The following is a 72,089-nucleotide window of genomic DNA, read 5'->3' as shown; positions in this document are numbered from 1 at the left end:
ACCAAACTTGCTTAATCATCTTCAAGATACCTAAGTATGTTATACACAGACATCCTGTGTGCTCTACACTAAACCACTGTGCAAATACATGTTTTAGATGTAGATTCCAATTGAAAATCTAAAGGTACATCACTTCACTTTTGGAAGGGATCTCGGAGTGGAAACAAATTCACTTATTCATGCATCCCTTTTTAGAAATTCATTCATTGGGATGATCCATCAGGATCTCTGGAAATATGTAGGTATTGTTTACAAGTGTATACATGCAGGAGATCATTTTCTGGTGGAATGCCAATTAACATCAAAATCAGTCCTTTAATATATAGAAAATTATTCAAATGCAGAACAGCTCTGGGCTTAGAAGCTGTATTCAGGAAAAAATTAAGGGAAGCCTGCCAGGACTGATTATCTGCTCGTATAATTTGTAGCTACCTTACCTTCCTCCTAGGCTCCTCCTAATTTGATTGCATCTTCTTTTTGTTTCTGCCAGCCGTTGGAGTAGATGGAAATTTTTCATATGAAAAATTTAAATGGCTCCTTGCAATTGCTTTAGAAAGAGTGATCATTCAGATTTTGGTGGTAGGAGTGAAAAGTGCCAGATCAGCTAGAATCTGCTTTGACTTTCTGCTTCTGATAAGAAAGTCCCAATTGCCCTTAATAAAAGAGAGAGAGAGAGAGAGAGAGAGAGAGTGAGAGCAACTAGGAATGTTAACTATAAACAAGACTTCTAACTTGGCATCAATTTATAACTTATATGGTTAAGCACAAGGAAATATTAAAACCACCATAAGCTCATGGTCAATTATGGAAAGATGTGTTAGGATAACAGGATATGAAGGGAGCAGGATAGATGATCAGAGTACAGGTGAGGCGATCTCTGTATTGTAATATAGGATATTGATGAGAGATGGCAGTCAATGTATTCCCAAGTTGTCTTATCTTTTATTAATGTTGTATTTGTTAAAAAATCAATTAAAACTAATTACAAGAGAGAGAGAGAGAATCAACATGCCAGGCATTTGACTGATATGAAATTTTACCTTCTGTTTGCAGGGTGGAACACTTACAAGAATGATCAGTGCTCTGGAAGTCTGTCATTCAAATTTCCCCTCATTCTCAAATTCACTGTATGGCAGGCCTAAGCCTAATTTGGTGGAGGGAGGCAGTTCAAACTTGTAACATAGGCTCTGTCCTATAGCTCAATGCCATCCCATCCATATAATTTCATGATTTACACTTCTAGACAGACAAGACAGTATGGTGCATGAGAGAGAACTAGACACTTACATATATTTTGGACCTGTAAATCCTACTGGCTTCCACTGTCCCTGGGATCAATATGTCTGATTATTATGGCGCTTTGTGCTTCGCACCAGCAGTCCCTCTCGCCTGCTTGTTTACAAAGAACTCTGGGAGTGGTAGTTCTCATCACACAAGGAAACACAACTCTCTCTCAAACTACAAATCTTAGTTTAATGGCACAAGCACACTCTCTCCCTTCCAGAAAAGGGCCTGGGCCAGCAACTCATTGTTCAGAAAGTCCTTGCTCTGCTCTAACATTGCATCTGCTTGACTGCAGCAAATCTCATAGGATCTGGACAACAGATACAAAGAAACAGGGAAATAAGTTTCCATAAATATCCTCAAGCATCTACAATTCAGCTTCATTTTCCCTCTCATGGTAATGGGGTTGAAGCCTGGATCTCCAGGTCCTCAAAAAGCATACCGCTGCCCCCATGCACACACACATGCTTGGGCCCTAGGACAACCTTTCACATAGGGTTGTCAAGATTTCTGTAAAGAACGTTTGTAAAGCAATGTCAGCCACTTTAAAAGTGCTGTTTCAATATTGTGTCATTCTTACCAATTAAATCAAGATCCCAAGGCTTAAACTGCCTCAACTGTTTGACTGATATCACCTATTAATTGCAGCTTACCTTTTGTTTTAATGAGGGAGGGGGAAATGACTTGCACATTTTGGTTTACAAGCATTGTAATGTGACTTCCATTAATTCAATCCCATCTCACAAACTAGCTGGAGGTTGGACATCTTTGAAATTACCTTGTAATCCAATCAAGTTTATTTCTTTTAGGGAGACTGCCTGATGTGTCACAGCAAGACTGAACTGGATTAGCCCTTCTGCCTGCTTAAAATGAAACTAAAGAGAGGATTATAAAGAATAAAGGTTATCAGTTCTGCTCTGTGACAGCTGATTAGTCTCTCAGACACCACAGTTTAAACCAGTGGCAGACAAACTGAAACGCAGCGAGTTTCTCTGCAATTCCTAAACTTGCTCCTCTTAATACAGACATTTTTAAATCTTGCAGTCATGCTATGGGAGCAGCTTTTCTATAGATTCATTGCCCAGCAGCACTGTAACATTTAAAGGCCCCAGCTATGTGAGTGGGTGCAGTCACGAGGGTGACCACTTGTGCATCGTCAAAAAGAGGACAAAAGAGGAAACAAATTTGTATAACATTTGTATATGCACATTTTAATGTATATATGCAAATTCATAAGTAATAACTGTTATTCCAATAGAAATACAAGACATCTTGCCATAGTGGGGAAGGCTGACCAGGTGACCCATGTGCCTGTTCCATCTGCTGACCAGGTACTAACTGTTGATGGGTAACTTCAAGACTGCCCTGCTCTCCTCTTCTTGTGGTTTTTTTTTTAACTTTAAACTTATCACACTTGGACTGATCAGCCAATCAAAGAGAGGACACCTTCAAATAGAGGACTGTCTTCTGCCAACACTCCAAAATAGAGGACTGTAACATACGACACCTGGCCACCCTAGCCAGTCCTTTAGTCCTTAACATGAAATGGTTGCCTACTCTGAGCCAGCAATTTCAGTTTAAGAATGCATGAAATTGGAACCAGCTAGGTGGTTAGATGTTAGAGCTGTTTCATGGCATGTTAAACATTAGAGCTGTTTCATGGGATGAACCTGAAGAAAAGCATCCCCAGCATCACAGTGACGGTGGCCGTTTACACATCACCTAAACAAAGGAGATGCATCACTGAAACAAAGAAGACAAAGGATGATTTGCATAAAACTTGGATCTGCTTATTTACATGCAGAGATACAGATTTGGAAATAATTACTATAACTTGAATAGAAATGCAATACATCTCACCGTAATGGGGAAGTCTGTGATGCCGGGGGGGGGGGGGGCTTCCAGGTGAGGTTTTTATTGTGCATTCCCCCCGCTCAGACGCAGAATTTTATGGAGGGTCCAAAAGATGTCTTCCGTTTGTAATTCTCCCGTGTTTTCCACTGCTTCAGATGTCTTCCTTTTACCGGAAAAAAACCTGTTAAGGAGGAAAAGATGGAAGAGATGCACAATGCCTTTTGATTGGTGGTGCTGGGAGCCCTCTGTCTGGAAGCACTCCAGGGGATCCGTGAGCCCTGCTCCATCGGCTGACCGGGTGCTCACTGTTGATGGGCAACTTCAAGGCCCCCCTGCTCTCCCTTCCAATCGTTCTTTATCTTTAAACCAGACTTGGACTGGAGACAGCCCTTTAAATAGAGGACACATTCAAATAGAGGACTGTCCTCTGTAAGATAGGACATGTGGCCACCCTAATGTCATGCTAAAGAAATTTACTGGATATCCCACATGGAAGTTTGCCTCCACATGGAAGTGGTTGATTTTGCTTTCTGGGTGGTATCAGCTGGTCAGCTGTAGAGCAGGTTACATCAGGAAATCCCAGTCTACTCTTACTTCCTCGCTTGGGTTGAGTCAGTGGCCATACTTTGGCAGAGGGCCAGTCAGTGCTGCACAGGGCCTCCCTGCTTGAACAGGCATAGAATGGTGGGTGCATCCATCGTGGTGGCTTGATTTTTCAAGGCACCCTTTGCCCCCTCTCATGTCAAACTGGCGTGCACAGTTTGGGAATCACTGCTATATGACTGCGTGAGAGGCTGAGGCATATATTTTCTTTAGTATGTACCTCGTGCCCTTGGAAGAGGGGCAGAGGAACTTCTTTGTTCTTCAAAGCAACATCTAGTACCCGGCCTCGCGTCAGCACCCGGCAGCCTCAGGCAGCTGCCAGGGCCCCAGGGGGCCCCACTCTCATTAATGCCTATGCTGAGAGTGGCACTGTTTCCATTGGAATATGCAGATAAATAGTTTATCTTGGTTTCTAGCCAGGAAGAGGCTTAAATGCAAAATGTATGTTATCAAGCCATCAGTGTGTAAAGTCAACATGTACAACTGTGGCTGAGGACGAATTATGCAACGTTCCCACAAGAATATACTTGCTGACAAGCATTGCTCCGCACTTCTCATTGTTTTTGTGAAAACTCCATTATGACAAGATACTTCAGACACACATATTTTTGCAAGTGTATCCATGTCTGCCCTTAATCTTTACTGTTCACAGTACAAAAGTATCATTGTAGAAGAACTGAATATATCCATTCAGGTAGGTCTCAACTAAGCTTGATGACTCAGGATTTGGAGACACCCCCCTTTTTTTACACCCCCCCCAAGGGGGGGAATTTGGGGGAGAAACAAGGAGGAAGGTTTAATCCTTCCCACTCTGAGTGTGCTGGTCCTGATCTGAATCTGGACTGTGTGCCCTTACACTGGAGTAAAGACAGTGGAGGCTGGTGGCTCTGATGTCAGTGGGGTAGTGAATCTGCTGTAGGTTTCAGCCAGAACCAGTCAGAACTATAAAGGACTAGTCAGAACTTCTTTAGAACTCCTTTAGAGCTCTGACTGGTTCTGACTGGATTCATCACCCACACTGACATCAGAGCCACCAGCCTCCACTGAGTGAAGAAAAATATCAGGCTCGGCTAGACCTACATGATTAGCAGAACATGTAGTTTGGCCCTCAGGCTACTATCCTAAGCATGCTTGCTGGGACATAAGGCCCACTTAAGTCAGTGGAACTATTTCTGAGGAAACATATTTAGGCTCACATTGATAGCTGTCGATCTTAGCTGGGTTATATAACCCAACAAAGCTCATGAAAAAATACTCAGAAACACTGAGCTGGGTGCCAGATAGGTTCCCATGCAAAAATAGGCCTCTTCCCCATGCTTTACTTTGGGTGGCTGAGTTAGTAACAAAAAGAGAAACTGGAATTCCTACACAGCTGCGGTGAATACTTATCCTTCAAATTTCCTGTGAGAGGAAAATAACTGAGGTAAGGAAAGGAAAAGACATATTTGCACTGGCATCATCTCAGGGGGATACAGAAGAAAATGTTAGTGCCACTCCATTCAACATCCTACACATGTTAAGAACTACTATTCAGTCCAAATAAGTCTTCAAGGAGAAGTTTGATGTTTTACATTTGGCCACTAGAATCCAAGACGTTAATGGTAAAGGACAGAACATTTTCCGAAAAGTGGAATAGCTATTCCAAGGATGGAGAACCTCTGTCCGATGGATGGATAACCTTTGGCCCACCAGGCCAGACCCACAGGGCCTCATGTGAGGCCCCTCCCCCTTCCCCAAGGCCTGCCCCCCAAAAGCTAGTGGGGATGGGAATTCCCACTGTTACCTCCAATAATTCCCCTGTGTACTACTCCCATATGGAGGGATGAAGCCCCTGGCCAGGGAAAGCCTGCTCAGTGAAGCTAGGTCCTGCTACTCCAGCCAAACGCTCCTCCAGCTGGCACCTTGGTTGGGGAATGAATGGAGTTGGGAGCTATGGCCCTGCCCATGACATCATTCAGCCTGTAGAAGACTGAGTCACCTGGCCCCCACCTTAAACCTCTTCCCCACCCCTGAGCAATTCAGGTAGATTCCCAGCTGCATGTATCATTTGAGGTTAAGTAAGTCATATCGCATGGTTCAGAAATAATTTGCATTTATTTATTATTCATTCATTTTAGGGATTTAAATCCTGCCCATCCATAACATTCCCAGAATGATGTACAAAAATTGAAAGTACGACAAAACAAATTTTAAACTGGTTTATTAAAAATACACTAAACTACAGTCAGGGCCAGAAATTTCGGAACAAGGATAACTGTTTTGGCAGTTGTCCTCTGTACACCACCACATTGAAGTTGAAAGGAAACACACCCAGATGGGAGTGAAGTCTGGACTTTCAGCTGTAATTCAAGGGGTTTGACAAAAGTGGGGCACTAACCATTCAGGACCCCTTCATGGATCACTGCCTTGTTGTGGCGAAGGGGCTTGCGTAACTCAGTTAAGCCATAAGCTGTGCCATGCAGGGCCACCCAAGATGGACAGGTCATGGTGGAGAGTTCTAACAAAATGTGGTCCACTGGAGAAGGAAATGGCAACCCACTCCAGTATTCTTGCCAAGAAAACCCCATGGAACATATCACAAGGCTAAAAGAGATGACGCTGGAAGATGAGCCCCTCAGGTTGGAAGGTGTCCAATATACTACTGGGGAAGAGCAGAGGGTATTTCCAAGTAGCGCCAGAAAGAGTGAAGCGGCTGGGCCAAAGCCGAAAGGACACTCAGCTGTGGATGTGTCTGGTGGTGAAAAGAAAGTCCGATGCTGTAAAGAACAATATTGTTTAGGAACCTGGAATGTCAGATCAATGAATCAAGGTAAGCTGGAGGTGGTCAAACATGAGATGGCAAGACTGAACATCGACATCTTGGGAATCAGCGAACTAAAATGGACAAGCATGGGCGAATTTAATTCAGGTGACCATTATATCTACTACTGTGGGCAAGAATCCCTTAGAAGAAATGGAGTAGCACTCATAGTCAATAAAAGGGTGGGAAAAGCAGTACTGGGGTACAATCTCAAAAATGACAGAATGATCTCAGTACAAATCCAAGGCAACCCATTCAACATCACAGTAATTCAAGTCTATGCACCAACCACTGATGCCAAAGAAGCTGAGGTTGATCAGTTCTATGAATACCTACAACACCTTCTAGAACTAACACAAAAAAAAGATGTCCTCTTCATCATAGGGATTGGAATGCTAAAGTAGGAAGTCAAGAAATCACCGGGATAACAGGCAAGCATGGCCTTGGTGTACAAAATGAAGCAGGACAAAGGCTAATCGAGTTTTGCCAGGAGAACACGCTGACCATAGCAAACACTCTTTTCCAACAGCACAAGAGGCGACTCTACACATGGACATCACCAGATGGTCAATATCAAAATCAGATTGATTATGTCCTTTGCAGCCAAAGATGGAGAAGCTCTATACAGTCAGTAAAAACAAGACCTGGAGCTGACTGTGGCTCAGATCATGAGCTTCTTATCACAAAATTTCGGCTTAAATTGAAGAACATAGGGAAAACCACTAAACCATTCAGATATGACCTAAATCATATCCCTTATGAATATACAGTGGAGGTGAGGAATAAATTTAAGGGATTAGACCTGATAGACAAAGTGCCTGAGGAACTATGGACGGAGGTCCATAACATTGTTCAGGAGGCAGCAACTCAATCCATCCCAAAGAAAAAGAAATGCAAGAAAGCAAAGTGGCTGTCCGATGAGGCTTTACAAGTAGCTGAGGAAAGAAAGGAAGCAAAAAGCAAGGGAGAAAGGGGAAGATATATCCAACTGAATGCAGAGTTCCAGATAATAGCAAGGAGAGACAAGAAGGCCTTCTTAAATGAACAATGCAAAGAAATCGAGGAAAACAATAGAATGGGAAAGACTAGAGATCTCTTCAAGAAAATCGGAGATATCAAGGGAACATTTTGTCCAAAGACAGGCATGATAAAGGACAAAGAAGGCAGGGACCTAACAGAAGCAGATGAGATTAAGAAGAGGTGGCAAGAATACACAGAAGAACTATACAGGAAAGATCTGAATGTCCCTGATAGCCATGATAGTGCGGTCACTGAACTTGAGCCGGACATCCTAGAGAGTGAAGTCAAGTGGGCCTTAGGAAGCATTCCTAACAACAAAGCTAGCGGAGATGACAGTATTCCAGCTGAGCTATTTAAAATCCTAAAAGATGATGCTGTTGAAGTGCTGCACTCAATATGCCAACACATTTGGAACACTCAACAATGGCCACAAGACTGGAAAAGGTCAGTTTACATTCCAATTCCAAAGAACGGCAATGCCAAAGAGTGCTCAAACTACCGCACAATTGCGCTCATTTCACATGCCAGCAAGGTGATGCTCAAAATCCTACAAGCTAGGCTTCAGCAGTATGTGAACCGAGAACTACCAGAAGCACAAGCTGGGTTTCAAAGAGTTAGAGGAACTAGAGATCAAATCACCAACATTCGCTGGATCATGGAGAAAGCAAGAGAATTCCAGAAAAACGTCTATTTCTGCTTCATTGACTACGCTAAAGCCTTTGATTGTGTGGATCACAACAAACTGTGGCAAATTCTTAAAGAGATGGGAGTACCAGACCACCTTACCTGTCTCCTGAGAAATCTGTACGAGGGTCAAGAAGCTACAGTAAGAACCAGACATGGAACAACCAACTGGTTCAAAATTGGGAAAGGAGTATGACAAGGCTGTATATTGTCGCTCTGCTTATTTAACTTATATGCAGAGTACATCATGAGAAATGCCAAGTTGGATGAATCACAGGTCGGAATTAAGATTGCCGGGAGAATTATCAACAACCTCAGATACGCAGACGATACCACCCTAATGGCAGAAAGCAAAGAGGATCTCAAGAGCCTCTTGTTGAGGGTGAAAGAGGAGAGTGCAAAAGCTGGTTTGAAACTCCACATCAAAAACACGAAGATCATGGCATCTGGCCCCATCACTTCCTGGCATATAGAAGGGGAAGAAATGGAAGCAGTGACAGATTTTATTTTCTTGGGCTCCAAGATCACCGCAGACGGTGACTGTAGCCATGAAATTAAAAGATGCTTGCTCCTTGGGAGGAAAGCTATGGCAAACCTAGACAGCATAGTAAGAAGCAAAGACATCACCTTGCTGACAAAGGTCCATATAATCAAAGCTATGGTTTTCCCAGTAGCAACATATGGCTGTGAGAGCTGGACTCTAAGGAAGGCTGAGCGCCGAAGATCTGATGCTTTCGAACTGTGGTGCTGGAGAAGACTCTTACGAGTCCCCTGGACTGCAAGGAGGTCAAATCAGTCAATCCTAAAGGAAATCAACCCTGATTGTTCATTGGAAGGACAGATACTAAAGCTGAAGCTCAAATATTTTGGCCACCTAATGCGAAGAGAAAACTCCCTGGAAAAGACCCTGATGCTGGGAAAGATTGAAGGCAAAAGGAGAAGGGGACAGCAGAGGATGAGATGGCTAGATAGCATCACCGATACAATGAATATGAACCTGAATACACTTGGGGAGAGACCGGAGGACAGGATGGCCTGGCGTGCTATGGTCCATGGGGTCACAAAGAGTCGGACATGACTTAATGACTGAACAACAACAAACCATTCAGGAAGTACAGCCAGTGGCATACACACACATCCGTCGTTGGTGGCCCATAAGTAATGGAACAAACCAACATCATTTCAAACTTAAGGATCGTCTTTAATGTTGTTGTTCAGTCATTCAGTGGTTCCTTTGGGATATTCAGAGGCAATGAACACTTCCAAAAGTGTTTAAAAGCTTCCAAATGGTTAGGTCCTTCCTCAGGCATAAATGTTCAAAGGAAAAATTAAGTAATTAGTTTAATGAATTAATTACTTAGAATCTCAATTTAAACATTCTCCCAGCTATGTGGGGAGTCACTTACCGATGAGACCTTCCTGTGCAGCTGGGAAGCGAGAAGTTGCTTATCAATTGGACCTTCTCAAACTGGGGAGAGGTAACGAGTGGGGTACCGCAGGGCTCAGTCCTGGGCCCAGTGCTCTTCAACATTTTTATGAATGACTTGGAGGAGGAGGTGCAGGGAATGCTGATCAGATTTGCAGATGACACCAAATTGGGCGGAATATCTAATACTTTGGAAGACAGAAACAAAATTCAAAGTGATCTGGATAGACTGGAGCGCTGGGCAGAAAACAACAGAATGACATTTAATAGGGATAAATGCCAAGTTCTGCACCTAGGAAAAAGAAACCAAATGCACAGTTACAAGATGGGGGATACATGGCTCAACAACACTACAAGCAAGAAGGATCTTGGAATTGTTGTCGATCACAAGCTGAATATGAGCCAACAATGTGATGTGGCTGCAAAAAAGGCAAATGCTCTTTTGGGCTGCATTCATAGAAGCATCGCTTCCAAATCCCGGGAAGTACTAGTTCCCCTCTACTCAGCACTGGTTAGGCCTCATCTGGAATATTGTGTCCAGTTCTGGGCACCACACTTGAAGAAGGATGCAGACAAACTGGAGAGGGTTCAGAGGAGGGCAACAAAGATGATCAGGGGACTGGAAACAAAGCCCTATGAAGAGAGACTGAAAGAACTGGGCATGTTTAGCCTTGAGAAGAGAAGACTGAGGGGAGATAAGATAGCCCTCTTCAAGTACTTGAAAGGCTGTCACAGAGAAGGCCAGGATCTCTTCTCGATCATCCCAGAGTACAGGACACGGAATAATGGGCTCAAGTTACAGGAAGCCAGATTCCAGCTGAACATCAGGAAAAACTTCCTGACTGTAAGAGCAATACGACAATGGAACCAATTCCCTAGGAAGGTTGTGGGCTCTCCCACCCTGGAGGCATTCAAGACGAGGCTGGACAGCCATCTGTCAGGGATGCTCTGACCTGGATTCCTGCATTGAGCAGGGGGTTGGACTCGATGGCCTTGTAGGCCCCTTCCAACCCTACTGTTCTATGATTCTATGATTCTAAGTTTTAAATGACCAAGCTATATGTGTGTGGGGAGTGGGGGACCAATCACATGGCCCTTTCCCAGCACAGGGCTGATACTGATGGAAACACCCATATGATTGGGCCCTGCCCATGTGGTTGGGTCATTTAAATGTGCTCCTAGCCACAAAGGAGCTGCTCACACATGTGGTTCCCACAAAGCTGGGAAAATGCCTAAGGTGAAAGCCAGTGTGGTGTAGTGGTTAGAGTGTTGGACTGGGACTTGGGAGACCCATGTTCATGTCCCCACTTGGCTGTGAAGCTCACTGGGTGACTTTCGGCCAGTCATTGACTCTGAGCCTAAGCCACCTCACAGGAGAGGTGGAGGACCACATAAGCTGCCTTGGGCTCCTTGCAAGAGGAAAAGAGGTGGGATATAAATGTACTAATAAATTTAAAAAATAAAAATAAAGAGCATCTTAATCTCTAGGTTTCAGTACACACTGAATTGTGAACAAAGCAAACAAGTAAATGGCCCAAACGGTGCGCAAATGAACATGTGAAGTGTCTGTACAAAAGCCTAATGATAGACTTAACTTCTTTGAAACTCCCTCTTCTGGTGTCCTCAAGCACCTTTCTGTAGACATCATTTACAATTGTGATGCCTCTGTCAGTAGTCAGGAATTCTCATCTGTAAAGTAAAACGTGTTCATGTCTAATTTGACTTAGACGATATCACAACTGAGGTGAGGAAAGCCAAAGTCATTATGCTAAATGTTCTCGGCATTCTTTGCCTTCTGCTCTCTGGTTTTTTGGCCACATCTCCCAGTAGAGAAAAAAAAAATGAAATCAAGTGCTTTTCTGGAAAAGTGTGCATTAGAATCTCCACAAGCATTAAATGATCTAATTATTGCAAGTCACTCAAATCAAATAGGCTTTGCAGCTCTATTGTTTCCTGCTGGCATGTTGCCATATTTATAGTGCTATGTGTATGTCGCCATTTCATGGGAATATAAAAAAGTGGCATTGGACACCAAATTAGATTCCTGACAATCTTAGCTTTCACTTAAAAAGACCAAGTTTTTAACATCTTATGGCTACAAAGGTACGTTTGTAACATCTGCTGAATCTCTGCTAGAGGGAAAGCTTAATAAAATGTTTCTGCAGTTGGGCAGGACTTCATGGCTCTTCATATAGCTCCGTATACAAAATAGTTAAAATGTGCAGAATAAATTATGGAAACAGAAGTTATGGAAATTAGCTCACTTTGCAGAATTTTAAAAGGTGGCAGAACTCAGTTTTTCTTGGCACAGAATTTGGATTTTCTGGGAGCAGCATTTTTATTTTCTATTTTAAGCATACACACAACCCTACATGTATTTTTCCCAGCTATATACCACACACTTCTAATGCAAACAGGGTAGTTTACAACACGTACCATCACAATACATTATAAAGCAATATCATCAAAGAAAACATAAACAGAACAGGTACAACAGATAAAGGTCGATCAGTGCTAAAAGGTCCTCTTCCCAGCAAGGCAAAGGCCTGCCAGAATACAAATATGTTCACAGTACAGTGGGAGACAGCCAAAGAGAGTGCTACCTAACCTCATGGGGTAAGATGTTTCGCAGTGTTGCTACAGCTACTGAGAAGGCCCTGTCCCTTGTCATCATCAACCATACCTCCCCTCTAGATGGAACAAGGAGACAGGTCTCTACACCAGCAAACCAGCCTAAACTGGCCAAAGCACTCCTGGCTGCCACCCCTACCTGGTCATCCAGATACAAGGCTGAGCCCAGGGGCTGATGTACATTGCGCCCGCCATCACAACGAATTTGGTGTCCTGTCGGGTGAAACGCTCTCACATTAAAACGTGATTAACTACACTCAGCCATTTTCCCCGTTGCGGTGCTTCATCGAATGTGCAAGCTTGGTTCACACTTGAGCGCTGTGCTGTTTTCCTGCTCTTAAAGACAGCGGCTCTCATTAGAGGATCAGAAACTCTTCCTGTTTCTGCTGATTCCACACCCACCGTGCGGCAGTGGCGTGGGAGAGGCTTGTTGTTTTCCGCATGTTTTCCTGGCCTTGGGGAAAATGACTAGCTTGTCCTTTGCCACCGCCACTGCAGCAGGTGGGGGTGGAGGGAAGAAAGAGGCACCTATCCTCTTCCCCCCCCACCTGCTGGAGGCCAGGTTGAGTGGCTGGGGGGTGTCTGCCAATGCTTTTTTCCCCGTGCCAGCCCTTGACAGCTAGCGCAAGGAAGAGGGGCAGTGGTGGCGGCATCCAGTGCTTGCATTTGGGGGGGGCTGCTGGCATCTTTGAAGATTCGAAGCGTCACATCAGCCCGGTCAGTAGTTGGATGGGTGACCACCTGGGAATCAGGCTTCCTGCATTAAGCAGGGGGTTGTTCTATCCCTTCAAATGAGACTAAAGTTTTACCCCCTTCTATCCCTCACTTTGGCTTTAAAAAAAAAAATTAAAGCATTATCTTCGAAGTATTGTGGCTTCTCCGCGATTCCCCCCCCCCCAATTCAGGCAACATCTTTGAAGATTCGAACATTCAAAGATGTGAAACTCTGAATCTTCAAATCTTCAAAGATCGTGCCTGAATTAGAAAAAAAAAATCGTGGAGAAGCCACGATTCTTCGAAGATAACACCTTAATTTAAAAAAAAAAAAGCCAAAGCGGGGGATAGAAGGGGGTAAAACTTAGTCTCATTTGAAGGGATAGAACAACCCTCTGCTCAGTGCAGGAAGCCTGATTCCCAGGCGGTCACCCATCCAACTACTGCCCAGGGCCGACCCTGCCTAGCTTCCAAGATCAGACAAGCACGCGCACATCCAGCCCTTTGCTTGTTGCTGAGGAAACATTTAGTGCTGAGGAAGCTAGGTGATCAGTAGCCGGAAGTTGACATGGGGCCGTCGAGAGCTGTGATTGGACTGGAGGGAAATACAAACACCGCCGTATATGGACAGGCAGGGGAGGGGACTACGACCAGATACGGTAGCAAAGGCAGAAAATCAGAGCACATTAAGGGGAAATACCGGGATATCAGGGTATTGAAAGCGGGAGCACGGAAGCGGGAAATTCTGGTTCCAATTCGAGGCGGGTACTGCGTAGTGTGAAAGACGGGCGGTGAAACCTCATTGGAAGAAAAAAAAAACCCTGTAAGTGTAGATCGGCCCCAAGATCACCCCCAAACTACAAACTTGGTTCTTCAAAGGGAGTATACCCCCCCCAACAGGTTGAATCCCTATTCCAGAATCTGTCTCCCTCCTGACCACGAGCATGTCTGGATTCATCAGCCCTCATCCAGCCCATTACTGCCCCCAGGTGCCAATTCAGAACCCCAACAGTTTCCTTGATATTAGAAACAGAGCTGTATATCATCGGCATATTGATGATAAATCAAATGAACTGTAAAAGGGGGGGGGGGAACTGCATTAAGAAAGCAATATTTCAAAGACTTTCAGCTTGTAAGTAAAGTTTGCAACTCATTCCTACTAAATAGGGCAGGGGTCCCCAATCTTTTTGGACCCATGGGCACATTTGGGAATTTGAGAAACTGCTGTGGGCACCACCAAAGAATGGCTCCCACGGTGGATGCGGCTAGTCACTTAATGGCTGCTGTGGGGGCCTGGCTAGTCAAAAGTGAATTAAAGAGGCTGAGGGGAGAGAAATAGTGAGGCTGGAAGCTGGGAAGGAAGGGGAAATAGCAAGGCAAAGGGGCAGAGGGTGGGTGAAAGAGCAAGACTAGAGGTTAGGAAGGGAGAGAAAGACTACCTTAACATTTTCCAAGGTTTTATTTTAAAAGATTTTTGAAGGGGCCTAGGGGTGGAGAGTTTCTTGGGTGCCATGGGTGCTGTGCTGGGGACCCCTGGAATGGGGAATATGAAAGGCCAATTCACATGCCTTGATTGGCATGCTATGTGAGTAAAGTGGAGCAATGAAGAGCTGGACATCACTGAGGTAATCATGCAATTGCTTCAGGATAGGTAGGCTTGCAAGCAGAGCAGAGCAGAGCTGAGCTGACTAGACTTTTGTGGGCATCAAGCAGGGAGGCCCATTAATCATTCCCTCTATTTCTGATGTGCCTGCTCAGCGGCCACAGAATGTGGATTGGCTGTAGTGGGGCGGATGGAAAACCTGGGGAAGGGGAAATGGAATCGAGTGCCTGGAATCTTGACCAGGGAGCCTGTGACACCAGAACATTTTGTGGCAGGTCCTCACTCTATGAGGAGGAATTAATAACAGAGAGAATATGTTGCTGAATCACCCTATGCAGGAGTCAGAGACTTTAAGTGGAGAGATTGGGGTGGGGTGGGGGGATTCTCACTTTGTGTGGGAATCAGCCAGGCAGGACTGGCCTTTGGGGTGGGTGAGCTGGGTGTTCACCCGGGGTTCTGAGCGGGACACCAGGCAGAGCTAAAGGGGGTGCCAAGCTGAGCTCAGTGGCTATGTTTTTGGAATGTCCTGTCTGCAGTGGCAAAAAAACGACAAGTGTCTGTCACCTTTCTTTCAAGTTCTACAGGTTGTTTTGCTACTAACTACAAAAATGATCTTTCTTCAGTTAGCTTTAAAGTATGTTTCTTTTCCCATTTCCACTTTGATGTCATTTGTGCTAGGTCAAAATCAGTGGAAGACAGCTTTACTTTGAGGCAATGCTACCGAGCACTGAGCAGTTCAAATACTATAAGCGCTATATAAATAATAATAAAACAAAGCCATAAGGTGTAAGAGGTCAGCTGGATATCTTTGTATTTATAATTTTTCCTTATTATTTTTAAAGAGTGGCTGGGTGAACAGCCAGATGGGCGATTAATAAATTTAATAAATAAATAAAGGATATTCTAAAGCCAGAGAGTTGCCCCAGGAACTGTGGCGGACATGTCAGGTAAGGGGGTGCTGGTTTGCTGCAGAATCCAGAGGTCAGATTCCTGGGAATTCAGCCCCATTTAGGTCCATAGCAGATTTCTCCAGCATCCATATCTGAAAGTCCATTCTAGAGAAACTCACATTGTTAAAATTAGGTAAATGCTTTAGTATTTGGTAGAATGTGTGCGCAAAAACCTGTGGAAATCTTTCCACATATCTCAAAGGCATTCAGATAATAGTTAATGACAAACTGTGTGAAATCATCTAGCACATTTTGGACTATGGAAGAACTTATTACTCTCTCTATTGATCATAGGCACTCTATTCCCCCATTGGAGATGAAAGCCTTTGTAGGTAATGGAAGTGGACCCATGCTGCAGTGGTCACCATGGTTTTTATTGACTAACTGGCTATATAGGAGCAGAAAATCCATGGTAATTGTTAGTGCATTAATATCTTTCTGCATCAGGCTAGCAACAGCTCAAACACTCTCTTATTTATTGATCAATTTGATTTATACCCCACCTTTCTACCAAAAAATGGCACTCAAGGTGTCTCTTAGTGCTACCTCTTAGTGGAAATGAACAGATAATTAGCGGATAGATATGTGCCAATTGTAGCCCTTTCTGACCCCCCTTCCTGTCCAGTCTCATCTATTAGGTAAGCAAAGTACAAATTTAAAACAGCACTTTGTCATGTGTAATGATCCTGTACAAAAAAAAATCAAATAAAAAGGATAAACCATTAAGTAAAGTAGCATACTTTGAAACATAAGCAATATGAAAACCAACATTTAATTTTAAAGGGGCAAAATCCATCTAAATGTGACATTATTTTGGTTGTTAAAATCACGACAGTTCCACCTTTAATATGAAAAGAAAAAGAATCAAATGTGCATTTGTAATGGGTCATATTAGAAACAAGCATGTAATATGTTGTCTCCAATGTATTTGTGGAATTTGCACAGTTGGGGGGCATCCACATTTCCCTGGCTCCCTCAGTCATCTACCAAGGCATCCCCCTACATGCAACCCATCTACAAATCCACTGAGCAGATCATACCTGCTTTTACATCACTTGGTTATTTACCACTTGTTGACTTCCAGGTTAAATGTGAACTAACTATATTGAAACATACTTCATTTGAGGTCACATGCAGTGATATGAACGTTCTCTCTGTGGTGTTTGATCTATCATGGTTCATTCATACCTGCAAATCATCACTCAATCCTGCAGTCATTGAATGACGGACAGGCAGATACAAACAAGCAATGTTGTTTTCCTTCTGTACACCAACAGCATCATTATCATTATTGATATTAAGATTAATAATAATAATAATGCTACACATTAAGCAGAAACATTTAACAAAGACTGACGTGATTTTCCTTGATGTGTTTCTATTTAATACGTATGTATGTATTGTTACTATTAATGTTTGTTAAATGTTTTTAATGATAATAACAACCAAACAGCTAAATCATCTAAGCACTTCTTTACTATGATATCAAAGAGAATCAGGTCTAGGATTTTTAAAAATCTGTTTAGGTTGCAATCCTATGGCCACCTACCTGGGAGTAGGTCCCACTGAATTCCATGAGTCTTATTTATTTATGTGTGTGAGCCTTGTGTGGCATAGGGTGGTAGGTGGCAGTATTGCAACCGAAACTCTCCCCACGACCTGAGTTCGATCCCAGCGGAAGCTGGTTTTCAGGTAGCTGGCTCAGGCTGACTCAGCCTTCCATCCTTCCGAGGTCAGTAAAATGAGTACCCAGCTTGCTGGGGGAAAGGTAGTCACGGCTGGGGAAGGCAATGGCAAACCACCCCGCTATAGTCTGCCATGAAAACGCCAGCGAAAGCGGCGTCCCTCTAGGGGTCAGAAATGACCCGGTGCTTGCACAGGAGGAACCTTTCCTTTCCTATTTATTTATGTACAGGATTTTTACACCACTCTTCAGCCCCAAAAGACTTCCAGAGTGGCTTGATGAATACTCAGACAGTACCTGCCCTCAGGCTTACAATCTAAAAGAGAGGACACAAAGGGAAAAGGGATTGGGGGGGAGGAGGAAAAAAAAGCAAAACTCAGGCACCAGTTCTTAGTTTTACAGTTCTTATGTGTTCTTTCTGGCAGGGAAGTGCAAAACAAACTCCCTGCACCTGTTCCTTCTCTGGCCAATGTTTGGGGCAATCTCCCTTGCCATGACATTTATCCTGGAGAGCAGGGGGATGCAAACTCCCAGTGGCCCTTGGTTCTCTAGCTGATGGATGAGTAGACATGTATAGGATTGCACTGTTAATGTGTATTCTTCATCATTGTTACAGGAATGCATTTACAGTAATGGTAGGAAAGAAGGCTAAAATGAATACTGGCATTGTAACTAAATCACAGCTGCAGAGGAAACCTATCCCATATGTTTGTTCTGTGAGCGAATCAAATGGTAATACTGTGAAAAATAAGTGGAAATTGTCAGAAAAGCAGGTGGACATATTTCTAATCCCACTTAAAGCGTGAGGATTTTGTTCATGTTTTTAGAAGACTTTTCTTTCTACATACTTTTATCAAGTAAAATGTTTTCCTAAGGGAGGCTAGAGCTGTGTCAACAATTTGCAGATTTCCTTGTTCATTGTCCATGATTATAACCATATAAGCTTTGCTCAAAAAGTCCCCTTTGCAGCTTCAGATGACATTCAGAATGACAGCATATGTTACTCTCTTATCTCTAACAGGGAAATAAGTAATCCTTGAGACACCTGTATTTTGAAGGAAGAACTTTAAAATAAATGCATGGGATCATACAGTTTTCCCACACAGTCATTGTCATGCAGTAAGTGGACAGTTGGTACACATTTGAGAGATCCAGACATCTTTCCTCAAGGCAATACTTTTGTTTCAGTTATATATTTATCCAGCCCTAAAACTGCAACATTTTCTCACAGGAAGAAATATGACAGCCCAGTGGTTACTCATGCATGGTTTACTGGCAGACTACCAGCTTTTGCCATTGAGTACTGCTGAACAGAGTGGAAGGCGCAATGTCTTTGTCTGTCTGTCTGTCAGTTAATTTATTATTTCCTATATTTCTAGGCTGCTTTTCAAAATAAAATTTTCCCAACACGGCTTGCATATGTTAAAAAACAACAGCAACAAAATACACTAAAAGCCACACACAAAATTTAAGCATTTCAGACATTTCAAATTGGCCAAATCCAGGTTAAAAGGCTACAGCCCTTGCAGGAGAGATTCTATGTCCTCCTTAACTGAAGGTGGATCAAAACAAAAAGTTCTTCAGGACTCCTCTAAGAGACAGAAGAGAGGGAACATCTTGGAGGGGGGAGCTCTGCAAATAAGGTACCACCACTGAAAACACGGGGGCAGAATGAGATTTTGTTAGACTCCCAAGTAAAAATTCATAATCTCATTTTTAAAAACAAAAAGGGTATGGAATGGAGGTCCTCAGTCTGTCTTTCAATAGGTTTTAAAAAACTGAAAATTTAGTGATATCTAAAATTTCAATATATATTTACCTATATTTCTATATTTACCACTATCCTAATTTAAAGGTCACCCTGTCATTAATGATCAATAGTATGAAGCGAATAACTTTAACAACACAGGGCTGTATCAAGTCTATACTCTTCTTTCATAAGAGTAATGCTCAGCATTGATTTATGTCTATCGATACTATTGTGTACAAGCAGTGGCGTCCAAACAAGAGTATTCTGCAACACAATATCCAGGGTATTGCAGTCTAGAGAAAAATAGCATCTAGACTGGCTGCCAAATAAGGCTGTAAGCCAGTGACAGCTCCAGTTTCTTGAGAACTCTTGGGCAAGACACCCTGAATGACCCCTCCCTCAGTGAGTCTACCTTCTCACCACCATTGCCACCAGCTGCAATTTCTCCTCCTCCTCATTCTCATTGTTGCTACTACTTGTTTGTGTGACAGGTGGAGAGCGAGTGAGCAAGTAAGCAGTAGCTCCTCCTTCCATCATTGTTTGGGTCAGAGCAAGAAGCAGGCAAATAGGCAGGCTGCCGTGGTGAAGAGAAGGAGCAACTCCAGGAGGCTCTTGTCACTGGGTCCCTGCAAGGTTGTGGGCCCTCAGCAGGTGCCCAACCAGGCCTGTCCTTGACACTGGTCCTGCCGTAGGCGAGTAACTGAGCTATGCAGATTTGTGGAGGGTGTGTCAAGGAGACTGTAGGAGAACACATAAGGGCTGCTACTTCAGCATTGTCTAAGGGCCAAAACAGACATTACTTTAAATCTAGCTGTTACATCTTTCTTTCCTTTCCCATTTTTACTCTAGAGTAGGATCATGGGGGAGGGCGGCGAGGTGTTTACGATCTGGATTAGCTCCCTTTGCCTACTCTAAGAGAAAAAAATGAAAAAAGACAGAACTGCTAGATACGGATTCAAAGTAATGTCTGTTTTGGCCCATTGAGTTAGGGCTGTTGTGTGGCGAGCAGCACCCATTGGCAGGGTCAACCCAAGACATTTTGCCACCTGAGGCAAAGAACAAGGTGGCACCCATTTGCATTCCATGCACAAAAGCCGACTAGAGTGTTCCTTCAAAATACACTAAAAGCCACACACAAAATTTAAGCATTTCAGGCATTTCAAATTGGCCAAATCCAGGTTAAAAGGCTACAGCCCTTGCAGGAGAGATCCTCCACTGCACCTGAAGGCATCAGGCACGTGGCAGGCTGCTTTGCACACAGCTCTCTCATCCAACACCTTGCTGCCACCTCCCAGCATCTGCTGCCTGAAGTGACCGTCTCCCTCTGCCTAAGGGTAGTGGATGATCTCAGTGGTCTGCACCAGATGCAGTACCCATCCACCTGATACCACAGCGCTGAAACAGCAGCCCCAGTGCCGCTACCACTGCCTTGTGATGTCCTCCAGAAAGGGCACTGGATCCCCCGCTCTCATTCAGAGGCACTTTAGAAGTGGCATCTGGAAGTCCTCCAGCAAACTGCGGCATGAGCCACACCTGGTGACCACTCCTACCGACCCCATATCTAGCATATCAGTCGCTATCATGCTGTGTGCAATCTGGTTGCGAAAGTCCCTGCTGGACTGTGCCTGTGAGAGTGACATCACTGTGACAAGTGCCACATCTCCTCCTCTTCTAATTATGGCAACATTTTGTGATTGTTTTTTTAAAAAATCGGTGTTTTTTAAAATGTCTTCTATAGCGAATGGCTCAGCCATTCAATCACAGCAGCCCTCATGTACAAGGGCATGGAATTATAACAGCAGCAGTAAAATATCGTCACAGTCACAAGCCCTCCTTCTGCGTATGTTCACAAACCAGCACTTTTATTCTTGGGAACAGTGCTCTATTCAGACACCTCAGGGCACATTAAGATAGTTTTCAAGACATTGCCAATGCGCAAAGCAACCACAACCACAACCACCATATAAGAGAAACTCAAATTCAGTGCTCAGAAGAATCTTGTTTATTTCGATTGGCCAACTTTTCATAAATGTGTTCAGTGTTCAAGTTCTCTTCTGAAGCCAGCATTTTGCAAAATCTGTAGTCAACATGCACAGAAGTCTAGAGCAATCTTTTGACCCAAACTTGACATTTTCAGCTTGCACTTACATTTGGTTTCATGCTTGTTTCAAGGTCATTTTTGCACTGGACACAGTACATTTAACTGTGTGTAAATGGACTCTTCTCATCTTTGCATTAGTGACTTTTTCTAATAGCCTATCCTTTACATTTATTGCCTATTACCTAAAGTAGTATCATCTACATTTCCCATGTGATCATTTGGACTTTCTTTGGGGACCCTACCTTTTTCTCCTTGGAATTCCATCCAAGGGTATAAAATTATCCTAGCAAACCTAATAACCATATAAAAATCTGTATGTGTAAACTCATAGATGGGTAGAATTGTAGGGTTGAAGATAGATCTGAAAACACCATCTAATCCAACCTTCTCCAAGCTGGGTCCCTCCAGATGTATTGGCACACAACACCAGCTGCTGGACCTGGTCAGGGATGATGGAGTTATAGACCAAAACATCTGGAGGGATCCATCTTGGGGAAGGCAAATCTAGTCCAATCCCTTAGGCCCTGGTTGGAAGTGAGGGAGAATATTCCATATTCAAACAGTCCTAAAAAATGAAACGATACCCAGAAAACTAGATTTAATATATAGGAAATAATAAATCATATCCATGCACATGGAAGGGAACAATCTATCAAATTATCATCCAGCTCAATTCCCTCCCAACTCCAGTTGTGGCAACCAGTAGATCTTGAGCATGTTACTGAACAAGAGTTTTCCAAAATAGAGTACCCAGTTCTGTAGGAAGGTACTGCAAGCCTTCCTTGGGGCTGGGGGCAATGATTGGGAAAGAATGCATTGCAAGGTGGAGAACATGGGTGTTGTTAGAGAAAGGCACACCAGGGCATGTACTCCAGATATTCTGAGCTGTGTCCTGGATCTTTTGCTCTGCTTCAATAGCATCATCTGCATTAACACAAGCCTACCTCTTCCTTCTGAGCTCAGCAGCCTCACTGTGATTAGGAGACATTAGGACTCATTCCCTTGGCAGTTTGGACTGTGTTATGCAGAAGCTTTTTAAAATATAGGAGATACTGCCACCTTTCCTTCCACAGTTTGCTCATTATTTCGATTGATAAGCAGGCAAATAGATCTGAGATGCAGGCAAAGATTGGAGTAATGGCTGCTGATGTCACCAAGATGCTGATACTTCCCTAGAAAAGGGGATAGTAGTACAATTTCCCTATGAAATTGCTGGTTACCCCCATGCTTCATTTCAGCAGTATAATTTATTGTTGCTATTGATACGCAATTGTAAGTCAGACGTTCTTGCGTATTTACTGCAAATTGCCCATAGATCTACCAGTAGATCCCAATCCTATCTTCTGCCCATCCCTGATTTAAGCTTTGCTCAGAAAATGGATTTTTAAGACGGGTCATAAATTTGCTCTGCGAGCAAGAGAGAGGAAGAGGGATCCATCAACATGGTTTTCTTTGAAATTGGAGATTAAGCCACCTTAAGGGGACACTCTTCTAGGCTTCTCCCCATTACTGTGGTTCTAACACCTCCCTTCCATGTTAGGTAGCAGTTCAGCAGGCATTATTTTAAACAGGATCCATATGTGTTTACAGTCTTGCATATAAAGCCAAAAAAGGGTATTAGCCCATAAAATGTTTTTACTGGTTCGGATGTCATGAACAACAAGGGTTTAAGAAATCAGGAAATGTTTGTCAAAGCCAGGCATATGAGTGGGGCGGGGGGAGCAAGGAAGGAACATGTTGGCACATAACTTGTTCCTGGCCCAATAAAACCATGGTTTATTAGACAGGGGATCATTACATCTGACCCAGGGCACTGCATCTAGTCTCTGCAATAGACACAGATGCAATGCTGGCTGGCTCACTGTCTACCCTCACAGCTGATGGGAGTGACTGTAGGACTAGGAACAGCTATGGAATCTGTTCAGGCAGCTTCCAGATGACAGAGCAGAGTGCAGCAGGAGAAAAAGTACTTGGCATTTACAATGATATTATTGTAATGTCCCTTGTGCACTCAAGTGCCAAACTTGAGTGCAGTGCTCTTTAATGAAGGGCTGGCCCAAACATTACTTATGCAGCTGCCTCAGGCAACAGATTTTTGATGCTATGAAAGGGCAGCAAATTGTTAGCTATTCAGTTTATTATTGTATTTTTACTAGTGCTGTGCCAAATTTTTCGATCTGTTTATTTTCGACCACTTGTGTGGTGGCGGGGTTGGCAAAAGGAAGTTGTATCCAAAAACTGAGGGAAGGGATAAGAATTGGGAGGGGGGGATTCTCAGTGTGCAGTGCTTAGGGGTTCATCTTACTTTAAGGAGGAGGCCATGGGGGGTGCACGCTTTCTTTTTCAACTTAGGTCCTGTTCTCCTGTGCTCTGCAGCTTCCCCAGCTGCTTAACCTTTCTGAAAAGCCCCATAGAGGACTCAGCCAGGACTTCCTCCCTTGAGACTTCCCAGTTCTGCTACCTGCTGAGTGCCTGAAAGCTGAGCAAGGCATGTTTGTTTTTGTTGTTAAAAGTCTACAACCACCACCACCTCTACCTCCTCATTCAGCTTTCAGGCAGTGAGCAAGCAGCAGCACTGGAAAGCCCCAAGGGAGGAAGCAGAGGAGAGCAGGGGCTAAGTTGAGAAAGAAAGCGCGCGTGCACCTCAGCCACCTTGTTACAGCAAGGTAAACCCTTAAGCTCTGCACACTAAGAAATTTCTCGGAAATTCTCACGATCTCTGCGAAGGAAGCAGAAAAACAACTGCCTCCTTCGCAGGGAAGCAAAGAGATTGCAGAAGTCCAGGAGGGGATTCAGCACAGCATTAATTTTTACTGCCAGGGACAGGGGAAAGGTGCTTGTGGGACTTTTTGCCTCAGATACCAACATAACTTGACCAGCCTTGGGCATTATGCACCTTGGGGTGGGGGTGGCATTTGTTGCTCCACCTCAGGCAGCAAACTGGCTTGGGCTGGCTCAGGAGAAAGAAAAAGAAGAGAAGCCATACTTGATTTCAAAATGTGGGGCAGGCAGGATGAATGGTGGCAACTTATTTATCGGGTTCTGGAGTCCCCCTTCTGAGGTCGTAGCAATGTCTACAGCCTCAGAGGGGGGACCCCAAAGAATCCTATGGTCCCCTGGATGCTCTCCCAGGACCATAGGATTGCTCTCTTATTTTATTATTACATTTACATCCCACCTTTCTTCCATTATGGAACCCAAGGTATGTCCAGCTGGTCTCCCCCCAAGCACTGACCAGACCCAGAACTGCTTAGCTTCAGCAAGGTGGCTGCCTCACGCTCCTTCAGACCATGCCCTGGGATTTTATGGTGAGACTGGCTCGGCAGTTCAGCCTGACCTTATATTCTCTAACCTTCCTTGAGCTTAAATTATTGTCTTCCTTGGACTGGTTGAAATCCAAAATAAGGCTTTTTATTAGAACTGACAACTGTTAAGTAAGGAGGGAGTTTGACCCACTGATTCTACTGATGTGCTGCCAGCTTTATATTAGTGTTTCATTTTGACCCACTCTCAAAATATTCATCAGAGAAAAATTTGGCTTATCTAGAAAGCTGCAGCCATCAAACTGAAAACATATGCCCCTCATAGATCACTGGCCCTTCCCCCCTCCTCTTTCACATTGCAGGCTTTTTCTGTATTTTAAATGAAAAGTCCCTGAGATTAAAGCTGCAAAAACCTCCTGTAATCACTTTTTCTGCTGGATTTATTCAGCCTAGACATGTTCCTTTTGTGCAAAAGCAATAAACTTTCTCCCTCCTCTTTCCCCTCTAGGAGATGGAGAAAGAAAAAGTGGTTCGTTAAGGCTGCCAGATCAACATTTCAGAAAGAAGAAATGCTGGAGGATCGGTAGTTATTCTATGGAGTTCTGTGTGAAGGTGGCTCGCTGCAGTGATTTCAGTATAAATATGGTTGTTTGGTTTTGGTGAAGAAAAATTACAAGTGGTGGTGGAAGCCTGTCAATTAATAAAAGCTTTGTTGTAGAGGACTGATTATTTGCACAACAATAAATCACACTAGAGACAGTGTAGCATAGTGGTTAGAATGTTGAACTAGGACTGGGGAGAGCCAAGTTCAAATCCCAATCCAGCCATGAAGCTCACTGAGTGACCCGAGGCCAGTGACTATCTCTCATCCTAAACTAAACTACCTCTCAGGGTTGTTGTCAGGACAGAATGGGAGGGGGAGAACCATGTATGGCAGGGCTCCCCAACCTTTTTGGACCAGTGGGCACATTTGGGAAGTTGTGAAACTGCTGGTGGGCCCCATGACAAAATGGCTCCTATGAACGATGTGGCTAGTCATATAATGTGTGCTGTGGGGGCGTGGCTAGTCAAAAGACTAGTAATTCACCCAAAAAATGGAGTACAAGCAGAGGAAGGGGTCTGAACTCTAAAACCAGTCCACATATTTGACACCAAAGAAGCACAACAAAACAGATATTTAAGGTTGCAATCATATGCATGCTTACATGGAACCCAGTGGGAAATAGACCTACATAGGATTGCTCATCCTATATGCACACACACACCTTTCCCAAGCCCCAAAGGAAAGGAAAATGCCCCCAGCCCCAAAATGAAAGAAAAAGTTTTCCCTACCTCAACTTCTGGCTCAGCCATTCCGTTCCCCACCTGGCACTCCTACCTCCTCCTCTGCCATCAGAGCCCCCACCTGGGAAGGTGCTGTGTGTGTGTGTATGTGTGTGTGCAGAATGAAGAAGGGGAAGGAAGAGAAAAAGAGAAAGACTAGGGATTGGGAGGGAGAAGTACTGAGAGAAAGAGCAAGGCTAGAAGCTGCGGAGGGGGGGGGACACAGAGGCAAAGAGGTGTGGGGAGAAATATAGCAAAGCTAAAAGTGAAGGGGAAACAGGAAGCAAATGGGCAGAGAAAGAGTGAGGACAGGGATGAGGGGAGGGAGAAGTAGTGAGAGAAAGAGAAAGGCTAGGGATTGGGAGGGAGGGAGAAGTGAGAGAAAGAGCAAGGCTAGAAGCTGGGGGCAAACAGGGAGGTAAAGAGGTGTGGGGAGAGATATAGCAAAGTAAAAAGGGGAAATAGCAAGGCAAATAGGTAGAGAGGGCAGAGAAAGAGTGAGGAAAGGGATGGGGTAGAGAGAAAGAGCAAGGATAGAGGAGTGGTGGGGGAGAGAAAACATGTAAAGGGAAAAGGTCTGTGCGGGTAGGGAAAAAATGGGCAGAGCCAGGATACGACGTTTTTCTTTTCTTCCTGCCCACAGAACAGATGATCAATGGCAGGATCAGTGGCAGGAAGAAGAACCTGGAATCCTAACATTTTTCAAGTTGTTTACAAAAATTAAAATAAAGTTTTGAAAGGCGCAGGGGGTAGAAAGCTGCAGGCACTTTGGAGGACCCCATGGGGATATGCTTGTGCCTGCGGGTGCCGTGCTGGGGACCTCTGATGTATGGCTCCTTGAAGGGAAGGTGGGATATAAAAGTAATATATAATACATAGAGTCTTCACGCTACCCCATCTTAAACATATATTTTTTAATGGAGACAGTTCACACGTTCCGCTGTGAGTCTTCAAACAAGCAATACACATGCATGTGTGAGTCATCCCTCAGACTAAGGGTCACCTGGAGCAAAAGGAGGATGAATGGCATTACTCCATCCCTGCAATCTGCTAGATCCTGGTGTGGATAATTTCATTTTTGCTCAGTAATGTGTGAGTCTGTGTGGTTAATATCATGCTGCTGCCCATCTGCAGAACTATACCATGTTGTCATTTTAGTCTGATGTTAAGCTTAAAAAAACAATCAACTCTTCTTCTGCCAAAAAGCAAATTTACATACATAATAGGTTGCATCCAGACTTAAATCATACTTGGAGCAGACCTGCTGAGATCAATGAGACAAGTCTGTCATGACTAACTTAACTTCCACTGATTTCAGTCTGCTCTAAGCATGACTAAATCTTGCTCTCACCCCATTATGTTTTAGGGAGCTGTGCAGTCTTTAGACTTAGTTTTGCATTCTCAGCAGAGGTGTATGGGTGATCTCTCAGAATGAGATGTACCATTTCTAATTCAGAGGTTTTCAAAGGACACAGAAGCTGCGGTGCATGGGGGGAGGCAGGAAACATTCATAGCTTTTCTTCACATATGGTTCTTCTTACTACCTACCTCTTTCCCTTCCCTCACGCTTCAGCACCCAGACTTTAGTTTGGAATTCATTCTTTATTAGGAAGTGTGCCAGACTGAAATCGAGGGAGAGGCAGAGCGACTGACATGCTGGGATTGTTATTGGAAATCCGGGTTCAAATAGCTGCTGGATCATTCACGATGCTCAGTGGGTGCCCGTGCGGGGAACAAAATGCAATCCTAAACTCACGAATGAATGAATGAATTGAAATCGACTGGTGCCTGAGTAACTCGCTCCGAGCTGACCTCCTTGGAGGAAACGTGGGATCTATGTAACGTATACTCTAGGTCTCTTATGTTGCAAGTGCAGCTGAAGAAGACCAAAACTGAACGCCAAACAACGAAGGGTGTTATAGGTACCACAAGACTCCTCGCCGGTTTTGCTTCTGCAGCGGACGGACGAGACCCACTCCCCGCGCACGTTTACTCGGGGTAACTCCCACCGACTCCGGTCGCACTTCCTTCTTAGGAGGTGGCAATTTAGGGTCGCAGCCTGCCTTCGCTGGGCACACGGGGGTGGGGAGAGAAGGAATGCGCACGCCACGCACACTTACTTCGTGCCAGTCCTGAGAAGGTGGTTATCGCCATGATCACCAGACCTCTCGTTGACCCTTCCCCTCGAAAGGGCGGGGATGCCCGGGGAGGGAGGCGGAGGGATGAGTGAGGTCGAGCTGTGGTTGGCTCGTCGCTGCCGGCTCGGTCTGTTCGGCTCGGCGGTGGCCCAGGGCTGCCCCGCGCTGGGGCGGGCGCTGCAGCGCAGCCTCGCCCCCCCCCCCCCCCGCTCCCCAGCCGCAGTGGTCGCTCCTCTGCTCCATTCCGTCTGCAGGAGGCGAAGCGAGAGGGCGCCGCCGCCGCCTTTGCACCGGCTCGATCTCCTTCAGCAGCCCGCTCGGGCGGCATTGCCTGGCATGGCCTGGGCTTGAGCGGCGGGGGAAGATGCTCCTGGGAAGGCAGCAGCAGCAGCGGCTGGGCGGCTGGGACCGCTGCAGGGTGAGCGAGAGGCTGCAAGCCGCCCTGGCCGGCCTCCAGGAACTGCAAGTGCTGCGCGAGAAGCAGCGGGCGCTGGTGAGCGGGGCCTTGGCCGTGCCGCGCGCGGCCGAGGGGAGCAAGGAGCGGCGCCTGGAAGCCACCCTGACCGCCTTGAAGGAGCAACTGGTAAGCGGAGGCGCAGGCGGGGCGCCCCCGGGAGCCAGCCTCGGGCGCTGGTGGCCACACCTGCCTGCCCAAGCGGGGCTGGGGGGGGTGTGAGGTGCCCCTGCAAAACGGAGCTCTCCTGCGCGCCTGTTACAGCTCTGCGCAGGAGGGCCGCGGGTCAGGGGTAGAGCGCTTGCATGATCGTCGTCATCTGCCCACCAGAGCCCTCGAAACGATGCGCAATTGCCATTCTGCGTTGCGTGTAGAAAGTCCCAGGTTCGATCCCCGGCGTCCAGATACGGCCGGGAAAGACTCCTGCCTCAAACCCTACAGAGCTGCTGCCAGCCAGTGTTAGACAATCCTGGGCCAGATGGGCCGGTGGTGCGACTCGGTATAAGGCAGCTTCCTCCATACTCGGTCTGTCATGTCACGATTTATATACTTCACAGTGCAATCCTATGTATGTCTCACTCCATTCAGTGGGACCTACTCCCAAGTAAGTGTGTATAGGATCGCGTCTAAATCTTTCGGGGATGTTGGATTTTCCTCTCTTAAATCTTTCCTTTCTCTTAATCTTATGTATAATTACCTCGGAGTAAGTCCCATTGAACTCAATGGGACTTACTTCCAAATAGACATACATAGGGATGCACTGTAAATGACTCAACAACAGTTTTTTAACCATCAACCAAATCCATTTTTGTCAGCTGCACAATTACAGACTTAACTTATTTCATGCATGTTTAGACAGAATATAATTTTTCGGGGCTTATTCCTCACAGCACAAAGCCTGTATGTGTGTGTCTACCTTGGAAGTAAGCCTCTTTATCATCTGCCCCCTCCCCCCACCTCCATTGCACATTCTCTGTCGTGATCCCCTAGCTTGATTTTAGCTCTTTCATCTTTATGAAAGGGTCATGTTTTTAGATTCGAGATTGTGGGTGTACAAGTTAATAGAAGGTAGCCATAAAAAGAATGAAGGGTAATGAAATACTATTTTTTTAAAATGCAACATTCGGAGCAGTGTTCTTTCATGTTCTGAGAAGGGCATTTGTATGTGCACATTTGAAGTATTTATTTATTTATTTCATTTCTATACCGCCCAATAGCCGAAGCTCTCTGGTAAGTAAGGAATAACCATTCTAATTCTATGGAGTAGTGATGCATGATACAATTATTTAAATAAGAAACCAGTCTCTTAAAATTACAGACATATAACAACCCTGAAGCAGTCACTGTTATCTTCTGCCTTAATCTAAGAGGCACTTCAAATATTACTTTGCCAATTAAATGTGTACTGACATTACCTATGTGTGTGATTTGTCACCTGCATGCTGTTTTCATGCTTTGCCCTACACAGAAGTAAATTCTTTGTAGGAAGGATATAACAGTTGAAGCAGCTCTGTTTCCATGTAGTAATATATTTCCATTAATAGCTACATGTTTTGACTTGGATCTTGTACACTCAATGTCAGTGAGAAACTACTCATGGATAAGTACACTTGGAGGCTAAATTGTGCCTTTGATCTGCTCCACCCATAACTTGGTGTGTGTGTGTGGTTTTGTTCTGGGGGGTTTTATGTCTCAGGTGGCAATCCTATGCCTTCCTTGGGAGTAAGTCCTATTGAACTTAGTGGAACTTACTTCTGAGTAAGTACACTTGGGATCATGCTACACAGTCCTAAAAAATGAAACTTTGCTATGTCAACTGCCGGATCTCATTGAAATTCTATTAAATTCAGTGGTGCAATTTTGGAGAAAGGATATTTGGGGAATTGCAATTTTGTGTACTAAAACGGGGTGGGGAAAAAGAGTTTTGGGGTTGTTTTTTACTTTGTTTTATGCCACTGGACAGAAATACGGAAACAGGTACCACAAAGTTGAGACTTCCTCCAAGTTAGTTTGTATAGGCCCTACTAGAAATGAAGTCTCACTGAACTAAGTGGGGCTTACTTCTGAATAAACATGCTACAAGCAACATCTCTCATTTTGGGATGTCTTGACAATTTCAGGCATATTAACAGAGCAATCCTATACATGTCTACTCAGAAGTAAATCCCATAGAGTTCAATAGAGCCTACTCCTAGGCAAGGATGCATAGGATTACAAGTTAGAACTCTAAATAACTAATTTTTTTTAATAGATTCATCCATATCCATAAGCTTAGATATTACAAAGTTCTTTTCAAAGGTTGTGGTTGTGGTTGAGGTTTTGTTTTCATTTGTTTGTTACCCCATATATAGTCTGTTTGAGGGGAATGGAGGGGTGACTAGATAAAGCTTCATCCCCCCCTAATTTTTTTTGTTATTAAGGCTGGACGCAGAAGCCAATGGACTGGCTCCAGAGAATGCTTTAGCAAATGCCTATTTTTAAGTGTGTGTATATATATCATATGATCTTGTTCTCCGTTCCATGCAAATAGAAGGTTTTTATGAATAAATCCAAAGATAGTTTGTGCTCTGGCACAACAGCATCCAAACACTTTCCATACAGCCAGTGGTTTTGTTTTCGGCTTTCTCTATTCTAATTAATGAATTAGAATATTCTAATTACATGTAAGCATGTAAAATTATTTAATAGAATAATTAAATATAACTATTTATATGTCTGTATATTAATTTTAATGAATTCAGCTTCAGACATTCCTATTCTGAGACATAGTAGATACATGTTCCTAATGTATTTTCAATGTATGGTTTGACTTGATTTTTTAAAAAACTATACTGCTGTAACTTGTAAGTGTTTGAAGAAGTTTAAGAGCATGTGTTGCTAGTAACTGGAAAGTGCAGAGAACAGTCCACATCATATTGAAATCAGCGGCAGGACTATGAATTGCATCTTTTGCCATACTTTTGTAGAGAGAGCATACAAAATTATCCCTAATATTTCGCCTCTCAGATTATTCTTGACAGACTGGTTGGATGTTGCTCACATCATATATTTGTCCACTTGAAGATATTACAGAATACTCAAGATGCAATGACAATCTGCACAGAATTGTAAAGCAAGAAGGGGGTCAACAATGCTCTTCTAAACCAACCCCCCAGATTATGGGTGGAAGTCTAGAGTGTGACCAACTCATCTGAAGGAAGAGGAAATAGACACAGACAGACACAGCATTTGTTAATTTAGAGGTCTGTTTATTTAAAGCATTCACATTTAATCTACTGTCTGGCAGTGAATGGTGTTGAGAAAATGGATAGAAGAAAATCCTTTTCTCTTTCTTAAACTGGGGTCACCCAGTGAAATTGATTGGCACTAGACTCAGGAAACAAACGCAGGAGTACTTCTTCACACAATGCATAACTGTTGTATGGAATGCACTGTTACAAGATGTGGTGACGGCCACTCATTTAGACCGCTTTAAAAAGGGATTAAACAAACTCATAGAGGTCTATCAGTGGCTATTAGCCATGCTGGATAAATGGAACCCCCGTAGTCAGAGGTAGTATATCTCAGAGTGCCAGATACTGGGAAGAAACCACGGATGGGAGACTGTGGCCTTCATTATTTGCTTGTGGGGTTCTTGGAGGCATCTGGCTGGACACTGTTGAAATTGGGATGCTGGATTAGATGGACATTTATCTCATCCAGCAAGGCAGTTCTGATGTTCGGTAAGGGTGAGCAAAGAGTGGTAACAAACACAGGCTATACAAATTACCCCCAACATAAAATCAGATCTGTAGTACTGAATACCAGAAAAGCTTTTTAAACATCTCCAGCATGATGTGTCAGTTATTATATAGTGGCACGAGAGCATTACGTTTAGACTCAGGCAACCCAACTTTTCTATCAGCTCTTTTCCATCATATGTTACAGTGATTTAGGTTTATGCCTAAATAAATCTAAAGTGTACACCCAAACATGTAAGTGGGGCATGCAACAAACGGACCTTGCAAGCATGTGCATCGCACAAGTGTATTTGTCAGGGTGTTGTGATTGGCAACACCTCCCTGTCAAATATAAGAGCCTTCCCCAATCTGGCACCCTCCAGATGTGCTGGACTACAGTTCCCATCACCCCAGCCAGCATCATGGTGGCTAAGGATTGTGGGAGTTGTAGTCCAATACATCTGGAAGGCCCCAGCTTGAGGAAGCCTGAAACAGACACTCAGTGGCAAAACTGGGTCTCTCCTCTATGAGGTGTGCAGTAACCTGGAGCTATGAAGTTCATTGGAGCTGTTTGATCAATTCACTAACTTTCATAGGGCTGTTCTCAGGCAAAAAGTGCAATTTTTGAGCTTATGGGAGGAAGGGCAAGATCCAAATGCAATGCAAATGAGTAACTGTGCTGCACAGCAAGCACATTTTTATTAGGACCAGCCAAAAATGCACAAAATTGTGGGTGAGCTTTCGAGATCTCTTCATCTAAGGAGACATTACAACAAGCAGGGGAGGGGAGAGATGCAGAGGGAAGGGGGGCTTGATGGTGAGGTCATGAAGTCTGCATGATCAGAGTCTTAAGATGGAATGGAGGGGAAAGTGCAGCGTTAAGTGGATTAGGCCAGGGATGAGGAACCAGTAGCTCCCTAGATGAATTTATTTATTTATTTATCTTATGGATATGCATATGGATCCTCCTCTCCATTTTAGCCTCACAACAACTGCCCTGTGAGGTAGGTTGGGCTGAGAGTCAGTGACTGGCCCAAAGTCACCCATTCCATGGCCAAGTGGGGACTAGAACCCGGATCTCCTAACTCCCAGTCCAACACTCTAGCCACTATGCCACACTGGCTTTCCAGTGGACTACAAGCCCTGTCATCCCTGACCATCGGTCATGGTGACAGGCTGATGGGAGTCCAACAGCCTCTAGAGGGCCAGAGTTTCCCACCCCTAGACAAGGCTCCACTATGGGGATGGAGAACCTTAGCCCCCCCAGGGTCCCAATCTGGCCCTCTGGCATTCCGCAGATGGCTTTGCCCCTTTCCCCTGACTTCCAATCGTTTGGTGGTTTCCCAGCTTTGGGGCAGCTTTTCCCACATTCCAAATGGATGAAATGCCTCCCTTAAGGCTTAGTTACTGGCAATAAGAACTTTATGCTAAAATATGCTGGCATTTTGGCCCCATTCCTTTTTCCTTCAGCCCCACCAATCACTGGAATGTGTCCTCCCACCCCACCCCAGATGTTCTTTGAAGTGGAATTCAGCCCTCAGCCTAAAAGAGGTTCAACACCCTTAGTCTGCTAGATGTCATCTAGGACCGTTGGGACAACAGTCGCCAATCAGGTTCACTTTGAGGCAAATTTCCTGCCCAGCCCCAAAGTTAGCCCTGGAATATTAAAGCAAACCCACCCAGCTGTTGAGCTTTTTCAAGCAAAAACCTTTAAGAGATCATGTAAAGTTCCCTAGCTCTTTCCTGTGAGTCCACCCTATACTTCTCCATTTGGGCTTCATGCTGCAGCACAGAGCTGAGAAACTGAATTTCTTGTTCATAGGTGGTAGGAAGAGGTTAGTGATCATTAATTTTAGCTACCTAAAATGTGTCAACCATCCAGCCATTTTTTAAGTACAGCAGGGTTGTTGTTTAGAATTAAGAGCAAATTATATGTTTCTGCGCTTCTTTAATAGTGCACTCTGGGCAGTATCCAAAGCTAGTGCTTCCTAGAGCAGCGGGAAACTAGCTGAAACTACCATTTCCGCAACAGAACAAGTCAGCAGAATTACAGAGCTCCACTGACCTGCCCCATTCTGGAAGTGCGCCTTTCAGCTAGTTTCCAGGGTTGCTGTAGGAAGCATGAGCTTCCTCTTGCGCTAACGGTTGTCCCCGTTAGTTAGTGCAACCTAATGAGCGCTGGCAGACTGCCAGTTTTGGATACTGCCTATAATCTCTGTAGCCCTTCAGAAAGTTCTGTAATGCAGGTCAATATCATTATCCCCATATTCCACACAAGATGGTGTCGCCAGTTTGGGCCTGAGAGAATACTGGTTTATCTAAGGCTGCTTAATGCATTCAAGGCTGAGCTAGGATTTGCTCACACTCTTGCCCGCTACACTGTGCCAGTTCTCAAATATTGTGCATATTGTGCGTGTATATGTATGCTATATGAATTGACGAACAAATAGAAATTGAAGGCAGCCATGTTGGTCCATTAAAAAAAATCCAAAATGATTTTTTTTATCATCTATCTCTCTATCTCTCTATCTCTATCACATTTCTATACCACCCATTAGCCAAAGCTGTCTGGGTGGTTCACAACAATTAACAATGGTCCCAGGGCATAGTCTGAAGGCACATGAGGCAGCCACCTTGCTGAAGCTAAGCAGGTTTGGGTCTGGTCAGTGCTTGGAGAGGAGACCGCCTGGGAAGTGGAACCACATGTAGCTTTCCATGATGGAAGAAAGGTGGGACATAAATGTAGAAATAAATAAATGTGTGCATGCATGCCATAAAATACGACATGATTAATTTAAAAGTTTAAAACTACAATATAAAATACAGATAAAAACGAAAATAAAACCTAGCAGTAGTACAAAGATTTAAAATACACTAACAGAAACTGCAAGACTAAAATGCCTGAGAAAATAAGATCTTTACCTGGCACTGAAAAGACTACAGTGAACAACGTAGGCGCTAGGCAAACATTGCTAGGGAGGTCATTTCATAATTGGGGTGCCACAACAGAAAAGGCCCTCTTCTTTGTAGCCACCCACCTCACTTCATTTGGTGGGGGCTTCCAGAGAAGGACCGCTGAAAATGATCTTAGGGTCTAGGCAGGTATATATGCGATGCAACAGGTAACCTGGACCCAGGCTGTTTAGGGCTTTGAATGATATGTATTGGCTAGAAGCCAATTGGAATAACCACACAAAGTGAGAGCAGCCATGCTTCTCTGTACTCATAGCCTTGGTGGGAAAAGATTTCAGGTTGCAACCTTACTGGTTGCAGTACATGGCTGCTTACATGGCCTAACCTTACTTGTCTGTATAACACTCCCATTCCATCAGAGATTATGACAAAAGGTAAACTTGGTCTTTTTCATCATCTGTTCCCTCTCTCAACTTTGTTCTTGGGTTGGTTGGTTGGTTGGTTGGTTGGTTTAGCATCGTGCTTGATAAAAAGTTCTGATGAACTCCAGAACTTACTCACTTCTGTGTGATGGTTTTCATTGGTCCTAATAAAGCTGGCATGTTACTGTTGCTACATACAGAAATGTATAGTACACACACATTTAAGATAATGATGGGAAAAAACTGCAACCCCTACACACTTTGTTGGGGTAGGTTGCATGGTTAAGGTCACTCCTAGACACTCTTGCCTGGGATTAAGGCCCATTGAACTCAGTGTAACTTACTTCAGAGTAGACATGTATAAGATTGCACTGTAATGAGGAACACAATCAAATTCGTGTGACATCAGCTTTTTTTTTTTAACCCCTAGACATTTTTGTGAAGCAGCAAACATATATTAGGATTGGAATCTCTTCCTGAAAGAAGAATGCAATCAAAACATAATAGACTTTAATCTCTCCAGTACTGGCAATTACACACTTCAGTAAACTCCAAGTTAATTCAGATCTTCCCCCACTCCCTCCTTCTTATTGGTGTTAGACTTGGCCATCAGTTATCAATCAGGTGTGAAAACACAAAGGGTATTCACTAACTGTAGGCAGTTTTATCAGAAGGCATCTTGGAGTGAAAATTGGCTTTAACCTTCAGGGGATGCTTAAGCCTTACTTGTGAAACATAGCAGCAAGCATATCTTGATTAGAGTCAAAATGGCAGCACAAGTCTACTGCCAAACCCTTGATTACCTGTCATTGATAATTTTAACTAATGACTCCACTTTATTTTATTTAAGCTCAAAGAGAATATGATTTAAAGCATTTATTGCTTGCTCAAGGCCAGCGGGTTAATAGAAACACCCAGTGACCTCTGACCCAAAGCAATCCATTCCTGTTTGACACATGTGCTTTGGGCTATAATAGCTCATTTGTATGTGTATTTTGTTCCAAATAAGACTTGAAAAAAGGAGGATTAGCTTATCAAGATTTGGCAGACACTTGGCTGAGTTTTTAAAGGGGGGGTGTTCATGGTTTTTACTGGGAAAGATGGTGATTTCTACATGGATCATAAGGAATGTGTTGATTAATTTACCACAGGAAAAATAGGTTTGGGAAGGACACATCTGAGTGCTAGGCCAGTTTTGACAGGCTCTGGTCAAAGGTATCAATAGTGGCCAAGATATGAAACCCCAGAAGTTCGGCTGGTATCTTTTAGTAATGTACATGCAACCCAACCCTATGCCTGCTCACTCAGAAGTAAGTCCCATTCAATTTCTTCCAAATAACATGCATAGGATTGCAGGCAGCCCAAGTTATATTTCTCCTCTGGATCAACATTTATGTTAAAAAGCCGAAATATTATGGCTGCAGAATCTTGACTCAGACAGTGGATTTGCTCCCAAACTCTGAAAAACACTTCTGCTGGAGTTAGGCCTGGTCTCCATTCTCTCTGCATTCAGGGTCACAGTCTTCCTCACTATGGTGAGATTTCATTCAGCAGTGTGTCCTGTTTTGTGGTGCATCTCCTCTTTTTTTTTTGGTAAACTGAGTTTCTCTGTCATTCTTAATGACATGCAACTTCTCTCCTACAAAGCTTGACTTAAAGAGTGTCTCTTATTAGAACTTTGTTCTAATCTGGCTTGTCAGCGTCGGCAGTCTTATCATAATTGCCAATATCATTGGTTTGTTGTTGTTCAGTCATTCAGTCGTGTCCGACTCTTCGTGACCCCATGGACCACAGCACGCCAGGCCTTCCTGTCCTGCGCTCTCTCCCGGAGCGTGCTCAAGTTCATATTCATTGCAACGGTGATGCTATCTAGCCATCTCATCCTCTGCCGTCCCCTTCTCCTTTTGCCTTCAGTCTTTCCCAGCATCAGGGTCTTTTCCAGAGAGTTTTCTCTTCGCATTAGGTGGCCAAAATATTTGAGCTTCAGCTTCAGGATCTGTCCTTCCAATGAGCACTCAGGGTTGATTTCCTTTAGGATGGACTGATTGGACCTCCTTGCAGTCCAGGGGACTCATAAGAGTCTTCTCCAGCACCACAGTTCGAAAGCATCAATTCTTGGGCGCTCAGCCTTCCTTATAGTCCAGCTCTCACAGCCATACATTACTACTGGGAAAACCATAGCTTTGATTAGACGGACCTTTGTCGGCAAGGTGATGTCTCTGCATCAGTTCTTACTATGCTGTCTAGGTTGGCCATAGCTTTCCTCCCAAGGAGCAAGCGTCTTTTAATTTCATGGCTACAGTCACCGTCTGCGGTGATCTTGGAGCCCAAGAAAGTAAAATCTGTCACTGCTTCCATTTCTTCCCCTTCTATATGCCAGGAAGTGATGGGGACAGATGTCATGATCTTAGTTTCTTTAATGTTGAGTTTCAAACCAGCTTTTGCACTCTCCTCTTTCACCCTCAACAAGAGGCTCTTTAGATCCTCTTCGCTTTCTGCCATTAGGGTGGTATCGTCTGCATATCGGAGGTTGTTGATAATTCTCCCAGCAATCTTAATTCCGACCTCTGATTCATCCAACCCGGCGTTTCTCATGATGTACTCTGCATATAAGTTAAATAAGCAGGGTGACAATATGCAGCCTTGTCATACTCCTTTCCCAATTTTGAACCACTCGGTTGTTCCATGTCAGGTTCTTACTGTTGCTTCTTGACCCTCGTACAGGTTTCTCAGGAGACAGATAAGGTGGCCTGGTACTCCCATCACTTTAAGAATTTGCCACAGTTTGTTGTGATCCACACAATCAAAGGCTTTAGCGTAGTCAATGAAGCAGAAATAGACGTTTTTCTGGAATTCTCTTGCTTTCTCCATGATGCAGCAAATGTTGGCGATTTGATCTCTAGTTCCTCTGCCTCTTCGAAACCCAGCTTGTACTTCCGGTAGTTCTCGGTTCGCATACTGCTGAAGCCTAGCTTGTAGGATTTTGAGCATCACCTTGCTGGCATGTGAAATGAGCGCAATTGTGTGGTAGTTTGAACACTCTTTGGCGTTGCCCTTCTTTGGAATTGGAATGTAAACTGACCTTTTCCAGTCTTGCAGCCATTGTTGAGTGTTCCAAATTTGTTGGCATATTGAATGCAGCACTTTAACAGCATCATCTTTTAGGATTTTAAATAGCTCAGCTGGAATACTGTCATCTCCGCTAGCTTTGTTGTTACTAATGCTTCTTAAGGCCCACTTGACTTCACTCTCTAGGATGTCCGGCTCAAGTTCAGTGACCGCACTATCATGGCTATGAGGGACATTCAGATCTTTCCTGTATAATTCTTCTGTGTATTCTTGCCAACTCTTCTTAATCTCATCTGCTTCTGTTAGGTCCCTGCCTTCGTTGTCCTTTATCATGCCCGTCTTTGCACAAAACGTTCCCTTGAGATCTCCGATTTTCTTGAAGAGATCTCTAGTCTTTCCCATTCTGTTGTTTTCCTTGATTTCTTTGCATTGTTCATTTAAGAAGGCCTTCTTGTCTCTCCTTGCTATTCTTTGGAACGCTGCATTCAGTTGGATATATCTTCCCCTTTCTCCCTTGCTTTTCGCTTCCCTTCTTTCCTCAGCTACTTGTAAAGCCTCATCAGACAGCCACTTTGCTTTCTTGCATTTCTTCTTCTTTGGGATGGATTGAGTTGCTGCCTCCTGAACAATGTTATGGACCTCCGTCCATAGTTCCTCAGGCACTCTGTCTATCAGGTCTAATCCCTGAAATCTATTCCTCACCTCCACTGTATATTCATAAGGGATATGATTTAGGTCATACCTGAATGGTTTAGTGGTTTTCCCTACATTCTTCAATTTCAGCCGAAATTTTGCAACAAGAATCTGAGCCACAGTCAGCTCCAGGTCTTGTTTTTACTCACTGTATAGAGCTTCTCCATCTTTGACTGCAAAGGACATAATCAATCTGATTTCGATATTGACCATCTGGTGATGTCCAGGTGTAGAGTCGTCTCTTGTGCTGTTGGAAAAGAGTGTTTGCTATGATCAGCATGTTCTGTTGGCAAAACTCTTTTAGCTTTTGTCCTGCTTCATTTTGTACACCAAGGCCATGCCTGCCTGTTATCCCGGTGATTTCTTGACTTCCTACTTTAGCATTCCAATCCCCTATGATGAAGAGGACATCTTTTTTTGGTGTTAGTTCTAGAAGGTGTTGTAGGTCTTCATAGAACCGATCAACCTCAGCTTCTTTGGCATCAGTGGTTGGGGCATAGACTTGAATTACTGTGATGTTGAATGGTTTGCCTTGGATTCGTACTGAGATCATTCTATCATTTTTAAGATTGTACCCCAGTACTGCTTTTCCCACCCTTTTGTTGACTATGAGTGCTACTCCATTTCTTCTATGGGATTCTTGCCCACAGTAGTAGATATGATGGTCACCTGAATTAAATTCGCCCATGCCTGTCCGTTTTAGTTCGCCGATTCCCAAGGTGTCGATGTTCGGTCTTGCCATCTCATGTTTGACCACCTCCAGCTTACCTTGATTCATTGATCTGACATTCCAGGTTCCTAAACAATATTGTTCTTTACAGCATCGATTTTCTTTTCACCACCAGACACATCCACAGCTGAGTGTCCTTTCGGGTTTGGCCCAGCCGCTTCACTCTTTCTGGCACTACTTGGAAATACCCTCTGCTCTTCCCCAGTAGTATATTGGACACCTTCCGACCTGAGGGGCTCATCTTCTGGCGTCATCTCTTTTAGCCTTGTGATACGTTCCATGGGGTTTTCTTGGCAAGAATACTGGAGTGGGTTGCCATTTCCTTCTCCAGTGGACCACATTTTGTCAGAACTCTCTGCCATGACCTGTCCGTCTTGGGTGGCCCTGCACAGCATAGCTTATGGCTTCACTGAGTTACGCAAGCCCCTTCGCCACAACAAGGCAGTGATCCATGAAGGGGAATATCATTGGTTAGCGAACCATGAAGTTAAATATAGGAAACTTACCTGAATAATTACTAGGCAGGAGTAGATAATATTCAGCAAGACCAAGGAGGGAGGTCAACAACTGCAAATCTGTTAGTCCTATCTGTAGCATTTAGAGCACAATGGCTAGGACATTGTACCTTGAAGAGTTGTGTGGATTTTGGCTGGTACTTCATACTGAAGGGACAAGCTGCACCTGCTGAAATTCCTTCTAACTTTAAAGTTCAGAGGTTGGCTTTTCGTGATCCATGGATATAAAGCAGGCTGGGCTAACATAAAGTACCTTTAGTCTTTACCGGATTCCCTGTACCAGCAATATCTGTGAATTTTCCACTAAAGAGGAATTTTTGAGAGGGGAAAGAGAACTTACTACAAAAGAAAAACAAACCCCATACTGAAGTTTTACTTCATGCTGAGGTTTTACTGGCTTATCTACAAAAGCAAATGACAATGCTCCTGCTAATATCAAGTTGGGGTTTTTTTTTAAGGGTTGCTAACTGTAGATATAACATTTGCACTTTGATCTTGCACCTCACAGTTTCTGCTCTTCATTCCTAATGCATCTTGTCTTTTTCTGTGACAGCATAAACGGATGTCAAACTTGAAAGCTGTAATTAATTCAACCTCTGGGGAAAGGATATTGATTGATGGTGACTTTCCCATTAGATTTCCAAAATATCTACTTGATTCATCTGATATTGACCTATATTTTACAAGCTGTATAAAGGTGCCACAGAGTTTGCATTTTGATTGTTTAGAATGGACCAGGTAAAGTAAACCACACAAAGTTCTCTCTAACAAAATTCATTTGGGAGTAACTGATTTCAGAATCATTATGAAGAACACCTAAGACTCAGATGAGTGATTTAAGCAAAATTCAGTTTTAGAAGTTAGACATTAATGAAAAGTTTGGAGTCTCCCAGACAACATGAGTCTCACTCCACTCCCCATGGTTGGAGACAATGGGAAAGAGGAAAGGGTTAACAAGGCTGATGTAAATCATTTTATGTTGGTTAAAGTGCTGTAAAATTACAAACAGATCCTGGAGGTGCCATAAATTATCTTTGAATACCTGAGAACGTTGTTGAACGCTTTCTAGCCTCCTTGCCATTAATCAGAAACCACAAAGGGAGGGATTAGCTAGCAAAACATTAATCATTAAGCAATTAATTCCAGGCATGAAAGCAAAATGCTGTGACTTCCTGAATGGGTGAGACGAAGGGAAGCGTAAAGTGCTTCCGCCTTTCTCCACACAGGAAATTCAGAAGGTTCTCTGTGTGGAAATGTAATGGGTCATGTTGTGGCTAATACAGAGTTGTTGGAACAGGCACAAATACCCTTTAGTAAGGACACTTGGGGATACTATACCTCTTGTACAACAATATGTAAGTGCTTAGGGGTGTGTAGCATAACTATACATTCACCTTGGTATCTGTGAATGTTGTAGCTGGTAACTGTGGTAACTTTACCATCTTGGTAAAGGGCTAAAAGTGGGGAGGAGGCATGGGTATGCAAGTCCCACCCCAGCGTCCATGTCTTCCACATTGAGTGGGGAGGTCTAAAGAGGGTTTCTACTTGCGTTTGCTTGAACACGAGTAGATCCCTCCATGCAATCTAGAACCCTGCTTTTATCTTGAATGTAGGAAGAAACCTCTGCATGATTGGAAACACTGATAAAAGTTCAACCTGGAAAAGTCTGGGGGTGGGGCTTATTTGCACACCCACATCCCCTCCTAGTTTCTAGTCCTCATGTGAGCACTGGAATGCCCACACAGGGCAACTGTGGTTCTGAAATGCATTCGCTGCTCAGATATGGAAAAGCAGCTGGAGGGGCAGGTGGAAAGAAGGAAGCTACAGAAGAAAGACTGAGCACTTCCTCACCACCTGCCACAAGTCCGCTGTAGACGGCTTCTCCTCACTGCTGCTTTGCACATCCATGAAAAAGCAGGGTTAAGAATCCTGTGTTTGCTGCCAAACATTTCCAGCCATAATTCTGTTAAGCAGGGACCTGAAATGGTAGAAATGTATTTATCTATACTGATGAGGTATATACCCCGCTCACCCTCACACACACTCTAATCAGGGCCCAATTCTCTTCCCAATGAAGCTAACAGCAGGCTCTTCGGAGCAGCATTGTGCTCACTAAAATGCTAGCACTTTTAATTCTTTTACTTCCTTAAATGTAAATCAAGACTATTTCCCATTTAAATGTATTTTGGGAGAGGAAAACTTCCTCAGGAGTTACGTTTTGAAACAAATTTGTTTTTCAAGGAAAGCAATAAGTGAACAGTAATTTTTCGTGTGTGTGTGTCTTTTCCATTGATGTGGACATTTATTAAGGCAGTGTAATTTGATGTAAGTCCATTTAGGCCCAGTGACTTTGTGCACCTACCCTTCTGAGGTCAGCAAAAGCCTCCCCTTTGCATTTTTTTGGAAATGGAAAGAGTTCCAAGGTGTACAGATGAGGAAGAAGGAATTTAATTCACAGGTATGGAATTAATAGAATGTTTAGTGAGCCAGATAGCAGGGTACTATGTAACCACTGTGCTTTATAACTCTGAGGAATTTGAGGCTCACTCCCTTCAGCTAAGCTGGAATTCAAACTGCTTCTAAGTATACACACTAGGACATTGCTTCCCCCTGCCCCCACACCCCACCCCATATATACAACCCCAAGTTATTAAGGTGCCACACGGGTTGCTCCCAAAAGTCCACTTAGGGTGCAATCCTGTGCGTGTTTAGACAGAAAAAAAGTCCTATAACTCCCAGCATTCCCCAACCAGTTATGCTGGCTGGGGAATGCTGGGAGTTGTAGGACTTTTTTCTGCATAAACACACATAGGATTGCGCCTTTAGTTTCTGGCGGGGCTTCAGGCAGCCGCAGTGTTAGGACTAGAAGTTACAGAGAATGTGGCTGAAATAACAGTAGCCCTGGGTCTCATTGTCCTCCTGGATAACATCGACTAATACAAAACATAATATGATCCTTGCACGCTCAGTTTTCCCAGTGCAATAGGACTTTCATCCTCTCTTCTCCCTCCCTGTAGGCCTCCACACTGCCCAAAACTCTGCTCCAGAGGGTTTCCCAGCCCTCTGGAGCAGATTTTGAGGATGCACTGGAGGATACGTTGGCGGGGGGGGGGGCAGGGAGGTGGAATCTCCCCGCTCCCGGTTCTGCTAACGGAACTGGTTTTGTTAGCAGAATAACATGGATGCAGCCCATTGAGTATGATGATATTGCATCAAACATTTGTATTACTTGGATGTGTTGTGATGGAGAGGAGGAGAAATGGGGCTACTCTTTTGAGTGGCAGCCACCTATCCTTGATAAGATCTAATTCTTGCCTCAGAAGCTCCAGTGCCCATGCAGAAGCTCCTGACGTGATTCTTTGGATACGGGCCTGTATTTTCAAATTGATAATTCACAGGAAATTGGGGGCTTGGATTTAGTGGCCAAAGTTTAGACAAGTAAAAAGATATTTTAAGGGTGCAATCCTATGCATGTTTAGACAGAAAAAGCAGGACTTTTAGACTTACTGTCTAAATATGCAAAGGATTGTACCCTAATAGACTCTTTAAAAACAACAACTTTGTTTTCTACCAGTTTTAAGACATTACTTGCTCCCAGCCTTCGAATATGATGGAATATAACCTTAAATAGTATATGTTTACATAAATATATAAAATAAAATGGGATTCCAGAGCTACAAAGATGATGATCGCCATGCTGTCAGCCAAGTTGGTTTATTACCCTATTCACAAGTGCTCTAATGCTTTCTGTCTAGTGTTGTTATGACCTTTGAATTGCTCAGTTTAGTGTCTATAGCATTGAAGTCTTCTCCAGAGCTATTTTATGTATGCCATTCCTTCAAATATCAACGTAGGGTGCAATCCTATGCATATTTAGATGGGAAAAAATCCTACAACTCCCACCCAGCATGAGAGTTCTAGGACTTTTTTTCTGTCTAAACATGCATAGGATTGCGCCCTTAGCCCCTAAATATGGCCAGAAAATTTCCAGTCCTTAGAAATGATCCGAAATTGTCACTTTCCCTTCTCCCATTGCTAACAGTCCCGTCTAAGGAGACAAGATGTTGGACTGAAAAGCCACCTGGATCAGCTGGACCAGCAAATTAGTGAACTGAAGCTGGATGTAGGCAAAACTTCCATTGAGTACCTTGACAGTGACAGCAGACCCAGTTCAGGTAATTAGCAGATTTTTTTTCCTTTTTTAATAAATGTTATTTTGTTTTGTTGTAAAATGCAAAAACGTCTGTGCGAGCAAAACTTAAACAACAAAGTTGAAAGACTGTGAGACAAGACAATTGATTATAATGGATGAGTTGATCTCTGCTGTCAGCATAAGTTTCTGTTTTCATTTTTTTGGTCTTTTCAGTTATAGTACCTTTCCAAAAGTAGGACTGAGCACTTGATATGTGCTGTTTATGTCTTTACAATCTGCACTAAAGTATGTTATAAAAAGGGGAACCAAATTTCCATAAATAAGTCTTGTTTAATCATCCCTCTGACTTGTCTGATGTGTTGCTTTAATTTTTTTTAGCTAGGGCTACTTTCCAAATTTTTCAAAACTACCCATTATTATTATAATTATTATATTTATTTATATCCCGCCTTTTTCCCAATACTGGGACTCCAGGCAGCCTAATAATACCCATCCAACTACCCATACAATAGAGTTGTTTGCCCTCTGTTTGTTTTCCAGTATCTTGCTATCTTCGTTTTTGCTGCAACCAGAATCAACAAAACAATTCTGCTTTTGTGTGTCATCAAAAAATAGATAGAAATGCCAGTAGCAGGTGCCGCATACTATTTTCTGGGTTATCATTTAGTTATTCTTGAGGGGCATGTAAATGGGCAATTGCTACCACATTAAAACAACACTCTGTATCTAAACGTCCACAAAAGCCCCTCTCCTGTGAAATGGAAAATATTAGAATACCTTAGTTGGGATCTGCACATTGGAAGTTGTTTGTTCTCTGTAAACGAAGATGTGCCTCCTATTTCTCTTACCTCTGTAGGCTTTTATGATCTGAGTGATGGTGGCTCCTGCTCCCTATCCAATTCCTGTACTTCTGTCTTCAGTGAATCCATCTCCTCCTCCCATGCCAGTCTGTTGCCAAGTTCTCAGCACTCCAAAACCCGTGTCAGCATCTTTGATTACCGCCCCAAATCTGCAGATGAAACCACAGTACACAACCAGTTCCAGCAACAGGGAGCCTATAGCAGTGATGGATGCCAAATCAAAGCTTGCCCTGATGTTTCAGGGACGCCCAGCAGGTCCAGGCCAAGGCCTGTTTCCACAGGTAACTACTCTCATATCCTGTTGAAACTGAATAGAAAAGGAAGTACTCTGCTTAGTTTTAGCATCATAGCGTAATACAGCTGTCCCCAATGTGGTACCCTCCAGCTGTTTTGGGATGCAATTCCCATCAGCCCCAACCAATAGTGTCAATATGTAATTAGAAAACTAGAATTACATGTCAGTGGCAGTGCTTTTATTGTCTGACTCTACTTTGTCTCATATTGTGGGTACAGTCCTTTGGCCACTCCTTATGAAGAAGTAAAATGACAATATCCATGTTACCCTGGATTGTTTGGCGTAAAGACTGCAAGGTTATTTTTCTGATCAATAAAACCTGCAGCAGGTAAGGATGGCAGTGGCTTTGTGCTTTTAACATCTATATGGCAGACAGAAATTCAACGGTTTTAGCCAGTGCAGTGATGAAGAACTGTCCTGTTGAATTTCTGTCTGGCATACCACTGTCAACGTGTAGTAATTATTGTAACAAAAGAGCATGTGATAAAGCTTGAAGGCACAATATAATGGTTAGGCCAGCTTTTGAGTAAGGAGTATTGTCATAGTTGTGGTACTAACCTAGTGAAGTAATATGTAGTCCAACCCTATGCCTGTTTACTCAGAACTACATTCTGCTTTATTCATCAGGACTTACTTCTATGTAATAGGATCTCCTGAGCTTTAATGGCATGGAAGCAGCAGATCCTTCCAGAATAAGGTTTTTTTAATTAACAGCACACATCCAACCTTCATGGCTGCAGAGGAACTATGTCCTGAAGCAGGGGTGGGGAACATCTTTTGGCCAGAGTGCCACATTCATGCCAGGGAGGGATGTTGGGGGCCTCATGCCAGCAGTGGGCAGGGGTCACAGCCACTCCTCCCCTTACACACACACATTTACACCCATTTACACACACACACACCCATAAACCCATTCACACACATACATCTGGGAAGCCAGCTCTGTGCACCCCTCTCCTTTGAGAAAGGCAAAGTGTGTGTGGAGCCAGCTTGTGAGGGAGCCTCCACTCTGAGGTGCTCCAGGTCCCCCACAGCAGTAGCTTCCAAGGGCAGAATCCAGTAGAGCGCTTCCGCTCCTGCCGCTTCCTTTCTGCCCTGCTGATTCCCTTCGACAAGCGGTACGTCCCACCAATTCTGTTGTGCAAGTGGGACCCACCGCTTATACGAAGGAGATTTAGTGTTTCCTAGGGGAAGCCCTGAAATGAGATGCAGCACTTTTCTGGAAGGAGGCAGGTTGGCAGAGCTCCCTTATGCGAGCTCCACCGACCTGGTTCCTTCCAGAAATGAGCGTTTCCGATTATTTCAGGTCACCCCAGAAGGGCTAAATTGCCATTGTGCAAGCATTGGGGGCTGCTTGTGCAAAGGAATTGGTGGGGCATAAGAGAATCAGTGGGGGTGTAAGCACCCCATTAGATATTGCCCCAAGAGAGCTGGCTCTGTGTGGCTCGCACCTTTTCCACTGGGCAAGGTGAAGGGCAAGGCGGAGCCTTCGGAATCCATCACTTCAGGGCACAGGGAGCACATCAAAGCAGCACCCCCCAGTGCCCCCCCTCCACATGCCCCTTGCCTTTCTTTGAAGCACTTCCATGTTGCTTTGATGATCTCTGATGCAACAGAGAAGAACTCCAGAGATCAAAGGTGCCAGGGCCATGGCTTCAGAAAGGGTCTGCTCCATAGAGGAACAATCTTGCAGGCTAGATTAAGCCCATGGACTAGAGGTTCCCGATGGCTGTCCTAAAGCTTAAGGAATGTATTCAGTATATTCAGTGCCATTATTTGTAAGTATCTGGTCCCTTATGTGGGGGTGAGGAGCTGGTCGGATACATGGAGCATTGGGAAAAGAGTGATCTAACACTACTTTTCCTCTGAATACCTTGGTGGGCCTAAAAAGAGCCAGTGTGGTGTAGTGGCTAGAGTGCTGGACTGAGAGTCGGGAGATCCAGGTTCTAGTCCCCACTCGGCCATGGAAGCTCACTGGGTGACTTTGGGCCAGTCACAGACTCTCAGCCCAACCCACCTCACAGGGTTGTTGTTGTGAGGATAAAATGGATGAGGAGGATTATGTACGCCGCCTTGAGTTCCTTGGAGGAAAAAAGGCGGGATATAAATGTAATAAATAAATAAATAAATAAATTTCCAGTGCTGTTAAGGTAACAGATAAAGTGGAAGGGCTGTGCAGTTCAAAGTGTTTGCATTAAGCAGACTTGAAGAGGCAGCCTATGCCAGAGCTAAATAAAGTGCAAGCAATTAGGAGCAGGGATGCAATGGGGTCTGAATGGAAATAATCAGAAGAGGAAACTTCTACTTCTTAACTTGGACTTCTGATATGCTGTCCACTTTCTGCTTGAGCATCTCTATTCTACTGGCAGGAATAGAATTGCAGCTATGATTGCTTGTAGTTACCATAGGCAGAATCTTTGGTGGAGCTCAGGAGTAAGGAGCTACAATTATGTTTACAATGCATTGCTTTGGGAAATTATCTCCAAGGTTATTGAGTATTTTCCCTATCAGAGATTGAGTGCTTCTATTCCTTCCATCTATATGTTGGGTTTGTTTGACAGCTCAAAACAGTTGAGATCATCTTGAACAACTTGGATAGCTCTTGTGCCAAGAAGAATCCACAGTAGGGTAAAGCCAATGTGAGGGCCAGTTCTCCCATTACTTGAGCAGTGTGGAGTTTGGTTCCTTCCCACACTGCTGGGGCAATGTCAGAAGCCCCAGACTGTGTGAGAGGAATAACATGGCTCCTGGCCATACCAGTGTCACCCTCCCCAAACTGGGCAATTGTGCTGTGAGACAGAGCCACGTTGTGGATTCCTTCTGTGTCATCAGAAGCTTATGACACTGCCCAAGTTGCACAGAAAGGACCTGCATTGCAGTGGCTCCCACACCACAAAGGTAATGGCCCCTTAGTTTAGCACTCTAGAGCAGAAGTGAAAGACGGAGGAGGAGATTGGGACCACATTCATTCTGATAAGGCACAAGCCATCTTCATGCATTGAAGGTGCAACACAGGTGCACCACTGGCCCTGGGGTTGTGTGGCTCTCTGGGCCTGCCCCCCAGTGTCTACATCTTGAGCATGGATGTCTGCATTGCGGAAGCCATGCACATAGATCCCTACGTGAGCTGGAAGCTGCCTTGGGGGGCCCTTGTTAGGGCTGAAATGCAGAATAGAAATATCTGTAAAAATTAAAATAAAATAAATGCATGTTGACTTCCCCAGTGCAAACACCCATGCTCAGTGCGTAGATGACAAGGGCAGAGCCAGCAGCATGGCCCAGTTGCTCATTCATGAGTGTAATGCCTGAAGGGGGCTACAGAACAGTCCTGATGCTGCACAAGATTCTCCTAGTTAACTAGGGATGGTTCACGCAAGCATGTTCACTTGATCACCACAGCAGCGAGTGGTAATTTTCATGTGTGAAGAAGCCATCACACACATGCGACTTCACCGTACATCTCCTCAGACACAGGGCTTGTCAGTGGAGTTGTTTCACACATGTATGTGTGAGCCATTGAGTGCCGAGAGAATGAGGGCAACAAAACTGAAGGGCAACAAAACTTAGCCTTAGATTCTTTTTTCTTGGATACAGCTTTATCCCATCTTGATTATTCCTGTGGAATAATGAAAGTTGATTTTCTGGTTAAAAATATATTTTTAAAAAACACGAGATGCAAGTTTGATATTCTGCTTCATTGATTTCTGAAATATCTGACTGGCATGTGCCATAACAATATGTACTGTGTATTGAGGTCCATGTGTTCCACAGGTCATCCTGAACACGTGGAACTTGCCACAGGTGTAGTGCATGAGCCCCTCTTTGGATGTTTTATTAAAAGTACAGGAATGAGCTTTATGGCTAAGAAAATGTCCAGTAAATGAAATACAATTTAGCACTGTGTCAGCTGTAAGTCCCACTGTGATAAAATGCGAGAGTCCTCCTTGTTCAGTAAAAATGCTCTGAGAAAAATTAGAAGGAATTTAGTCTTTGACATCTAAGATAAACCTATGTTTTCATATTGATTGTGACTTTTTAAAAAAAAATTCTATTCTAACCAGGTGACCTTGAAAGACTCACCATGGCAGATGCGGGCTTTCCTAAAGTAACTGACCCCAAATCCTTTCTTCCACTTTATCCGGGCGGAGAATTCCAGTTCTATTGTGTGGACCCCAAATACCAGAGCGACTTGGTCTCTAAAAGTGGGAACGACGTGTATCCGTACCCCAGCCCCCTTCATGCTGTGGCTTTACAAAGCCCACTTTTTTCTTTGGCAGGGCCACCATCTGAAATGGAGGGCTGTCCTTTGCCTAACAAAATTGCCCCTAACGCCGTTGGACCCAGTTTGATTAGGACTCGGCCGGTCATAGAGTCCAGGCCAGGGGGTTACATCAACAAACTGCTCCAGCTGACACGCTATAGAGGAAACCATCAGGCAGATGCCAGTGAGAGGTGTCCAACAAAGAACCAGCCATTCACAATGCTCCAGAGACTCATTATAACCCCCAGTCCTGGTGGAGTGAAAATTAACAGCAGCAGCAGCAGCCAGCTGGAAAAACAAGGGAGCTCACTGCACACTAACAAAGCGGAGAGGAAGCCACAGAGGGAGGTGCCTGAAGGGGACTATGCCAAACAGCAGGGGACTGTGCACTGTGTGGACGTCGAGCAGACAGCTACCACGGTTCATGCAGAGTCTTCATTGGCTGTGAATGGCTGTTACCCTGCCAAGTCATCTGTGAGGGACTCTCCCCTGACAGAAGCAGGGGAAAGCAGCTTGGAACACAGCTCGTCGAGCTCACCGCTTGGAACGGAGGATTCCAGCTCCAGCCCCCGAAACGCTCATGTTACCCTAGCCAAGAAATCCCACAAGAAATTTGTCGGTGCTGTCAAGGTAGGGGGTCACGAACTCGCGCCTCAAGGGGAATTTGTTCGTGCCAGGTTTGTCCCTGCAGAATCCCAGCAGGTCAGGGTAAGGTTTGCTAACTCTAAAATGAAGTCTGTGAAGGTAAAGAGGAGGAACAGCGAGAAGGTGCTGAGGCCTGCAAAACAGATTTTTCATGTGGAAAAGCCAAGGGGAGGACACCATGTTGCTGCCAAGCTGCCTGTTGAGTGGAATCTGCCTCAGAGACCATTCAGGGGAAGGAACCTCACTAGGAGGCCTACTTTTGCTGGGGAAGCCACAGGTAGGTCTTGTTCAGAGTCCAGCCTGTACCCTGTACCCTTCAGAATCCCTCAAGGACCCTCTGGCCCTGAACTATACCAGGCATCCACTAACACCCTGTATTCCCTCGAAGCGGCCTATATAGACACATCCACCAAGAAAAAGCACCGCAAGTGGCAGTCCACAGTGGAAATCTCAGCCAAAACCCATGTGGCCAGTCTTCCTAGTGGCTTTGCCTTGGGGCCACCGAGGCAGCAGGCAAAGAGAGCAGGGGTTATGCGTGCCGTAACAATGAGGGCACGTTCGAAGAACCGCCACCCCTTGCGTCCTGGAGCGTATGCCAAAAGTGAGTCGGACCACTCTGAGTACTCCGCAGAGTGTGCATCACTCTTCCACTCCACCATTGCTGAGACCAGTGAAGGGGAGGTCAGTGACTATACAGCCAATCGCTTTGGGGACAGCGAGTCCAGCGAAAGTGACTCTGAGGGCGGCAGCAGCAATGGCAGCAGCCTGACTCTTGACTATGACGACGAGGCTGATGATCATGACCTGGTCTGGCCTGACGCTTCCATCAGGCCGTCAGCCGCTGTTCAGGCCTCATCCAAGCCTCTTCCGCCTATGCCCAAGCTCTGCCGCATCAAAGCTTCAAAGGCCCTCAAGAAGAAGATTCGGAGATTCCAGCCAGCCTCTCTGAAAGTGATGACCATGGTTTAAAGGGAGAGTGGGCTTCTGTTTTGTCAGCTGGCTCTGCCTCAGTTTGCAAAACAAAGGGGAATTGATGCTTAAAAGGATTTGGTTAAATGAAATGTGATTAAACCCCTAAAGGCAAAGGATCTTTTTTTTTTTTCATTTGCTAATGCCTGTATAAATTACACTGTTACTAATTTCCTTTTTTCTATTCTGTAGATGTGTGTTTATGTGGCTTTATACCCCCCCCACCCTAACCTGTTCTGATAGATATTAAGTGTATAGATGAAATGCTGTCCTCAATCAGGTCCTGTCTAAAAGATATTTGGGGGAAATAAATATGCAGCCTGTAATGCATGGAGGAATTCCCAGAGTTGCCTGAGGTGAGGGAGGGGGGGGCGGGGGGGTTGGCTAAATATGATATTGCAATTTCTTTCTTGGAGGATCTCTTTATAGTCAGCACCACTCGTCACACTTAGAAATGCACATGTTCTTTCCTCATTGTCATCCATTTTTAACATTGCTTACCTAGTAAAACTCTCCCCTTAGTTCCATCAGTTTTCTTTAAGAGATGCCGTTTATTTAAACATGAAAGCTAGGGCCGGAGGGGAAAAATGTGTGTGGCTCAGAGGAAGGCTCCAATGCTGTTTCCCACTGTCACATTCAAGAGATTAAATCAACCCTGACTGTTACAGATGTAATCTTTATATATATCTATATATATATGTTTGTGGTGTTGTTTTTCAGTGGGTAAACTGCATTCCAAACACTGGGTCACTGCATTAGTAGTTGCTGTGGCTGAGAGCATAGAAGCTCTGCTCGGATTTATTGCAGGCTCAATAAATGTTACGACGATCTACTACTGTATACAGCTGTCTGGCTTCCTTGTGTTGAAATGGGATTCTTGTCATTTAGCTCAAATGTTAAAGATTCTAAAAGGGAATGTTTACTTGGAAGTGTTGATGGGTCCCCCCCCCCTTTCCTTCTAAAACTGCACAGAGCTGCTATCGTCACGTAACCGGTTCCCAAGGAAAATTGTGCTTTCCCCATTCCCCAAATCACCCCATGTCAATTGCAAACTTGCTTGACCTATTTTACTGCACAAGCTCTCTCTAAGTGACCAGATTATAAAATGAGTTTGGGGCTGTAGGACAAGGCACAGCTCTTGGCTCTCCTAACTTGCTGATACCATATGTACTACCACTGCCACTTCCAACTGCTTTTTTTTTTTTTATCAGTGAATGATATTACCAAAAGTATACTTGATGCATGTAAAGGATCGTGAGTGTCACTGGGTAAAAGCCAATGTAAGTCTTACTTTGAGTAGACCCATTGAAAGGAATGGGACTGGTTAGTCATGTGTAACTTAAATCCCATTCATTTCAGTGGGTCTTCTCTAAGTAGGTCTTGCGTTGGATTTTACCCACTACATTGGTTTCTATGCTATATCATGTTGTTGTTTTCAAACTGCTCGGAGTGCATGGGCGCAGATACACACACCAATATGCCAAACCAGCCTTTGTCAACTTGGTGTCTTTCAGATGTATTGGACTACTACTCCTGTCATTCTCAGCTCTCATGACTCCTGAGTGTGCTGGTTGGAGATAATGGGAGGTGTAGTCCAACAAATCTAGAGGGCAACAGTTTGGAGAAAGCTATGATAAACCACAGATGAAAGTAGGACTCACGATAGCAGAGTTGACATAGCCAAATGAAGACTTTTCTTTGTTCAAGGGTACATCCACCCTATATAGGGAGCTGCACAAAAGCTTTCTTAGGAGACTTTGGTGGTGAACATCCTGGTGTAAGAGGAGGAAACAGGAAGGATTGTGGTTCTTTACTGGGGATATGAAACTGTCACCTACAGGTGAGCATGACAAAACTACACATTATGCAGCAGATTTGTTATTATCCGGACTTGTTTTTTGCTTGCTTGCTTGCTAAAATACAGTTGCAAGAGGCTCCAAATTTGAGCAGAGTGATGGTTCTGGCAAAGGGGATGTTTCCCCCTTTCTTCCCAGGCATTTCCCTCTATCAAAATAGCCCATCCTGGCTGTGCTGCAGATACTTCATGGAGGAAATGGTATGAAAGATCTTTAGAGATTATTTGCAAGTATCAACAAGCAACTGGATAGAGACATGGACTTACAAAAAGCCTTTGACAACATCCATTTGCCAAAGACTGCCAAGTAAATGCAGAAGCCATGAAAGAAAAGGACTTGACCCCTTATGGATTAGTAGCTGGTTAAAGAACAGGAAACAGGGCTGATGGTCAGCTTTCACAATGGATGGTATTAAGTGGGATCCCCACAAGGATCTCTATCAAGACTAGTGATACTTAACTTGCTCATAAGTGATCTGGAGGCAAGAGTGAGCAGTGATCACGTTTGTGGATGGTACCAAATCCTGTGGGATGGATTGGAAGCCCAGGCAGACTACAAAAATCTCCAACAGGATCTCTTGGAACTGGGTGAATGGGCAACAAAATAGCAAATGTGGTTTAATATAAGCATAAAGTGATGCACACTGGGGTGAAACCCCAATAAACTGATAGGGTCTAAATGAGTAGGGCCTTACCAGGAAAGAGATCTTGAAGTTGTAGTAGATTGCTCAATGAAAGCAACACCTCAGTAAGTGGTAGCTGTGAAAAAGGAAAATCCCAGTAGTGGGAAAGGAAAGTGACATTCCTTTCCCACTACAGGGATTTTCCTTTTTGTAATTCCGTTACATAAATCTGCACAGTTTGGGTCACCCTATTTCAGAGACATGGAACAGCTGTTGAAAGGGGCAACCAAAATGACCAAGGAGTAGAAGCACCTTCCCTACAAGAAAAAAGGCTAAAGTATTGGGGTCGTTTTAGGCTGCAATCCTATGTCCACTTACCTGGGGAGTAAACCCCACTGAAATCAGTGGGACTTACTTTTGAGTAGGTTACAGTGGATTACAGTGTTTAGAGAAAATACTATGAAGGATTAAAGATCATTGACTTTTATAACAGCCTTGTATTTAAGCACTAGCCTGGTCACCATAGGTGACCAGGACTTGTATACAGGTGAACGAGAGGCTGATGGAGGAGGGATGGAACACTGTCCATTGCATGTAGCATAGAAGCCAAGTGGGTCGTTAGAGGAGAGAAATCCCCTCCTTTGCACCCAGCATAGAAATGCAGGCCTCTGTCCCTCCTCTGCCAGCCATAGAAGGCTAGTAACTTTGCTGGGCTAACTTATGAGGTTGGGTTTATAACATCACACTAGATGGGGAGGAAGTGCATAAAGAGAAGTTTTTCTTCCTGTGTTATACAAGAACCCAGGGCCATCCAATGAAATTGATTAACAGTAGATTCAGGACAAACAAAAGAAAGCACTACTTCATAGAACAAGTATTTGTGGCATTCGCTGACACATGATGTGGTGAATGCTGGGGGCTTAGATGACTGTGAAAGGTGATAGGGCAAATTTATGGAGGACACGTCTATCGCTGGATATTAGTCATTACAGAACCTCCATGGTCAGTGGAAGTATGGCACTGGATCCCAGATGCTGGAGAGCAACAGTGGGAATCGGGCACCATTGCCTTTGAGCACTGCTCTTCTTATGCCACAAGCATAATTTCAGGAGCCCAACTCCCTTCACGGCTGCATTTCAGTTCAAAATGTAAAAGAACTGTTGAGAAGTCCAATCATGGATCTGTATAACATGTGTGTGGCTATATGAAGGCAAAACAACAAGTAACAGCATATGAGGGGGTTGCAACATCTCTTAATTTTAATTCTCCCCATTGGAGCTAAAATGTGAAGAAATCAAGTTGCAGCTCTCAGCCGTATCCATGTGGCAGCCAGAAAAATCACCCACATATCAGAAACAGATGGGTAGGTGGGTTAACCGGTAGATTAGCTCTGCCTCCTGACATTACTATTTTCTGTGAGGTAGGCTCAGCAGAGATTGTGTCTTGATAAGCCAACCAATAAGTTTGATGTCAGAGGGTTTTATCCTACTTAGAGTAGACCCATTCATTTAAATGGGTCTAGTCTAAGAGATATGTTCCATGGGGTTTTCTTGGCAAGAATACTGGAGTGGGTTGCCATTTCCTTCTCCAGTGGACCACATTTTGTCAGAACTCTCTGCCATGACCTGTCCGTCTTGGGTGGCCCTGCACAGCATAGCTTATGGCTTCACTGAGTTACACAAGCCCCTTCGCCACAACAAAGCAGTGAATCAACCCTGAGTGCTCATTGGAAGGGCAGATACTGAAGCTGAAGCTCAAATATTTTGGCCACCTAATGCGAAGAGAAAACTCTCTGGAAAAGACCCTGATGCTGGGAAAGACTGATGGCAAAAGGAGAAGGGGATGGCAGAGGATGAGGTGGCTAGATAGCATCACCGATGCAATGAATATGAACTTGAGCACGCTCCGGGAGAGAGTGCAGGACAGGAAGGCCTGGCGTGCTATGGTCCATGGGGTCACGAAGAGTCGGACACAACTGAACGACTGAACAACAACAAGTCTAAGAGATGACTAACACTGGATACAACCTAAAGATTTGAATTCAGGTCTCCCGAGTCCCTGCCCATTCATCTCAACCTTGCCAGCACACTGGCTTACCTCCAGCCCCTGCAATATATACTAGGCCAAAAGCAACCCAAGAAAGGACTGCCCTGCAACTGCCCATATCTCTTTACAGAGGCTTACCTCTGTAATGGTAGTGTACAACCTGTGAGTGGATTGACTGGCATGCCAAATCCTTTGGAGGTGAGTCCCATAGACTTCAGTAGAACATAGATCCAAGTAACTACTCTTGAGAAGCTCTGCCTCTGACCTGAATTCAAATTTCTGGTCTGCCTTGTACTCATTGGATTGTTTCTGCTGACATAAAGGCACTACAAGAACAGCCTTTCATCAGGCAGAATGGAAAGGCAGTTTGATCATCAGCTTCCATGGACTTCCCACTGGGCCCAGAGTTCATCCATTTGAATATCCTGTGAGGATGTTTAGAAAACGCAGTGTGTACTCAGTAATTCACTTCTATGTCTAGCACCCAGCCAGCTACATGTTAGAGGTGAGAAATATGCCACTTCTCTAGCCATTTCAGTAACAAGTGTGTCCTTCAAATGCCTATTGAAGGCATAACTTTTATCTTGCAATTCCATTGCAGGAGGCAACATCTATTGTGGCTTCCAGACACCACCAAGGGTCATCCATCACTGAAATGTTTCAGGTAGTTAAGTGCTTCCTTTGTTGAAGACAAAGAGCTTACACTTTGCTGTGAGAGCAAATTGCTCCTAACCATCAAAAAGGAAAGGAGCAGTAAAAAGGGTATTAAGGAGGAACCTGACAAGTGGATTGCACTGTGACATTTGACAGCTTTAGTAATATATTTCTGGCCATAATTATAGAAGTAGATAATAGAATGCACTCTTGATTTTGAAACAAGAGGTGCATATTGCTGTCTGCGGTGTAGAAAGTGAAGCTTCTCATGTGAACATCAGCAATTAAATATATTCATGATGCCAACTTAAGAGGCAGCAAAAAATAAAAGAAGACCAGGGTTGTAGTCAGAGGTAGAGCAGAAGCTTTGGTTACAGAAGGTTGCAGGATCAGTGCTTGGCACCTCCAGTTGAATGGGTCTTGGGTAGTAGATGTGAGCATGATTCATAATTCTGGTCTTGCTTCTTTCCCATAAGTCTCCATTGTGGGTGGGTAATTCTGATGCATCATATCTGTATCAGGTGCAATTGACTTATTCGGTCAATTTTGATGCAGAAAAATTGTAGGTAGCCACAGTGGTCCATGGGGGGAGGGGAGAGAAATATTCCAAACTGGTAATTTTCTCAACATCTAGCTTAATGAAGATTTCGGGAGAACTTAAAGATTGCACATGTAAGAAGAGCCATGCTGGATCAGACCAAATGCCCATTTGGTCCAGCATTCTGTTCCCTCAGTGGCCAACCAGATGCCTATGGGAAGCCCATAAGCAGGACACAATGGCAACAGCACCCTCCCCCTCATGTTTCTCAGCAACTGGTATACACAGGCATAGTGTCTCTGATACTGGAGGTAATATATAGCCATCATGACTAGGAGCATTGATAGCCCTGTGCTCATGACTGCAGCCTTTTGGTTGCTTCTAATAAAGCTATAGCCATACTATGTTGTTGTTGTTCAGTCGTTCAGTCGTGTCTGATTCTTCGTGACCCCATGGACCATAGCATGCCAGGCCTTCCTGTCCTGCGCTCTCTCCCGGGGCGTGCTCAAGTTCATATTCATTGCATCGGTGATGCTATCTAGCCATCTCATCCTCTGCCATCCCCTTCTCCTTTTGCCTTCAGTCTTTCCCAGCATCAGGGTCTTTTCCAGAGAGTTTTCTCTTCGCATTAGGTGGCCAAAATATTTGAGCTTCAGCTTCAGGATCTGTCCTTCCAATGAGCACTCAGGGTTGATTTCCTTTAGGATGGACTGATTGGACCTCCTTGCAGTCCAGGGGACTCGTAAGAGTCTTCTCCAGCACCACAGTTCGAAAGCATCAATTCTTCGGCGCTCAGCCTTCCTTATAGTCCAGCTCTCACAGCCATACATTACCACTGGGAAAACCATAGCTTTGATTAGACGGACTTTTGTTGGCAAGGTGATGTCTCTGCTTCTTACTATGCTGTCTAGGTTTGCCATAGCTTTCCTCCCAAGGAGCAAGCGTCTTTTAATTTCATGGCTACAGTCACCATCTGCGGTGATCTTGGAGCCCAAGAAAAAAAAATCTGTCACTGCTTCCATTTCTTCCCCTTCTATACACCAGGAAGTGATGGGGCCAGATGCCATGATCTTCGTTTTTTTAATGTTGAGTTTCAAACCAGCTTTTGCACTCTCCTCTTTCACTCTCAACAAGAGGCTCTTTAGATCCCCTTCGCTTTCTGCCATTAGGGTGGTATCATCTGCATATCGGAGGTTGTTGATAATTCTCCCGGCAATCTTAATTCCGACCTGTGATTCATCCAACCCGGCGTTTCTCATGATGTACTCTGCATATAAGTTAAATAAGCAGGGCGACAATATGCAGCCTTGTCGTACTCCTTTCCCAATTTTGAACCAGTTGGTTGTTCCATGTCTGGTTCTTACTGTTGCTTCTTGACCCTCGTACAGGTTTCTCAGGAGACAGGTAAGGTGGTCTGGTATTCCCATCACTTTCAGAATTTGCCAGAGTTTGTTGTGATCCACATAATCAAAGGCTTTAGCGTAGTCAATGAAGCAGAAATAGACATTTTTCTGGAATTCTCTTGCTTTCTCCATGATCCAGCGAACGTTGGCGATTTGATCTCTAGTTCCTCTGCCTCTTCGAAACCCAGCTTGTACTTCCGGTAGTTCTTGGTTCGCATACTGCTGAAGCCTAGCTTGTAGGATTTTGAGCATCACCTTGCTGGCATGTGAAATGAGCGCAATTGTGCGGTAGTTTGAACACTCTTTAGCTTTGCCCTTCTTTGGAATTGGAATGTAAACTGACCTTTTCCAGTCTTGCGGCCACTGTTGAGTGTTCCAAATTTGTTGGCATATTGAGTGCAGCACTTTAACAGCATCATCTTTTAGGATTTTAAATAGCTGAGCTGGAATACTGTCATCTCCACTAGCTTTGTTGTTACTAATGCTTCTTAAGGCCCACTTGACTTCACTCTCTAGGATGTCCGGCTCAAGTTCAGTGACCGCACTATCATGGCTATGAGGGACATTCAGATCTTTCCTGTATAGTTCTTCTGTGTATTCTTGCCACCTCTTCTTAATCTCATCTGCTCCTGTTAGGTCCCTGCCTTCTTTGTCCTTTATCATGCCCATCTTTGCACAAAATGTTCCCTTGAGATCTCCGATTTTCTTGAAGAGATCTCTAGTCTTTCCCATTCTGTTGTTCTCCTCGATTTCTTTGCATTGTTCATTTAAGAAGGCCTTCTTGTCTCTCCTTGCTATTCTCTGGAACTCTGCATTCAGTTGGATATATCTTCCCCTTTCTCCCTTGCTTTTCGCTTCCCTTCTTTCCTCAGCTACTTGTAAAGCCTCCTCAGACAGCCACTTGGCTTTCTTGCATTTCTTCTTCTTTGGGATGGATTTCGTTGCTGCCTCCTGAACAATGTTACGGACCTCCGTCCATAGTTCCTCAGGCACTCTGTCTATCAGGTCTAATCCCTGAAATCTATTCCTCACCTCCACTGTATATTCAGAAGGGATATGATTTAGGTCATACCTGAATGGTTTAGTGGTTTTCCCTACGTTCTTCAATTTCAGCCGAAATTTTGCAAGAAGCAGCTCATGATCTGAGCCATAGTCAGCTCCAGGTCTTGTTTTTACTGACTGTATAGAGCTTCTCCATCTTTGGCTGCAAAGGACATAATCAATCTGATTTCGATATTGACCATCTGGTGATGTCCATGTGTAGAGTCGTCTCTTGTGCTGTTGGAAAAGAGTGTTTGCTATGATCAGCATGTTCTCTTGGCAAAACTCTTTTAGCTTTTGTCCTGCTTCATTTTGTACACCAAGGCCATGCCTGCCTGTTATCCTGGTGATTTCTTGACTTCCTACTTTAGCATTCCAATCCCCTATGATGAAGAGGACATCTTTTTTTGGTGTTAGTTCTAGAAGGTGTTGTAGGTCTTCATAGAACCGATCAACCTCCGCTTCTTCGGCCTCAGTGGTTGGGGCATAGACTTGAATTACTGTGATGTTGAATGGTTTGCCTTGGATTCGTACTGAGATCATTCTATCATTTTTGAGATTGTACCCCAGCACTGCTTTTCCCACCCTTTTGTTGACTATGAGTGCTACTCCATTTCTTCTATGGGATTCTTGCCCACAGTAGTAGATATGATGGTCGCCTGAATTAAATTCGCCCATGCCTGTCCATTTTAGTTCGCTGATTCCCAAGATGTCGATGTTCAGTCTTGCCATCTCATGTTTGACCACCTCCAGCTTACCTTGATTCATTGATCCTACATTCCAGGTTCCTAAACAATATTGTTCTTTACAACATCAGATTTTCTTTTCACCACCAGACACATCCACAGCTGAGTGTCCTTTCGGCTTTGGCCCAGCCGCTTCACTCTTTCTGGCGCTACTTGGAAATTCCCTCTGCTCTTCCCCAGTAGTATATTGGACACCTTCCGACCTGAGGGGCTCATCTTCCGGCGTCATCTCTTTTAGCCTTGTGATACGTTCCATGGGGTTTTCTTGGCAAGAATACTGGAGTGGGTTGCCATTTCCTTCTCAAGTGGACCACATTTTGTCAGAACTCTCCGCCATGACCTGTCCGTCTTGGGTGGCCCTGCACGGCATAGCTTATGGCTTCACTGAGTTACGCAAGCCCCTTTGCCACAACAAGGCAGTGATCCATGAAGGGGCTGCCATACTATAGATTTAGGATATTTTGTCCTGATGTGGCTTAGCAGAATTACCTATCCTCAGGGCAGGATAACATATTACTTTGGCAAAGGTGGGTTTCCCAAATCCACATTTGTGCCAATATGAATGCAAACGTAGAGGGAGCATTCATAGCAGAGAGTTGGCAGGTGGGAGGATGGGGTTCTGTCACCCCAAGACCTGATGTGGGGGGGCAGGCAGACCTGTCTGTTTCTTAACCAGAGGGATGCTCATTCTTAACAAGAGGGATGCTCATTTATAGCAGTTACGAAGATGAAGTATTCTTCAACAGTTCCACTATGCATGTGTTCATGGACATGTCTAAAATAATAATCAGATATTTGTGTGCAGTACCAAAGATACTAAAATGTAAAAAGTAGTTCAAATGGGTGCAGAAAAAAAGGTTTCATTGAAAGGAGATACAGTAGGATCCAAGAAGCTGCTGCTGGATACATCTCTCTGGAAATTCATCTTGGAAGGTAAGAATGGTAACTCTTGAGATAAATGATCCATTTGTAAATGAGCCGTTAATGCTGAAATTGTACACTTTCCCATAAAGTTTGTTTCCTGCATTCATTTGAACAAAAAAAGGGGAGGGCAGGCAGAGGGAAGTGGAATTATTTTTCATTAGGTCTGCACATCAAAATACTTCTGTCTTATAATTAAATGACCTGCAGCTTTAGAAGAAATGTTCTGATTTATTTTCCATTCAAAGAGTTTACAATACAATCAGACACTGAACACAATCTGAATACAGTGTATTTCATTGTTTTTAAAGGAACAACCTTTTGTACTTGAAAGGGTTGCTATTTTATTTAGTGAACCTAATGTTGGACGAGCTTAATGTAGGTACTTATTAATAAATTCACCAGCAGAACTCCATAACCTCTCAAGACGTAGCTTAATATAGACCTGTTTTAAACTTCCACATATCTTTCCTCTCCGTTGGTCAGCTACTAGTTGCCTCAGCATTCATAATCAAGGACACAGCAGGACACAGTCACCCTGGGCACAAATCCATTGGAGTCAGGAGGGTTATACAAGCCATCAGGCTGGCCCAGTTGTATGCCATTGTCAATATATCAGTGGGTGAGATGATTGGAATGACAGATGGAAAGTGAGAAAAGGGATTCAGACTGTCTACTGCTTATGTCCATCATCTGCAGAAATAAAAGCATCTACATGTGGCTTCTTGGTGTGAGTGTTTGCCCTATGGCTTATTTATGGGTTTCTGATAAAATTGTGTATGTGTGTGTGTGTGTTTGTATGTACACGTATAAGTATTTACAGTAATCCCATTCTGGCATTCAAAATTAATGTGGGTAGGGGGAGCAGGGGAGCACAGATTAGCACCCCGCTCATGTCCCCATACCCACAGGTGGAAACTTCTGACCTAGGGTTCCCAAATAGCCTGGGGATAGGGGTGATTCTTGGTATATTCACTTGTACATGCTTAGAATCCCACTTCAGGCTTTTGTGCTGAACATGTGAAGACCAGAAGTTCAGCCAGCCTGAATAGCATTAGCTTGGCCAACATTTTTTTTTTTTAAAGGCAAACAAGGCTGCATATATACAATGCCCGGATTCACAAATACCCAAGCACATTTTTTAAAAGAAGTCTAACTAGAAAGAAGTGGACACTTGGAGAGGAGTCTTTTATTGCGCAATCACCCTGCCTCAAACATGATTTTGAGGCAGGGGGGATTTCTCTATGGGCAGGATCGAATTGTGCCCTTGTGCAGGCATTTCTGCTCATTTCAGGGCTTGCCCCCAGAAGCACTACAACACGGCCGCCAGCAGTAGGGGCTGCATGTGTGCTGGGACTGGTGGGGGTCCACTCACCCCCCCCAAACCCATTAAGGTGGCAAAGATGGAATTGCTGCACAACGCTTTTGGATTGGAAGTGCTAGGAGTCCTCTGTCTGGAAGCATCCAGAACCTGCATATCATAAAAACAGGGTAAGTTCTAGATTTGACCTCTGTACTGAGCAAAACACATTGCCTTTGTAGAATATTCCAAGATGGCTTACAGCGAGGGATGCTATACAGCCTTCCTTGCAGCATTACTTCTGAGGAGCAACAGAGAACCATCCTTTCCATGATGCAAAGCTCAGCATGATATGCTTAGCCTAAGTTTCCAGTGATTAACTTCTTTCTTTTTCTCACTATCAAAATAAAGAATGCACAAAGTAAGTTTTACTTGTACTTAATGAGAAGGTCATCTCCTGTTGTGACTGAGGACACTGATAGTGAAGACTGAACATATGGCTACAAACTTGGAATCCAGGTTGGGGTGGGGGCAAGTGGGGAAGCAACTTCCCTCACCATGAAGAGGAAAAAGTTAATTGCTCAGACCATGGTCTAAGTCCTCCCTGCTGAGTACACAGGAATTAAAGAGGTCTCTTGTCTTACTTTTCCAATAAATGTTTTTATTGCAGTGGTCTAACTAAATGGAATTTCTAGCTGGAATTCCTTTTATACTACAAAAGGACAATTTCATGTTATGTGTGTTTAGTTAAGTCCTTGCATAGCTTGAGTCTGCATGACTGATGGATCTTTTTAAAGTGGGCTCCTTATCTTTAAAATGTTAACAAGACAGAGGATGGCTACCTGGGTAGGTTAAAAACCAGCAGAATTTTTGTTTAATCTTAGTGCTGGTCAGTGGATAGATTTACATGTATTTATTTGGATTTTTAAACTGTGACTCACACTTAGATATATAATTATTTAAAATAAAACAGAAAGACACCTTACAGGTTACCAAGAAAAGAATCAACCTAAAAACACAAAGAAAAACCCTGCTCAAATCAGGTCATGAGTACCGTGTAAGGAGTTGGTTGTTTGAAAACACTTCCACATCAAAGTGTCTTTGCATACAGAACTCTTACATGTGTGCGAGAGTACTAGGCTAAAAGCCAATATGCATTCAAATTGTATGGCAGCATTTTTAAACAAATGACCCCTTCATGTGTTTTCTGAGGTGGTAGAGCCATGTGGAGGACTGTACCACTTGCCCTCCTAAACATGTGAACATTGGCTCTTATTTTGCCTCTAAACTCCCTTTCCCAACCAGGGTCCCTCCAGAAGTTTTGGACAACAACTTCCATCAACCCCAGTCAGCATGGCCAATGTCAGGGATGATGAAAGTTGTAGTCCAAAACAACTGGAGGGACCCATATTGGGAAAAGTAGCTCTAGGAGATATGCAACTAAAGACTGAACTTTGCCCGATCTCTAATTCGGAAACTAATTCCAAAATGGGAGAGGACAGCCACCTCTGAATTCTCTTCATGCCTTCATCATTTGGGCTTGGTTCACAGAAGACACCACCACTGCCAGATGACTGTAGCAACCATAATGGGGCACAGGTGTGGTAGCAGGTGCAAAGATATGTGGAGCCCAAGCAGCTTCGGACATTATGAAACTATGGGTGCTTCTGGATAGAGGGTTCCTAGAACTACCACCTAGAAGGCATTGTGCAGCCATTCCATCTTTTTCTCCTTAATCTATTTTCTGCAGTAAGCAAAAAAGATGGAAGAAATGGTGGGAAAGCATGGGAGGGCTAAGAGTAGAAGATGTTGTCATCTGACCCCATAAAATTTAGTGAATGCAGCAGGGTGATAGCAGGATACAAGCCTCATCTAGAAGCACCCTATGAATCCCTGTAACACCTGAGCCAACAAATCTTCAAAATGTAGCTGCAGGGAGGCAGGACTGTGCACAAAACGGTTCCATAATTGGAGAGATAACAATAACCAGAGTATGTTAGTGCTGATTAAACTAGCAGGTGGAAATTTGCTAGGTAGGTATGTAGAGGAGTTGTTGTTTTTAAAGCCCCCCCTTTTTTTGTTGTTGCTTTAAGGGGTTAATCATCTTCAGCCTGCCCAGTTCCTATGTAAACAGGGGCAGCCTCCCAAATGAAGTGCCATCAGTGTTGCTGTCAGGCAGGATGTGTATAGCATAAATACAAAGGGATTGGGAGTGAAGTATTTGGAGTTACAGGATGACAGATGTGTTTGCATCCTCAATAGTCAAAAGATTCTTTCTCTGCCGTACCTATGGTGACAGCTGCTCAAAGGATTAGGTACTTACCCTCCCTGCCGCCCTCCACCACCACCACCCCAGCTTAACACTCTTCCCTGGTACATATTCAATCACCTTTCAGTCAGGGGTTCTTTGCAGCTGAAATGTTTTCATGATTGGCAAAGACAGCGCCACAGAAGGAATTTCACGTCTTCTCTGGAGACTCATCAAATAGTACAGATTAACCTGGGGAGGGGGGTGGCGGGTGTGCGCACAAAATGTTAATAACAGAATGTTTGAGCATCTATGTGCACTGGCTGACCTTTCAAAATGCAGCTGTTGATGTCCCTGGGATAAAGGGTGTTACAATCCCAAATAAAGGAGCATAGGGGTTAGCTGCTCCAGATTCTAGTATGAACAGCGGGGTAGGGAAAAAGAAGGAAGGAATTACTGAAATTAAGCTGTAGTGCTTTCAGTCTAGGGAGAGGGAGAGGGAGAGAGAGATTCTCTGCACATATGGAGGGAGATTTGTGTTGAGCAGCGCATCTTGGAGGAGATGCCCACACGGTAAAGGTGTATGCTTTCTTATATATCATATGTACTACTCCCGAACTCATGCTCCAAGTGTGGATCCTGTTATAGGCAATACAGTACAAGCCACACATAAGAGAGGTAACGGCAGTCTTAGGGAAAACCTGAGCTTTGCAGAAGTATAAAAACTCGCAGGGGGGGGGGGCAATGAGGACTGAGCATGCTAAGCAGGCACATAACGATGACTGAATGAGGGCTGAGGAGGGGAAATGTAATGGAATACTCTGGAAGAGGCCATGGCTGGCTGGAACCGTGAATAGGAGCACACAGGAATCCTCCACACTGCAACATTTTGCTGCAGGTCCCACTTGTACAGGATCATATTGTCTGCCTAGGCATTAGCTAATAAATGGTTCTGATGAGAGACCACAGTTCTACCAGTACATTTTGGAGCCTGAATCTTAAGTTGCTTCATTTTAAGGTAAAAGTCTGATCAGGTTCAGTGAGGTTGGTTCTGTGCTCAGATTCTGAGCTGGATGCTTCAGTGCCACTAGAAAGTACATGACTATTTCTAGGATGAAGAACTGCTTTTAAACCAGAAGAGCACTGACGGTGTCATGGTGGATAGCGATGGCATTGGGGTGGGGGGTGGGGAGCCTCTTTTGCTTCCAATAAGCATAGTCCAGCATGGACTGTTGAGCTCTGTTGAGTCTAAGCATTATTTCTTGGTACTACAGCAGGGTCTTTGTGTCTGGTAAGAGATCATAATTGGTTTTTATGTAACGATGGACGCAAGACAACTATCTCTGGCTTCTGCAATTTGTTGCAATCTCTTAAGACTGAAACTGGGATGATTAGGGCCAGAAAGCTATTCTCAACAACAGGGTTTTGTGGTGCTGAGAATGGGAATTGCCTTGGACTCAGTGGGCTGGATCCTGAATTGTTGTTCTGCCAGTGGAAGGATACCACTTGTGGAATGGGAATTCCCTGCCCTTTCCCTGCTCTGCAGAATGTTGGTTCTGGATAGAGCTGTGCACAAATGGCCCCTCAAAATTCTCTACCCTCTTTCATTTTTTTTTTTCTTTAAAGGGTGTGTGTGTGTGTGTGTGTGTGTTTGTAGTGCCACTGCAAGTGGGAACAGCATCAACTGTGTTGGCAGCCTGGCCCCCATTTTGCATCCTCCACAATACCCCATACCTAGCATCATTCCAGGGCATAGGGGGTGGGGTGGGGGGAGGGAATGCAGCAACCACAAAAAATAACGGTGAATAAAATTTGGAGAAAATTCTTTAAATCTGCCTTTTATTTGTAGAGGGGTAAGAAAAGAAAAATCTCAGGACTTTTCTGAGAAAAATGTCTGAGAAATTTTGTCTCAGCTCCAGTTGTCATTCTTCAGGGTTCACCACCTTCCCCAGGGTCTTCCAAATGTTTAATTTCTGAGGGTTGATTGTGGATACATCCTGTCTCTAATGCAGTTGCTGATAATACCACTTTGTCCCTGCAAGCCCTGTAGCGGGGTGGGGGAGGGCAGTGTTTTGTTCAGATCCAGGGAAGAGGCTGAGTTAGTACTGTGCCAAAATCTTACCTCCGATTTCCTGAAAGTTTTCTTATCCCATGAAACAGGCTTCCATTTTTCTGCCTCATTCTCAGGGTTTTCTTTAATTTATTTTGATGGTGTTTTTGACCTTACCTAATCACTCAGGTGGCCAATGGTACTGTTTGTCCTGTTTTCTTTCTATTACACATCTCTCCATTTCTCTGCAGCCTCCCAGGCTGCCTGCAATTCCTGACCTGAAAAAGCCCTATGGAAGGAATTACTTCATACCCTGGGTGGGAAGTGCAGGAAGCCAAGGAGGCTACAGGCTGTCAGAGAGATGATTGTACAATGAAAGACAGGACACTTGTGCACATTTCTCAGCCACCTTGTTAGTATGGTAAGCACAAGAACTCTGAGCCCAACCCATGAGAATTTATCCAAAATTTATTCTACTTTGAATTTCTTTTCCAAAGCAATTTATTTTCAATCAAATTGAATGAGAATGGCCGAAAAATACGTGGGAGAAATTTTCAGCACAGCACTAGTTCTCGATCCAACCCAGTGAGGCCTGATGCTGTCGGATTCAGCATCAAGGCATCAAGCTGCATCAAGCATTTGGAGCATCAGCTTCCAAATGACATTTTCCAAAATGGTTCAGTGGTCCAGAGGCTTGCAGATGATGAAGCAAACCCCAGTCTTAATATCCTTCAGCAGAATGATGAAATGCCCCTTTAAACTGAAGAAGCAATCCTGGGAGTCCCTCACTTAGGCTGCACTCCTAAGCTGGAGAGTAAGCCTTAGTGAACATAATCATAGAATCATAGAATAGTAGGGTTGGAAGGGGCCTACAAGGCCATCGAATCCAAGGAGGCTTCATTCTCAATAAACATGCATAGGATTTTGCTGTTAGTCTCTTAGGCCTAAAGCTATATTAACGTAAATAAATGCTGGCTTGTTTGTTGTTTCCATGGAATATAGGCAGTGAAAGAGGTTGCAGGACTTTGGCCTGTGTTGTCCACTCTCACTAGCAACCAGCAACTCCCCAAGGGCCTGAGGCAGAGATGCAAGCCATGTCTGCAACCTAAGATATTTGGAAATGTCAGGCATTTAATGTAGTAGTGCCTCATACATACCATGTAAAGTACAGATTTAGCAGGTAGCAGCCATGATTTGCTGGAAATTCTGCAAGTCCTGGAGAACCTTTGTAGGCAATTTTCTATAGAAAAATGATTAACTGAGAGGATATCATAAGAACAACCCTGCTGGATCAGACCAAAGGCCTATTTAATCCAGCTTCCTGTTTCCCACAGTGGCCCGCCAGATGACTATATGATGGTCACAGTTGCTGGGGATCATGAGTGCAATAGCACCCTCCCATTCATGTTCAGAAACTGGTATTGATGGGCATACTGCCTCTGACACTGGAGGTAGAACATAGCCTAGTGGGCATTGATAGCTTTATCCCCCATGACTTTATCTAATCCCCTTTTAAGGTATCCAAGTTCACGGCTATTACTAATTCTCTGGTAGCAAATTTCATAATTTAACTATGCACTGTCTGAAGAAGCACTTCCTTTTATCTGTGCTGAATCTCCCACCATTTAGCTTTAATGGATGACCCCAGGATCTAGTATTATGAGAGGAAGAAAAATATCTCCCTATCCACTTTCTGCACATGATGCATAATTTTATACACCTCTATCATGTCTCCCATTACTTGCCTTTGTTCTAAGCTAAAAAGCCCCACACATTGTAACTTTTTCTCATAGGGGAGTTACTCCAGGTGATCATTTCGGTTGCCCTTTTCTGCACCTTCTCCAGCTCTACAATACCCTTATTGAAGTGTGGTGACCAGAACTATGATCCCATGAATTCATATCCTATGAATACAAACCAGATGAAAATGTATTTTTAATATAATATCACAAGGTGTGCCTCCCCCACCAAGGAGAACATGCCCCTTTCTATTATTCTCCTCCCATATGAGTGACATGACCATGTAAATGCAGCAACTATAGATCTTATTAATCCTTTCTACAGCACAGGATCATTCAAGTCAGTAGCTGCATGATCAGACTTACTTCTTGGGAATTGTAGTACGTAGCTGCAGGATAATGTGGAACAACTCTGGAGTACTACTGGTAAGTGGATGCAGGACCAGGATAAATGTCCATGGAGAAAATTTAAGTATTTGCAGGATCAGACTAGATGCCTATACTGTAAGATGGATAAGTATTGACAAGATCAGGAGGTGGGGCACATAAGTAGCTGTAGGGTTAGAGAGTGAATGGCCATAGAGCAACGAAAGTAAGTAACTGCAGGATTACAGACAATGCCTACATAATGACATTAGGGGTAAATAAGTCCTTCTAGAGTCAGGATGATCTGTTACTGAGCTTGCTGCAGAACTGAGCAAGACTTTGCTTGTCTGCTTGTTCTTGTGTGTTCCTGACTGCTGCTGACTGCACTGGAAGGTCTCTCCTGTGTTTCGGAGCAGCTACTTTTCTGCTTTAGCCCTTTGACCTCCTAAGGAACCACGTATACTTTCCTGCTTCCTACTACCCTTTCTGTTCTTTGTTCCTCCTTTCAGTTGCTCTTTTCAGCCACTCCTCCAGAGCCTCTTTACTCCAGCTCTGTTATTCTTCTCCCTGCCCTGTGGTTCTAGCATTAAAACTTTTATCCTGTACTTCTGCCCAGCTTTGACTGATTTAAAGAGCCCCTCCCCTGATTCCCCTTTTTTCTGTTTAACCAGCCCTAACTGTCGCTGGGCAACCAGGAACACCTGGAGGATTGTACTGTGACCTCGGATGGCTCCTCATACATGGAAATACATGTTTTGAAAGTTTTTAAATGTGTTTCCTTATTTCAATTTTGCCTCCCAGGCAGAGATCCACAGACCTAAATTGTTTGTTTTCTACAGTGAACCAGAGACAAACTCCAGAGATCACTCCCCCTCTCATACTTTATGTAATTAATGCTACAGTACTATACACTCCTACCTGGAGGTAAGTCTCACTGAACTCAATGGGACTTACTTCTAAGTAGACATGCATAGACTTGCACTGCATGGATTTGAACAACTTTCCCAGGTAAAGATAGCTTTTAGTAAGATCCTTTGTAAAATATCCTCAAATCCTAGATTAAGGTGATAATACTCCAAAGTGGATCTCCTGAATGTATCAATGGAAACTGAACTGAGACTGAGTAAATTCCCAGTAAGCCTTCATTTTTCTTTCTTAGAGGGGTGAGGAATTACTTGCATTTTAGAGGAAAGAAGAGGACATGAGCAAACTTGCAACTAGGCAATAAAACCATAAATGTTTGGAAGCTCTATGTTTATGTGTAAAGGTTTTATGCATCAGTATCTTGCCCTTTCTCTATATACATTCCACCACTTTCTCAGCTGATCCCAAATTCCTCATGGGTATATAGTGGGGCAGAAGCTAAGTGCCTGTGTTTCTCCTCAAAGGCTGTCCTGCTTCCTTTGCGAACCCATTCTGCAAATCTGACACAACCATAGAGGCATAGTGGGCAACTGCCTACTCTGCCAAAATGCCAAGGCCGTCTGCCACAGCTATGTAAATGTCCTAGAAAGAGAGTCACCACCTGTACTATTGAAGGAGGTGCACAGAGGAAGTTTAGCAACAGAGGGGCTTCCAGGAAAGAAGATCAAGAGCCTTCTCATTGCCACCTGTTTCCAGGCCATAGACACATTAGTAAATAGGAGGAATTAAGGTGGAAGCCATGTGTCCTGTTTTACACAAAATGGTCCTTTCTTTGAAGGAATTCTATCTTTGAAGGGTGGTCCAGTTTAAAGATATAGACCCATAAAATGGACTGTAGCGACCCCTTGAAGTTGCTTATCAGGAGTTTAGCACCTGGACAGCTGACTGAGGTCACAATCTTCTACACTGGTTATATTTCAGGTTAAATGATAGTCATTATTCCTAAATGTGCATTTTTATAAATGAGCATATACACATTTTATGCAAACATGTGTCCTCTTTTGCCGTCTTTTTTGGTGATGCATAAATGGCCACTCTCAGAGAAAGTAAGGCTGTACCAATAGTATCCTGGTCAAGTCCCAATGATTAAACGTGCTGTTGTTATGCTGCTTAGCATATGATTGGGCACAATGCTTGTTACATCTTTACTTTCATGACTAATGTAACACCCATTTATTTCAGTGGGTTTACTCCAAGTATAACTCCAAGATCCAACCCATAGGAAAGATCCAACCTATAGTAAAGATATTTCTTTCAAACAACAACACTCAAGTGCCACACCATGGCTCTTACATCATAGAGTAGACAACTCTTTTGCTGGTCCTGTGCTTTCGCCTTTACTAGCATCTTGACATTCTGCAAGTAAGCAGGGGGCAGTTTTGCTAACAGGGAGATGATGTAAAAAGCTTAATTTCATGTGTATCAACCAGTGTTCAGGTGTTCAAGTTAGGGCCAGATTTTTTAAAAAAAGGTAATATAACCTTGTCATTCAACTTCACCATTTTCCATGTAGGAATCTGCCCAAGAACCATGTGGTGGGCTAAGGAAAGCTAATCCACATTCTTTAATGCTGCCACATTCCAGTGCCCAGAATCACTTCTACTTCAAGTCCCTGTAGGTTCCTTTTGCTCTGACTGTACATAAGAATGGGGAGATTTGCCAGATCCTGATTCTCCTGCATGACAAAAGGTTGGGATGTCTTTTGATGGGAGGTCATTCAGCCTCAGGGGGCCACACACAGGACAAAACTGTACCTTACTGAATAGAAAACTTCCTCTGAGTCTTAATGAAAACTTCCCACTGGGCGGTCTAGAATGAATTCCCTCCAGTCTTCTCATTTTGTTTATCATACTGTGTTTGGTTGGCCAGTTCAAATGCACCTGTTTCCAAAGTGGGGGTGCTGGGTGGGTGGGGGGACACTTCTCTTTGTTCCACACAGATTCCAGCAAGACCTTAGAAACTTCCACTCATCCTGGTCAAAAGGTCACCTAATGTAGGCAAGGATCTGTTTCTTGTTGCTTGCAATTACTTCCCCCTGAGGTCCGGTATTTATTTGATGTATGTGGTAAGAGGTGAAATTTGGATGTACCCACTGGTACTTCCATATCA

At 44.0% G+C, this 72,089-nt stretch overlaps 1 protein-coding gene across 3 annotated transcripts; it reads left to right on the top strand.

Annotated features, from left to right (window-relative positions):
- The first annotated feature begins 26,597 nt into the window (after positions 1-26,597).
- On the top strand, positions 26,598-52,360 carry DACT2 (dishevelled binding antagonist of beta catenin 2). 3 transcript variants are annotated; one of them, XM_084828030.1, is made up of 4 exons: positions 26,598-28,411; positions 44,386-44,518; positions 45,353-45,637; positions 49,929-52,360. In XM_084828030.1, exons 1-4 carry the CDS (start codon positions 28,193-28,195, stop codon positions 51,524-51,526), a joined length of 2,235 nt encoding a protein of 744 aa, XP_084684156.1. In that variant the 5' UTR covers positions 26,598-28,192; the 3' UTR covers positions 51,527-52,360. The 3 variants fall into 3 exon arrangements, with proteins under 3 accessions (XP_084684156.1, XP_084684155.1, XP_084684157.1); XM_084828029.1 differs by having other exon boundaries at positions 49,713-52,360; XM_084828031.1 differs by lacking the exon at positions 26,598-28,411 and adding an exon at positions 42,674-42,801 and having other exon boundaries at positions 49,713-52,360.
- Positions 52,361-72,089: the final 19,729 nt, after the last annotated feature.

Source organism: Heloderma suspectum, chromosome 1, assembly GCF_057233095.1.
Source record: "Heloderma suspectum isolate Gila_16-S chromosome 1, 16-S_ref, whole genome shotgun sequence".
In the NCBI taxonomy this organism is placed as follows: Eukaryota; Metazoa; Chordata; class Lepidosauria; order Squamata; family Helodermatidae; genus Heloderma; species Heloderma suspectum.
The sequence above is the reverse complement of the archived record's forward strand: the minus strand, read 5'-3'. Positions and strand labels throughout refer to the sequence as shown.

Bases quoted from the DNA above. Each gene is read 5' to 3' on its own strand.
- DACT2 (XM_084828029.1), top strand. From the start codon at position 28,193: ATGCTCCTGGGAAGGCAGCAGCAGCAGCGGCTGGGCGGCTGGGACCGC. The intron at 28,412-44,385 runs GTAAGCGGAGGC...CATTGCTAACAG, and splicing joins CCGCCTTGAAGGAGCAACTG to TCCCGTCTAAGGAGACAAGA. The intron at 45,638-49,712 runs GTAACTACTCTC...TATTCTAACCAG, and splicing joins GCCAAGGCCTGTTTCCACAG to GTGACCTTGAAAGACTCACC.